General features: G+C 32.1%; 1 protein-coding gene across 1 annotated transcript; it reads left to right on the forward strand.

The window, feature by feature from the left end:
- The first annotated feature begins 266 nt into the window (after window positions 1–266).
- On the forward strand, window positions 267–43040 carry LOC127719555 (G-protein coupled receptor dmsr-1-like). The gene is made up of 2 exons (XM_052225768.1): window positions 267–509; window positions 41457–43040. Exon 2 carries the CDS (start codon window positions 41472–41474, stop codon window positions 42762–42764), a length of 1293 nt encoding a protein of 430 aa, XP_052081728.1. The 5' UTR covers window positions 267–509; window positions 41457–41471; the 3' UTR covers window positions 42765–43040.
- Window positions 43041–51668: the final 8628 nt, after the last annotated feature.

Raw genomic sequence — 51668 nt, forward strand, 5'->3', positions numbered from 1 at the left:
TAGCCCGCATCCTGCTTTTAGTTTTAACGCTTTGTTTTGTCTGAAATATAATATAATACTTAATTGAACAGAAAAGATAAGTTAGATATAAATATTTAGCTGTAATTTGGCGTGACATTCTAATTTATATTTAAGTTATTTTGGTATCGTGTAAATTACTCAACGACATGATGGAATTAATAATGTCGAAGAAAACGGGACAAATATAAGTTACATTTAATTTACCAATTTCTACAAAATTCTATTAATATTTAGATGTACATTGACTCTGACACAACAACTCTATGTGAAGCCAATAGATTTGAAAGGACGCGACAGGCTTCATTGAAATCATCTGATTATAGGCAGTGAAATCGACTATCAGCCGGAAATCGGATTTTGAGTCGTTAGAAGCAATTTGACGACTTCACAACTTGTTTTTGGATTGCGTAAAGCAGATCATAATTCAGAATTTTCAAATGCTAAATATCTCATAAAGACGAAAGAATCTGAAATGGCAAAAGTAATTGGTAAGTTATTTTTATATCTCTAAAAGATGAAAACTTTATGTATTTTTTTAAGACTTTTGTATTTTTTTATTTAAAAAAATGGATAATAAAATAACGATTGAATTAAGTGAGTTTAATATTAATAAATGATTTTACGGTATTAAAACTATAATAGAAATATATGTCCTTTTTATTTCTATTATGTTCTTATTCAATTCCTGTCCAAAGAATAAAACCTAGTGAGGAGAAGGGATGTCTAAAACGTTTGTTCATTCAATTATCCGATTATCGTTTGGTTTTTTTTCAATTTTAACATTGCAGAACGAAAGTATTGTATTAATGACAGCTATTTCTAAAAACCAGGCAGAGTGCAATAAAATGTTGATACATGGAAAAAAAATAATGAAGATATATAAAGGTTCATTTCATTTAGTTACTTGTACAACGGAAAAAATCAGACTTTTGGGGTTTTTTTTATATTGTATATACATGTATATGATTTTGTAATCCAAGAGTTATCTCCCTTTTTATATTGCATCCGTAATATTCATTTCTGCTGTGATCAGACAGATATTTAAAAAATAATGCTAGATTTTCATGATAAATTCAAAAACTGTGATAATATTAATGTGTATTTGCCCAAAATGTATTCACAGCTCGCAAAAAACTAAAAACAACACTTTATAAATTGCATGCGTCCGGAGCGCTTTTCTGGATTTACCTTCATCAGGAACTCTCAAAGCCGATTATTTGAAAGCCAAGGATGTATAACAAACGAAACGGTTGAAGAGCTATATGACCAAAAAAGACCTGAAGAATAGCCAAATTCATCGCAAGTTAGAGCATCACTGAAGAGACATTAATTGTCGAAATGCACATCTGGTGCATTAAGATTGGTACGGCTTATGTTATAAGCCTTTGGGTTTTGTTGTTTATAGTATCCTTGGTTTGCGGCAGCGCTATCAAAGTTTTGTTAATATTTTGACTTAAACTGTTTGAATGAGCATACACTAAATATGTGGACTTCAGGATACCGAAGAGCTTACATAGTCGAAATTACTCGAGAAAACTCTCCTGCAATAAATGTTTTTTTTTTCTTTTGTTCATTCTGTTGATTATTATGGTTGCATTTAAACTTCTTTTAAAACTTTCAAATATACGATCAGATAATTAATCTTGAATGGTATATGTTGTACTTCGTAACTTATCTTTGATGAGATTTGTCTTAACCATTCATTGATGTTTAAAATTGTTATTGTTTTCTTAACCATTCATTGATGTTGAAAATTGTTATTGAAATGCGGAATCCTAATTTCAATCCGGAATTTGAAATTAAAAATTAAATGTGCGAATTTCGAAACTCGTGACTTTTTGAGACCTGCATATCGGTAACTGGCATTGCCCCTTGTTCCAAATTGAAACAATTGAGAGACGACATATAAAACAAAAGATATACCAACCTATGGCAACCAAAATTGCATTTAAAGGGTCGCTTATATCAATTAAAATGATATAATGATATTAAAAGTGTCTTCTCTATCGATTGATTCTTTTAATATCGCATGAATGTTTCATCTCGTTAGCTTTTGTCCACCTCGGTAATTTCAGAGAGCATATTTCACCTAAAACTAATAAATAAAATTTCTACAAAAAGCCAAGATAGTAACAGTTTTATTGAGACTAACTGTTGTGGACTCTTGGTCCAAAACATGAAAAAAAAGTTTTTGGTCTACATATAAAGTAATTTTGATAAAACTTTATTAACATTTGATAAAATAAACGGAAAATTTTATGCCATAGATAAATCCAAACTGGAATTGATGTCTCTCTATGTTTGTTTCACCTTTTTCTTCGTAAATATTATACAAAAAAAATACATATAGAATACACCAATAAATCATGTTGTCAATGAACATACTGGTATATTTATCTCCCTTAGTCCTACAGATGCGTGGACATGGCGACTCAATACTTCCACGTGAATAAAATCATGTAAACTCAGGGAAAGAGCAACCCAATGGCAAAAAATAACCAAAAGACATCCAGAGGGTAATATATATATATATATACCATGTTTAACAATAGACAGATATTCATATAATGTGTCAAAGTCAAAATTGTCCTCGGTCACCACTAAGGAGGTTACTGGTTGGCACACAAAAATATGGCGGCATTCAGCTGTTTGTTTGTTTGTTTGTTTGTTTGTTGTTTGTTTTGTTTTTGATGGGTTTTTTTCGATGACTATAATTGCCAGATCATTTAATATCACATTCAGATGTATTGGATGTTCTTTCCATTAACAATCCATTTTTTTCTGATTGGCTTCCATTGATATATCCTCCAGAACTAGAAATTAAAGAAACAACAGACACGGTTTCATCCGCCTCATTTTTAGACTTATACCTCGAATTTGACATCAGCGGTCATCTCAGTACCAGAATCTATGGCAAACGAGACGATTTCAATTTTGAAATTATAAATTTCCCCAACCTTATCAGCAATATACCAACTTCACCTGCATATGGGAAAACATTTCCCAACTCATTCGGTATTTTAGAGCTTGTAGCTACTACTCAGACTTTATAAAACGTCACCAGTGTCTGATCAGAAGTTGATGGAGCAGAGTTATGCCAAAAACATCTCGTCCTTTTTTAAAAAAAAAGTTCATCGGAAGATACGTAGACCTTGATGATAAATATTCCGTATCAACTTCACAAATAATACATGATGGTCTTGAAGTATAGATTCTATGTATATACTGACGTTGTTTATCATCTTAATTACATGTTATAGTGTTCTTTTCATTTGTCTTTGTATATTTTTAACCTTTACTGTTTAGTCCATTTTTGATAACATCCTTTTGGCGTGGCTCGGTATTTATACATCCCGCCATTTGTTATTGTGCTATGTTCATTTTTTGTATTCTTGTCTGTCATTTTTGCTTATGTGCTTTGTCTATAGAGTGCCTATTTACCATTTTCTTTTTCTTTGTTGACATAGATGTCTGTTTTATAGCGATATAATTATAACACAATGCTGACTGCTGTACCCAATTTTTTTACATTTTCACCTACAATGTCGGTTTGCTTTGCTCACACTTTGTTGTAAATATAATGGATTTCTATGCGACTGTCGTACAAGTGAGCCTTTTTCTACACAATGAAATGCCTGTACCAAGTCAAGGAATATGATAGTTGTTTTCCATTCGTTTGATGTGTTTGAGCTTTTGATTTTGCCATTTGATAAGGGACTTACCGTTTTGAATTTTCGTTTTTTTTTTTTTTTTTTTTTTTATTTTCCTTTTTTTTTAGACTCATAATAGAAAAAAACAAAGGATATGGGATATCCATCAATGACACAAAATCAGTACATGCACAGCAAGAACAAGGAGCAAATAAAAAGCAAATGAACAGCGCTTTTATTGCTGTTCTTCATCTCAAAGTCATAGTGACTTAAGCTGGTACAATTACTTTATTGTTACAGCTTTCCCGAACAAGTAAACTGATAAATTAATATCTCTAAGAACAGGATGTCTTAAAGATAACACTTACTGTATAAATGTAAGTTAGTTATATAGTTTAATACATACATATACTAATGTAAGTTAGTTATATAGTTTAAAACATACATATATAAATGTAAGTTAGTTATATTGTTTAATACATACATCTTCTGACATCAGACTCGGACTTCTCTTGAACTGAATTTTAATGTGCGTATTGTTATGCGTTTACTTTTCTACATTGGCTAGAGGTATAGGGGGAGGGTTGAGATCTCATAAACATGTTTAACCCCGCCGCATTTTTGCGCCTGTCCCAAGTCAGGAGCCTCTAGCCTTTGTCAGTCTTGTATTATTTTTAATTTTAGTTTCTTGTGTACAATTTGGAGTTTAGTATGGCGTTCATTATCACTGAACTAGTATATATATTTGTTTAGGGGCCAGCTGAAGGACGCCTCCGGGTGCGGGAATTTCTCGCTGCATTGAAGACCTGTTGGTGACCTTCTGCTGTTGTCTGTTCTATGGTCGGGTTGTTGTCTCTTTGACACATTCCCCATTCCATTCTCAATTTTATACATGTATATAAATGCAAATCATCATTACATAATATATTTGTGTCCGGAATGGATCTTTACTTTCCATCCTTATGCAGTCTTCATAATACATAGTTTACTTTTTTAGAAAAATCGTGCGTGTGTGTAGTGTGAAATTGTTTTGTTTTGTTTTTATTTTATATCTGCCTACTCCAACTTTTAATCTCGATCAGAGAGCTAACACGAGATAAGTATGTTAATTTAAACATGGACTAAGATTGGAAAAAGCAGATTTTTAAATGGCATCGATTACAAAGAATAGGATATAATAAATGTATAACAACCTTAAACCAAATACAAGTGAGAGTAATTTAGGAACTCTCATAAAGACATTTCATTTACTGCCGATTATTTACATGTTATTGATCAGCAGTAAATAGTAAAACAGTTATTTATGTAGTTTGCGTGTTTGTAATCGGTGTATTCCATTTCCTTTAATTGATATTAATGCATTTCTCTTCCTTGAAAATATAATAAAATCAGCTTCGCTTTTAGTCTATTAACATGCATTATTCCATAGTTAATAGTTTACTTAAGTTGTACATGTAAGTATTTAAAACTCTGTAATACCAAAATAAGATTATAAAAACTAAAAGACGTACACAATTTTGTCACCGTCTTCACAATAAAAGTCTTACAATTTATAAGAAAAATGTTATATATTTTAGTTAGATTCACATTTAAGCAATTTTAAGAAGAGTTTCCGATCAGTAGTTTTTTAATTACCGATCATTTGGATTAAAAGAAATTGCTTTTATATTAACAACATCGTCATAAATAATATCTGGCCTGGTTTGCTTCACTTCATACAAATGATGTGCTAACACTTTGCTCGATAATAACAACACTGTCTTAAACTTCTCGATGATAAAAAATACTATCCGAATTTTTCTCGACTTTGTCATCATAATTTTGCTTGATCATACGTAACGACATTGTGACTTTTTAATTAGTTCGTTTAACGACATTGTGAACTTTAGTTCGTATGTTGTCATAACTTTATCCGATCATAACAACATTATCATAGTTTTGTTTAAAATGAAATTGTCAGATTGTAGTTCGTTAAAGACAAACATTGTTATGATAATCTTTCGAAATCATTCTTATATGAATGACATATCTACAAATACTTGAAGGTTAATATTGGTCCATTAGATTTTACGTCTTCGCTAGACCATGTTGCCGAAACAATTTTCGTAACCTAAATAAAAACGCATCAAAGATACAAATCTGATAATTTTGTATACCAGAATCGCGTTTCGTCTATATAAGACTCACGGCGCTCGAATCAAAAAGCGTTGAAAGGCCAATTCAAATTCAAAGTTCAAGAGCAAACCAAAATTTCCAAAACGTTGTGCTAATTACAGTTCAGGCAATATATGTCCGCGGATAGGAAAACCTTAATGTTGTAAATGATTTGATATTTTATAAACAGTAGATTTACAGAAAATAAACATCAATGATATTCTATGTCAACACAAAAGTATTGCAGCTGACTTCTGTAATACCCTCGATGACTCAGTAGTTGCAGTGATCCAGTAATTGATAAAATTCATCAAAGATACACGTACCAGGCTTATTTCTATTGATATTTTATAGTGTGTCTTTTTATGTTGTAATGTTACACTACTGTCTCAGGTTAGGGTGAAGGTTGGCGCCTGGTAAAACGTTTAAACCCGCTGCATTTTTATACACATGTCCTAAGTCAAGAGCCTGTTGTTCAGTGGTGTCGTTTGTTGGTTTGATTCATAGGTGTTTCTCGTTTCTCGTTTTTTTATATAGATTAGACCGTTGGTTTTCCTGTTTGAATTATTTTACACTAGTCATTTTGGGACCCTTTATAGCTTACTGTTCGGTGTGAGCTAAGGCTCCGTGTTGAAGGCCGTACTTTGACCTATAATTGTTAACTTTTTATACATTGTGACTTGGATGGAGAGTTGTCTCATTGGCACTCATACCACATCTTCTTATTTATTATGATTTTATATAACACTATGTCGTTACACTGCGATATGTTCAAGCATGCGCTTTACACACAAGTGGAATCTTGAAGTTTTAAAAAGTTGAAATGGAAAAAAATGCAAACGTTTGAGTTGAGAATCGAGCACAATTTTTCTGGATGATATTGATGTGCTAACTGATTTTTACGTTTTGTAGTTCGTTTTTTCATCAATCATTTCTATGCATTGATCAAGTGAGAAATTGCACATTGCAATGTATCTCTCCGTATTTCCCTGTATCTTTTTATATCTCATTACACATTTTCAATTACCACCACTTATTGTGTCATGAAAACTCGTTAAATCTCAATTCTAACAAATCAAACCATAGAAACTTGTTAATGTTTTTGTTTCGCTAGTCGAATATTACAATGGAGATTATAGTGGCCACTTTACTACTGCATTTAAATAAATACAAAATAAAGATAACTTTTCTAGTTAAATTATAGGTTAAACACTTAATATTTGAGAATGTTAATCATATCCATGGGAGAAGTTGATCGGAGAATTTTTTTTATCCATTGAAAGACTATGATTTTCATCGTTTATTATGCATGTAGTAAATAATAGAAGGTACCATCTATGACACAAACATCATTTCATTTCTGAATCAATATATGCACAATCGTCTTGGAAGTGGCATGATCACGCATTTGAATAGAGCAGATTTAATTATTTTCTGTCATGAACACCAATTAATAGCAAAGCTTCATAAAGACCCATCAAAACACCACTAGCAAGATATTTTAACAAACACTCACGGATATTTAACAAACACTCACGGATATTTAACAAACACTCACGGATATTTAACAAACACTCACGGATATTTAACAAACACTCACAGATATTTAACAAACACTCAAGTATATTTAGCAGATTTATTTTCTGTAAACGATCCGTATTTCTCTAAAATTGAATTTATCCACTCGAATTCATTCTTAGTAAATCAAACATCAATAATGACCAGTGTCCTGTTTTGACCTTGATGTTAGTATTTCACATGGTAATATCCATATCTAATTGCATGATAAGAAAGACAACCTTACTTTCTTTGCATATTGTTAATTTTCCTTTCCTCGATATGCGCCTGTTTGCAGCAAGGTCTCGGATTGCAATAAGAGTAATATTTTTATTACTATTAAAAGTTTTACAGCCGGGATAAAGGTATCATAGATTGGTCTAAACGTTTACTCAGGTGAATCCTGAATATAGGGTTTAATTGCGGAAGTATGATACCATGTGCAGGAATTTTATAAAAATTGGTACTTCGCACACAAGTTTAGAAAACGTCCATCAAATCTTAAGGTGAATGTAACGTAAGTGGGTGATTCCACGAATTTTATGACATTTTGCGTGCAAGTAGTGCAAGAGAAACTGCACATGAACATCGCAAAAGTATATATTTCATTTTTATACTTTCAGAGATATAACAAATAAATTTTCCGAAAAATAGTAGAACAAATGCAAAGAATGCACGTAAATATCGTAAAAAATGTGTTCAGCAATTTTGACTTTGAATAAATAGTTCTCGAAATCATGTCCTACGAATTTTCTTTTAAAATGATATTTCATTGCAACCGAAATGTCCGTTTTATTGATACAAAATGTATAAGGTGTCACCGATTTTTTAATATTACATTTGTAGTTGAATCTTCTGTACAACTTGAAAAAAGCGCCGAAAATCCAGTAATCGTGATGTCGTGACTCGACATCTTATTTTTCGACATTTTTATAATCAGACATTATAGAGACGCATGATTGATTTATACACCAAAAATTAATATGGTGACCCCCTATAATTTTCTCATCAATAAAACGGAAATATTAGGAGCTGTAACATATCAATTTTAAAGAAAATTCGTAGAACACGTTTTTGAGAACAGACAATTAAAAATCCAATCATTTAATATTTTTGCGATATTAACGTGCATCCTGTACTTCTTTCTACAGAATTTGCTATATTTCTGAAAGAATAAAAGTTAGTTATATATTTTTTTCGATATTCATAGGCAAATCAATATTTTCTAGTTGCTTGCACAATTTCATAAAAAAAAAACCGTGAGATTGCCCATGTACGTACCTGGTAAATTTTACTTAATTTACCTATTAATAAAAGAAAATACGTCTCATATTTTATGTCAAACCTGATATAAAACAATATATAATATATACGTGACCATATTTCAATAACTACTTTATGAAAACATAACAACAATTAATAACAATAACGACAAGAAGGAATTATCTTTCATAGATATGAAATGACTATTGGAAGTAGTGATTGTTGATTTGATAAACGAAAATTGTTGTTGATTTGATAAATAAGATCGTTGTTGATTTGATAAACGAAAATCGTTGTTGATTTGATAAACAAGATCGTTGTTGATTTGATAAACGAAAATCGCCTTCCATTTTTATGCTTTTTTTCTTATTTCAAATTGATCAACAACAATCGCATACATTTTTTAGGTTTTCTGTAAAATAATAGTAATTAGTAATATCAAACTACTTTTTTTCATATTAGGTTATAAGCTTTAAAATTGAATTGTTTCACGTCTTGATAACCATATTAAGTTACTATACAGGTATGAGCTTTGCTCATTGTTGAAAGCCATACCGTGACTTGTAGTTGTCACATTGGCAATCATACCACATTTTCTTATTATTAACTTATTGTTTGCAATCCTAATGCTAGACTTGTCGTTATCGTTGATTGTTGTTCCTCATATTTGTTTTTCGTTTATTGTTTTTTCACGTAAATCAGACTGTTGGTTTTTTTGTTAAAATTGTATTACATTTTGTCATGTAGGGGCCTTGTAAAATAGCCATTCCATTACCATTTGAAGTATGTTATTAACTTTGTCGCGAAGTACATGTAGAACTGAATCGAGGCAACGAAGCTCAATGAAGAATCTACCATTAGCGGTTTTTAAATCCCTGTTGATTTAAAAATAATATTTGGTTTATATAAATACAAAAATTAGTAATCATCTTTTGACTTTCAATATACTTTGTCATTTTGTCTCTGGTGGATAGTTCAAATTGTCTCATTGGCAATAATAACACATCTTCTTATTTCTTTATTGTTTTCATTTTATTGTCATACTGTAATGACCAGGTTATGAAACTTAATTAATAAGAATTGAATAATTAGAAGTTTGTATATAGGATTTTTCCATTATAGAATCTCATTTGACGTCATCTATAAAATGCTGGGCGTTTATATGTGTTCGTTTTTATACGTAGTACCTAAACAATCCATATACGACCTTTATATTGACCTCGGGATTATATTATGAAATGTTGTCATGGCCAAAGTCAATGAATTTTTATTTACACTGTCTGATGAAAGCATCAAGGGTATAATTCTATGAGTTAACGTGTTGCATATATATATACTGTTGTGACTGACAAAGACCTTACCAGCAGTTCTCGTTAGTTATACATTTTCAGATGTTTATACCAAAAAGAGCCAAGACCATCAAAGTTAAAGGACAAAGCCCATTTAAAACATAGTAACTCCACAATACAAAGTGCAATAGGAGGTAACGCTATTCTTGCATATTTTGGAAATATCTTTCAATTAAGAATTTTCATAGCAGACAGAAAAAATTCTTTGTACCGGAACATTATGTGTTGAATTTCACCATGTTATAGTATTTACATCTCTGTTGTCTAATCTAACGTCCTAAAACATTAAAAAAGCATTACAACATTATCCATAATCTATAATTAAACAAGAGAGATACAGGAATGTTCAAGATATGACCTTGCCGTACTTAATCAAATATGCGTGTGGTACGTGTAACGAATTATGAAGTGGGTACGAGATTTAATAGAATTATATTTAAACAAAAAGTTAAAACAGACCATCATTAAGATAAAAACAAAAAAGATATCCAACCGATTTACATTTCGATAAATCTGAAGATGAAAATAACACCTTTTTTTAAATTTAAGGCGTCGGAAGTGCTTTTTCGGGATTTCCCACCATCAGGAACGCTCAAATACAAACAGTTAAAAAACAAGGATATATAAGTAAAAAGTGTGCAAATTGAATCCAAATTATATTTATATTAATAATTTAATCCGATTTTATACATATTTGATAATTGAAGTTTAGAAAAATATGAATTCTTTCACGTCCAAAAGTATACTAGGTTTGAAGATTAGTTGAAAATATTAAAACATTATATTTTATTTTATAAACGTGAACTTGTTTTCCCTTTTTTCTCTTTTCAATGTACATAAATTAGTTTTAGATTTTCATTATGGCCGTTGTCTAAAATTGTGTCATTGTTTCTTGTCTGCACTCGATGTTTCCACAACCCAATATGGATGGTAAACTGCATAAATTCAGCAATTTTCTTCATTTTCATGAAAAAGCCCATAAGGGTCATGACTTTACACTTTATATTTTTGTGTAATTCATACACATTATGCGCAGATTTAAAATAGTTCTCAAACGCTTCATTATCGAGGGCAAAAATTATTTCCTGAATTTTGCGCAATGATAATGGCTGGTTCATAGAATGGTCTTTTTATCTTAATGTTGGATAACGGCAGCGAGTCAACAAGTTCATTATCTTTGTCCACGACTGGAAAGTAGATAACTATTCAAGAACCGTTGTTTGGTTATAAATTTACTTTTTACCTGGCAAAAATAATTTCCTACGTATTGCATGGAAATTTGAATAGTCCCTATGTGTTTGTGACTTAACATTTTCAATAATACAATGTATGTTTGGACCAACACAATCATGTAAATGTCAGTAGGTCATGGCAAACACACCCGGACGACAATGCAAAGCCGGAATACAGCATATTGTGAAATTAAAGAGCTGAATATTGAGAAAAAATGAAAGAGTTAATTATGAGATGACGATAGGAAAATAAAAGTTACAACGACTTAGTCACAAGGATATATACACGTGAAAAGGTTGTTAAACCATGTACGCAATACATTAAAAGCAGACTTTACATAGAGAATAATTTGCACAGTAACTGTGTTTAAATAATCAAATAAATCATACGGTTCCGAGATTTACAATGAATAATTCGCTTAAAATTAGTCTGGAGTCTTAAGAAAATGTCGACAAAACTCCTTGTCCATCCTTTCTGTTTTTTGTTTGAAGATCCAATTATAAAGTCTGAAGAGATTTCCTTTAAGCATATTCCTCAATAATCTTTACTCTTTTATGCGTTTTACATTTTTGTCTATAACATTTTCGACTCTATTCTTATATTGTCGCTCAGTAATACTAATTGGCAATCGAGCCTTTCACCATACGTTATTAAGTGTGTTCATTATTGAAGGCCGTTCGGTGTGATATAGATGTTCACATTCCTGTCCTTTGGTCTTAGGTGGACGATTGTCTCTTTCACATATCTATATTTTTAAATAGACAAACTATTTTTATTTGCTGTAAATGGATCAAACGAATATTGCAATTCAGTGGTTTGGTTATATATTTTTATATTTGTTTTAGGGAGGAGTGGTGTTAAAATAACTCTAGGTCATTTTCTATAGTTTTGCAATACGGATTAAACTTATTTAGTAATATTGAGGAAGTAGAGGAATACAAATATATGTTAAGTGCACAAACTGTCTGGGAACAGCACGAATCAGAGATACACGTTTAATCTATGGAAGACTCAAAACAGTTTAAAAGCCAAATCAAATCTTTGGTTAAAAAAAAAACCTTGGTGTTTCGAATAATCCAACATTTTAAAACCGCAATTTAACAGAAATGAACAAATCAATGATATAAAATTGATATTTTTGTCGTTGTCTAGTCAATTCGGTACTCGTGCAGGGTTTACTTAAAAGAAGAGAAATGTGTACTTGGAAAGTTATGTCCCACTATATCTTATGAAAAAACCTGCTGTTAATTTTTGTCTAACATCGTAAAAAGTTCCAAAGCAGCAATCAAACCATTGTGACTAATGACCTTCTGAAAAGTTGCGTGCACTATTTCAAATTCTGACGTCATCATTTTATGCATTAAACATAAATGATTTTCCATAGATGTATATGAAGATATATTATTTAGACTGTTTATTCATGTCATTGTTTGACAAAAACAACTTTAAAGATAATTGACAATATAAAATAGCATATAGCATGCAACCTATTTCTTCGTTCAAAAAGTGCACTGTACTAAATTGATAATGAATGTCACACTCGTACAAAGGCATGTTATTATACTTTTATTATAAAATTATACTCTAGTATGTCAATCATCTCTTATTTTGATGCATTTTATTTTCCGTTTCCCAATTAATTGTGTTAATTTTCTTTCCCGCTTCCCATTTTCTTTTCTTTTCTTTCTATTTCTTTCTTGTCTTTTCATCTGTAATGTAATGTCCACCGTCCTAGACAACTTATCTAAATAGGATAGTGCATTAGAGTGTCCCTTTCCTTGTTAAGTATACTTGGTATTTTTTATAGTGGTACATGTATATCTATGCAGCTCATCTTTGTATATTTTGATTCCTTTTTTTCACGGGGTTGTAGTGTTCTTGAATTGCTGTCGCATAGATGAACCACGAATTTAATTGTTCAACCTAAAACATATTGGCGTGTACAGAGAAACCATGAAATCAAGTATCAACGAAAATATTATTCGTTTTCTGAATCCACATGATGCTTTCCTTACCAAAAAAAAAATGAATCCACAATGTTTAAACTTTAATAGGTAAATGGCATCAGGTCTGTTTATTTTGACGAATCGACATACATGAAGCAAAGCACATCACAAAGCATTTTTTTTGTGTTTAGTTATAATTTTTTGAAGAAAAAAAGCAATGTAAGTCTACCACCACTTTTCTTCCAACAAAGATTTATTCAAATGATGAAATAAAATTATTTATACGACTTTTGTAAGAGACGTGTAATGCAGAAAATGATACCTGCAATGTATGGCTGGCAAATATATATATATAACTAGAGTACATAAATGTGTTCTGTGGATTCAATTGGCCTGGAATTGCATGAAATATTCGTCATTGGACGTTGAGCAAACACAAAACATTCACTTATGAGAATTGCATCCCCTTAATTCGCAAACACCACTTACGACATGTTTTAAAGGGCCATTAACTGCCAAATTCATGTCAACTGAATTGACTCAAACTCGATTCATAACATGCTATAAAACAAGAATTCCAAGAGGTTCTTTGGAAACAATAAACAATGTATAAAATCATGAAGAGTATCACAATTTTAGAACTGAACGACACCTAGCTAACAAACGACATTACATCCGGTGATAGAAGATATGCTTGTGATCCTGATATATATCACTGATACATATATTTACTCAAACCATACAAAACATGTGAAATTAAATATACCTGTTGACTTGGCGTCAAAGATAATCGCCATTTAGAAATACATAGAAATATTACGCAACAAAAGATTGGATCGAACAATAAAAAGTCTATTTAAAAAAAGAGCAATATCCGGAACAAGTGATCGATTACGAAATACAAAAGGCACTGATTAAAGGACCAATGATTACGGAATCACGGCGATCCGAACCGACGGAAGCATCATCATATAGTTTCCCGTCTGTTACACCGTATAATCCAGGAGATTAAGATGTATCTGTTTCATGCGACAAATTGAAAATAATTTACTCAAAAGATTGATAATAGCTTACAGAAAAGAAGATCATCAACAGTATAAGATGGCCAGAAAATCTTAAACGACATGTAACATCTTCGAGATTTGACTTTTGTGAAACTTTGCCTACTGTAAAAAAAAAACGGTACCGATGAAAAATGTATGACATGTCTAATTTTAATAGAAGAAAAATCAATTTATTTTAAAGATGAATTTAACATTTCACAGTTAAACCAAACATGTTTTGTATAAAGTACAAAGGTCATTTATTCTCTCATATGTTCAAATTGTGAGGCAGTTTAATAATATCGAAGAGACAAAAAAATGAACGCGGTCTAGAATGACTGTTCACAGGCAGCAAACCAAACATGAAATTTGAACAATTATTCTGGCTAACGAACATTTCCATCGTTATTCTATTGGACGATTAAAAATATTCCAATTATATATGGTCAATTATCAAAAAAACGATGTCCGGAAGAGAAAAGAAGAATTCATAAATATTCTCAACAATGGATGAAAATTAATGATAAATGATATTTTTATACCATTTTTGTTTCATTTTAAAGAGTTCACCCAATCAAAATAACATTAATAGTCGTCTTGTATAGTGATAACATCACACCATTGGTTACAATGATCTTACAACACTCCGCTGTTCTATTATTACATCAGCCGAAGAAATGTCAGCCTTCAAATTTATTAAGATGTGTATCATAACGACTAAACAAGAGGATACCGAAAGATCTCTAAAACAGAAAGTAGAACGCAGCGTTGTAAGATTGTACAAGTTACATTGTTCCTATAGATCCGTGATCAATATACATATATATATATATATAAACTGATAAAAAATTGAAAAAATATACGAACCAGATGAAATGAAATCGTATGTATTTGAATCGTTGCAAAATTCTTTTAAGACATAATTAATTGTTTTTGTTTGTGTGTGCTGTACTATATCGTTAGACATTCCGGTATGTATTATATATATACACGCCTACAAAGTGTACAAACGTCGCCAACATATAAAAAGGGAACAGTAAATACAAGTATAATATCAATACTTACTGTTTAGCTTTTATTTTTATTTTGATGTTATATATAAATACCATTCTACGGTCACTTGAAATTTCATAATGAAATATGACAAAATTTATTTAAACTCCTTTATGAATCGAAATAATTTCATTATTGGAACACACTATTAATATAGTTGAACATCATTGCACAATAATTTGCTTGGATTGATGATGTGTCAGTTTTAATATGAGTGGTAACTTATAAAACATCATCTGCAAAAAATGGTAAATTGGCCGGTATATCTATGATATAAATGGATACATGGAAACAGAGTAAAAAAAGTACACAGTTGTAGGTCAACGTCTTTTAAAGTGATGTTAGTCCATTACTTTTTTTTTTGTTTGTTCAACAAGCAAGTTAGAATTGACAACTATTTGGTGAAAAAGAGAAAGCAAAAACATTTTCAAAACTTTCCTTTAGAGAATTGAAGAAATTATTTGCTAGGATAGATCTTGATTATGTATACTATCAGAATAAAACAAACTGTTACGATAATGAGTATGTTAATAAAACACGACATAGAAAGTTTAAAGAGAGACAATAGTTGGAAATATTTTTTTTTTAAAAAACAAGGCATACTATGCTTTTTGTGTGTTTTTTGCATTGCATGTAATGATTTTGTGTCATATCACAAAAAGTCCATTTTCAAATTGCCGATACCGTTTAATTTTATAAAGGGAAACAGCTCTTAAAGGTAAGACAACCTGTATCCCTGCCTTCACAAAGCAAAAGGAACGATGTATGAACTTTGCTGTTTTTGATACATCTTTAAGTTTCGTACATATTTGGTTTTTTGTAATTGCTTTGAGTATTTCTTGTGCGTCGGAACTTCTTAGTTAAAGGATTTTATTGAAGTGCTTGCTATTGTTTCATTTTTCAGTTTTTGAAAGTAATGTCTACGGTTCGATCTGTATTTGATTAACTCTGTTCACTGAGTTTTTAATGTAAATGAACATTTTATTGTTTTATTTTATAACCAGACATTGAAACTCTGTATTCAATAATTTCTGTTCACTGAGTTTTGAAAGTAAATGGACAGTTTATTGTTTGTATTTGAGAACCAAATAATGGAGAGGACAGTGACTTTTCAACAATGATACCAAGCCATTCAATAAAATCTAACTTAATTACGTTAGCAATCTTGAAAGCTCTTTGTTAAATGAAGCACACTGTATTAAATAAACCGTTCTAATTTGTTCGGAAATAAGGAAAACCAAACCGTTATCTAAAACTCACATTATAGTGCAGTAAGGTTTGTTTTGATTTGTCTACTCACATTATAGTGCAGTAAGGTTTGTTTTGATTTGTCTACTCACATTATAGTGCAGTAAGGTTTGTTTTGATTTGTCTACTCACATTATAGTGCAGTAAGGTTTGTTTTGATTTGTCTACTCACATTATAGTGCAGTAAGGTTGGTTTTGATTTGTCTACTCACATTATAGTGCAGTAAGGTTTGTTTTGATTTGTCTACTCACATTATAGTGCAGTAAGGTTTGTTTTGATTTGTCTACTTACATTATAGTGCAGTAAGGTTTGTTTTGATTTGTCTACTCACATTATAGTGCAGTAAGGTTTGTTTTGATTTGTCTACTCACATTATAGTGCAGTAAGGTTTGTTTTGATTTGTCTACTCACATTATAGTGCAGTAAGGTTTGTTTTGATTTGTCTACTCAGACACATTATAGTGCAGTAAGGTTTGTTTTGATTTGTCTACTCACATTATAGTGCAGTAAGGTTTGTTTTGATTTGTCTACTCAGACACATTATAATATATAATTTGTTTTGATTTGTCTACTTACATTTTAGTGCAGTAAATTTTGTTTTGTTCGTTTTGTAAACGTATTAAGGCTATTATATTTTTAATTTGTATTAGTATTTTATTGATGCAAAAAAAAAACCCATGATACATAGCATTTATTTAATAAACGTTTTATTTTAACGACATAAATTTCAAGGTTACATAATGTATACATGTAGGCATTTTATGTTTTATTCATTTGCACTGCAATTTTTTCATCAGTCAATTTTAAGTCTACCTTTGAATAGACGAGTCTTGATTATCCAACAGAAAAAATAAATTTAGCGACTCACGTTTCCTGGTGACTATTTTCAAAAGATTTACCATACTGTAATGATTTGCTTTCACGTTACAGTGCTTGTAAATGGCTACTTTATCATTATTGTTATCATGAATCTAATTCCATTCTATTAATTACTCTCCATGGGGTGGACTGCTATTTGTTAGACTACAATAACAAAAAAATGTGATGTATATTTGCAAATGGCGGGATGTATATAATGGTTATATATATACCCAAAAAAAAGCCCGTGCTAAAAGTGTAACCACTTATCATCAGTTGTAAATTATATTAAACTAGCTGAGACATTATATCAAGTATCCAACACTTGTTGTTTCTTTATTAGTTTTCGTCTAATATATCTGTTTGTCAATAAAAAAGGTTAATATCAGACCCTAGAAAGTCTGAGTAACATGTTCCAGTGACATTATTTCAATATGCAAAAGATGGATCACTGCGACAAGTGATTTATTTTTTTGTTAATATATATCTTATTAGCATTATTTTTATTTTCTGTTAGACATTTTGTATAAGAAACTGTGAAAGAAAACCAAAAAGGAAAAGTCCTTCCAATAGCAGGATAATTTGTAAAGAAATAATTGATCTCAGAGCTACTGTGAGAAATAACTGAATTAGGTGAAATCCTTGACAAGAATGTCTAAAGTTCATGGAATCAAATATCTTTACCAATACAATGTCATTAAAATATTTGACTTCTCTGGCTTCTCTCCGACTGTTCATTTATATGGATACATCTCTGTGCTTATAGTTCCCACCGATTTGTATACTGATTATTTATTTACGGATTTAATTCATACAATGGAATTCTTGTAGCAATAAAAGACACTTTCTTTATCTCTGAATTCCATTTTCCCGTTTAAGGATGTTCGCTACTCTGTTTCAAAATAATAAGCTTTTAAAAAGACTGTTATGAATTGATACTATATAAATAAAGGAACTAAAAAAGCAGAAAAAAATGAAGGGTCCGTGTGCTTGTTTTCGAGATATAAGCCATTGAAAATTTGGCGGGAAATGATTCTCTCTAGACTTTTCTTACATTTAACATTGGCATCTTTTGTCTGTCTAAAAGTATGAAAAAATAACAAGGATTTAATCAGATTTTCAAAGATGGCATTTTAAACAATATTTAATCAAATTATGAAAAGAAAAGTAGGGGTTAGTGGGCAAACATTTTTAATGGCACTACATGGATAAAACCAGAGGATTCCGAATATTTGGCAAAAATTCAAAAACAAGAGGAGCGAACATCCTTAATAAAAAAAATGACAATTATAGTTTACCGATGTTCTAAACTCGTAAATCTATTTAGAGCTAACAAAAAGGAAACAACTCGAATTGCGCGAGAGCAATGTGTGGTGACATGATTAGCATTTGTTTGCTTTAATTTATTCCCTTTCATTGGTAACACTTTGAAAGAAACAATTCATTTGAATATTTGTCCCACAAATAAAGGAAAACCTCGAACAGATAATGATGACTAGTTGAGAACAGAAAGTTTACAATGTATATCGGTACTTCAGTCCTGTATTGTAGTGTAAAACAACAGAGGCAAAAGATACTAAGGGAACATTCAAAACTCATAAGTCGAGAAAAACTAACAATGTCATTGCAAAACAAAAAGACAAACAAGTTCACAAAACACTACATAGAATACTAAAGACTAAGCAACACAAACCCCCAAAACTAGGGGTGATATCAGATGCTGCACAGATATTCCATAACGGTTAACCAACTCATGATGGCGTATCTCATTGTCAACTTAAAATAGGAACAACATGAATATGGGTTACAAGTCAAAGTGACAACAACTCAACAACACAGAAAGCATAAGAGGTTATTAACACGCAATCTTGAACAATCGACATGTGGCAATACCATAAGTCAAACTAGAAATCGGTTAAGATTACCTTAATTTATATTTTCCTACGTGCGAAATTATGTTTTTCACTACTGTCATTGATAATATTTTTTATATTTCCCAAACAGTAAATTTCAAAATAAAATTATCAATTTCCTACTACTTATGTATGCATTACGAGAGCAAGCATATTATAACTTTACGTACATTTTTTTTTCAATTTTGTCATTCAATGTATTATAACTGTTATAGCTCAACAGAATAAAACTAATATGGCCTAAAGTGCTGTTTATTTCATGGTATATTAACAATCATATTGAATATTCATACGAATAAATATGACAGACAATAATTTAATTCCCGCAAACGAGTTTATTAATTTCTAATATATCTGTCGTGACTCCTTATAAATGACTTTATCAATAATAGATATGTAGATTAATGTCAGAAAAGTCTATTCCGTCTGAAGATATAATATAACAAAGCTGAAGTGTCATCAAATTTGTCTGTACAATTCTATTGTTTAACGTTATAAGTGGTAACAGTACGAAGTATGGTGCTAATCTACAATTTTACAAAAACACATGCAATGACAATCGTGGGTATATACAATTTACGTAGTTATCAAAGATGACAACTTTTATTGTCACCATTACGAGGTGGTTGGCCATTACAGAATTTCGGTTTTTCCGACGCAGTCGATATAGTTTAATTTGGTATCATTTGAAATGACTTATCTTATGTAAAGCTATAATAAGATCTTTGCCTTTGTCGTCGATTTGTTCTCTGATTGAATGAAAGTGATGTAAATGTTGATGTTCGAACACACGTTTGTTTATTATTACGTGATGCACAGCAGGATATAGTTATATATATATTTATATATTCATATTAGTTAAAATCCATTTGATAGCAATGGTATAATTTAAAAATCTATTCCTGATAAATGAATTTTTACTAAAATAGAAATATCTACTAATGTCCATGATGCATGCTATGTTTTTCGCTGGATTTTAGAGAATTCAAATATTCAAACCAACCAAAAAGATATACGCTACATAAAAATAGACGATTAAACGGATGGATAACACAATGAAGGAACTGAAATGGTCATTTTTGCCAATGCTAAATTGTTTCGAAAATTGCAGGTTTTTAATTCGTGTTTTGAATTCTTTATGCCTTTTAATACCGTCTGTAATAAGAAAAAAATAAGACGGGTTTAGAATGTATAGCAGGGTATATGTACACTTTCATAACTCCTGCTACTACTTACGGTTTAATTCAATGGTGGTAAATCTTACGTGTCTTACGTCATGACCTGACTTTCAGAGTTTATCTTTTTGGTTCGAATTAACATGTTGAAATAAATAGAATATTTTTTGGGGGATTTTGCATACATGTATATCCAGTGTGCAAGCAAACTTTTCTGCAAATATGTACATGTATTATATATCGCCTGACATGTGTCTGTCCTGAATTTGATTGATATTGTTAACCGTCAATATACCTGTTACACGTTTTATTCTTTTAAAAGCACATTCTTTTTTTACTTTGATATTAAATAAATAATAAATAGCTTTGTTTTCAAACATTTGTACCTGAGATAATAACTTTTAATATAATGCTAAAGCTTTGAATAAAATTTCCCAGTTTCTTGGATCAAATCCATTATATCAATTCAATTTAATCTAAGTACTGAAGTACTGAACATCGGATGACCGCAAGTTCTGGTGGATAGTTACAAAATCTATGAGTTTGACTGTCCCTCTGATATCTTTCGTCCCTCTTTTACAGGCACTTGTCTCAAAAAAATAAAATATCTCTATACCTGAAAGTTAGGTTAATTATTTAGTTTAAACATATTTTATTGTCTAAATATACAATAGGATTGGATATAATTTATAACAACTTAAAATAATCGTCTCCAAATAAGTACAATATACAAAATTTCAAGATGACAGCAATTATATAATTCAGAACAATATGAAAAATATATACAATAAATATGTTATGTTTTAACAGTAACAGTTGGATACGAATACATTTTAAGATATAGCAATATTAATCAAAGAATCGTTTTGTATGGCGTATATGACTATGTATATTTCTGAAAAGGATTGTGTTTTGTTCAACACCAATTTCGTCTGTTCCAATAAAATATGTTCTATGGAAATAATGGTTAATTATTATATTGTAGTGATATAATCATGGGACAATCATTTGTTATCAGTATAATTTGGTTTGTTGTTATATATTATATTAATATTTGTACAACAGATATATATATATATATAGCAGATCATCTTAATAACTCTACCGGCAAATTTGCATTCATTTATACCATCATTCTATTCTACTATTCTAATGATAGTGCAGTGCAAGTGCATGATGGACACTCTTCTGTAGTAATTCGTTTTTCTAATAGGTTTGATTTGAGTAGGCATTCAAGTTTCTCCCGTTGATGAATATTTATTGATGAAATTAATATATAACAAGCTATAAGAGATATTCATACGCAAACACAATTTTTCGGTACGTGTGCATAGATATTAATGATTTTTTTACTTATATATATATATATATATATATTTCTCACGACAAATTATTTTCATATTATTTATGTTCTTAAGCGATAAGGAATGTTATTTTGCACCCGATAATATCCGCGTATTTATACGAAATACGTTCGGTTATCAGTTAAAAACGCAAGTCACGTGGGTAGAAATGTCTGCGGCAACATAACACCGGAATGCCCTCAAGGTCATCCGCTGTAAAAATGTATTGCCATTAAACAGCATCGCTATGTTTGGGATAAAGCAATCATACAAAAATCATAAAATGAAATAAGATAACATTTACATGTATATAGCTAATTATATATATATAACTTTTAGTCAATATTAAATTATTATTGTCAATGACTTTTTTAATGAAGGAAATTGTTTTAATTTGACTGTGTTATGTGGGGGTAGTATTAATTTTAGTCGATTTGTTTCATCTATGTTATCAAAATTTAATTAGTCCTTGTTTTTAGTTGTTATTTCTGAAGTTTGAATAGTTTTCGGGATCTTAAAAAAAAAATTGGCAATTTAGAAAGAAATGTTTTTCGTCTTCCAATATATAGATATCGTTTTAAATAACACTGAAGCAGAACCAAAGTAATCTTCTTTAGACACAAACAACTTCGAACTTTTGATGACTTAGTAATGTAATAACATTTATTTTATTGTCATATTAAGATTGATTTATAAGCATTTGACAACTGTATTTACATTTAGCAAATGTACCAATGCGAATGAACGACAATCTACATTCAATCTAAATTGGTTGGAATATTGTAATAAATACTTAGTTTTATTGAATGATTACTCAAACTAAATCTTTATTTGTCGTGCCATAATATTTTCTTCTTTGATCTGTATGATTGTATATTTGTATATCCAGAGTATGCTTTGTGCCTATAACAGCAAACAATATTGTTCTCTTTGACAATTTTGACCGAATATACATGATCTACTTAATGTTAAAAAGTCATATGATACCAATTTCCATGCGAACCCGTATTTCTGAAATCCGCTTGTCTCTCTTTTAATATTCAGTGTGCCTTTGAAATAGGCAAATATTAACGACGTCAACCTTGTCTAATAGACCTCAGTCTGTTGGTCAGGGACAGGAATATTCGAAATCATCTTGCTGGATGCCAAACGTTTTGAAACCCGACATCTCAAAGGTTTGAGAGCGTCAAATTCTTTAAGGATACAGAACAAGCATACAATTAAAAACATCAATAATAAGAGACTTGATTAACAATGTTCGGAGCGTGTGAGAAAATGAATAGATATTTGACCGAACGTTATAAACACGAATAAAAGCGCTGATCTTCTGCTTCTGCTGAATACAATTTTTTTTTAAATTTTCTTATACAAAGTAATTACGGTTAAACGTAAAGTGTTTTTCTTTCCAATCTTTGAATTCGATTTCTAATGGTTTAAAGCGGACCGTAAAAAGAATCCTAATGTGAACTACACTGACCTAGCAGCCAGGAGAGGCAAAGGGGCAATTTTTTTTTTTTTTTTTTTTTTTTTTTGCTTGTAACTTTCAGGAGTGTGTCCTCACAACCCAGTAACTATTAACTTTAATGTAACCGTTCGTTTTCAAAAGAAACAGTTTACGAATAGACGATATGTGTATACTATGCGCATATCATTTCGGCTTATTTGTATATCTTATACCCCGTGGGTTCGTTTTGCTCAGTGTAATTTTCTCTGTTGTGTTTTTTATACTGTTCTTTTTCTTTTGGTCGTTTTTAGTTTGTTTTTTTTTTTTTTTTGCCGTAGCATTCTCATTTCATTTTTGCTTATGGTATCTTTCGCCTCTCTTGTAAAGTAAATGGTCAATTGCAGGATAAAATATAAAAACACATTACAATGTCTTCATTTATATCAAAAGTCATTCATTATACATAAGTGTACTTTAAATCAAGATTGCTTCTGTTATGCCGGCTATGATTGAAGTCTTTTGTTCGGTTAAAATTGAATTTCATGGAAAATTAATTGAGGTTTGCCAAATTCTGTGACATAATTATATATTTTGAGGAAATACATTTTAACTTTATCTGGAGGAAATCGTGACAATGATTACTAAACCATCGTCAGCAGACGATTCGATCGTCACGTGTTATAATACCGTTACTGGACTTCTGATTGCCATTTTAGTTTTTTTCATAATATAAAATAAGGTTTTTAATGAAAATTATATCTATTCTTTCCTTCAGGAGAAAATTCAAAAGTACAAGTATTCTATGTTTTAGGTGCATCTGTAAAACGGAAGATCAACTATCAATCAAGGACTAAATTTGTATTCAGGAACACATGAGCTAAATAAAATTGATAACAGAAATAGATACTTCTGGCACTATGTTAATTTGTGGAAACCAAAGGAGTCAAAATTCCAACATTACAATTGTGAGGGTTTTTTTTAGCATGCTGCTCCGTAATTTTGAAATTCCAACTTTGAAATTCTTAATTTGTAACAGTGCAAAAGAGAGGCGAAAGATACAAACTCATAAATGGAAAATAAACTGACAACACCATGGCTACAAAAGAAAAAATCCAACAGACAAACAACAGTACACAAAACACAACATAGAAAACTAAAAACTGAGCAACACGAACCCCACCAAAAACTGGGTGATCTCCGGTGCTCCGGAAGGGTAGGCAGATCCTGCTCCTCATATGGCACCCGTCGTTTTGCTCATGTAAGTACAAACCCGGTGATAAATCTAATTCAGTAGGTCGCTTTCGGTGAAAAGGGTTTGGGATTGTGATTACGACGATTAAAACATACCCGTCGTCATCTGTGAAACAGGTATTCCATAACGGACAACAAACTCATGATAACGGACGTTAAATTTACGGACGCAATTGCAACTCGGTAAATGAAACACTTCATTTTCAACCCTGCGACAATGAAATTCGAAATTCTAACATTAATGCTCCATACTTGAATGTAACATGGTACATTTGTTATATGTACATTTGTAATGTGTGATACATGTATGTACATTTGTAATTCGATTTTTGAAAAGTGTAAACCTTTGTGTCGACACTAAGACCTCTCGGCAACCAAAGCATAAGTTGTTCAATCGACTATATATGTCTGATAAATATGTTGTTCTAATCCACTCCGTTGTCTATACGTCCTAACTGAGTGCCTTATGCCGTATACAGGTCAACGAAATGACCTATCAATGTCAATTTGTGATATATTCATACTGTTACTTTTGTTGTAATAAGTCTTCTTTCGTGCAAGTTGTGTGTGACCCTTAAATAAATGAACAATAATAATATCTAAAATGTTTTTTTATGTACACGAATTATATTAGCGGCACGACATTGACAGCAACTGAACACCATATTTTTCTCCAAAAAAGTACAATATTTTTCAATTTACAAATTTGTCTGGATTAACTTTCATCAGGAACGCTTAAATCTACAAAATTTGAGAGCCAAGGATTTAAAAGTACTTAAATACGCGAGTAGCTATTTGGCCAAAAGGGACATAAAAGAATATCCAAATCAATTTATGATCAATTTTGACTGAAAGAGTATTAAATTAAGAAAATTAACGACAGGGCTTGCGTTTCCTGTCATGTTTTCCTTGAGAGAGTTGCTGCTCATAGGGAAGCTATTAAACCAAGAGTTCCATTTGGTGAAGTTGGAGCCATCCCTTCGAAAATTTTACGGATACCATCACGAGTTGGCTGACCGTTATGGAATACCGGTATCTGTTACACAGATGACGACGGATATGTTTCCATCGTCGTAACCACAATCCCTTCCTCCATTTTCCCAAATGTGACCTACCGAATTAGACTTATCATTGGGCGTGTACTAGACACATGCCACATGAGGTGCAGGATCAATACCCTTCCGGAGCACATAAGATCGCCCCCGGTTTTTTTGTTGGTTTCGTGTTGATCAGTCTTTAGTTTTCTATGTTGTGTTTTTATGCTGTTGTTTATCTTTTTGTCTTTTTTCTTTTTTTGCCATGGCGTTTTTTATTTTCGACTTGTGAGTTTAAATGTACCTTTTGTATCTTTCGCATCTCTTGTATAGTTTCGTAATAATTTTTAAATGTATCAACTGAGAATCCAAGATTGATGTCGAAGCAATGGCACAAACCAAACTAGTTTTCACGATTAGAAACGTTCTCTACATGATTTACTACAGTATGGATGTACATAAGAAAACACTCTTAATATCGTAACCACTTGACCCACCGACATTTCACTTTATTGGTTTATATAGCTAGTTTTCATGCATAGAAACGTCATCTACATGATTTACTACGGGATGGATGTACATTAGAAAACACTCTTAATATCGTAACCACTTGACCCACCGGCATTTCATTTTATTGGTTTATATAGGATTTTACTAAAAATGTGACCCTGAATAAGACTATGTAAATAATAGAGGAAATAAATTGTCTCCTTACAGATACAATGTCCATATTACTTTAGAATCTTACTTGGGGGTATTTGTTTTGTGGTAATCCTTGTTTGATTTGACTGTATATCCAGTCATATGAATATTGTTATGTAAGGTGATAAGTGTACTTTACGATACATAGGTTTCTAATATAAAAGGATAGATCGAAGACAATGTTATCCGAAAACATATGTATTTTTTTGGGTGGTTATTCGGAATGAATTCATTAAAATCATTCGAGAAGGAAGTTATGGTCATTTTTTATCTGTTTAAGAAACCAATAATAAAAAGGACAACGGTTTGATAAAATTACTATGCTCCGCACGCAAAACGTCGGAAAAAATATCGATACACAACTTCCTGTGTGATAACTAAAACTCACAGGGCACCGGTAGCCGAGTGGTCAAAGTAGTTTATCTACTGTATCACTAGCCTGTCAAGTTCGAACCGAACACGTGGTAAGTTCGTTTGTCTCCAATTGTAATTAACTAAGATTGTCTTTTCCAGACGAAGGTCGGTGGTTCTCCTCGGGCACTGCGGCTTCGTCCTTATATATACCAATAAAAACTGACTGCCACGATATAGCCAATATTATTTAAAAGTTCCGTTAACCACCAACAATCAATCATCATCAAAATAAACACGATAAAATAGATAAAGCTATACAGATATGACCATCCAAAGAAAATACGCAATATCGACTTTTTTCAAATTCTTACATATCCTACTCAATATGAGGCACCTACAACATGTTTTCTAGTAAACGATAAATTGAAACAGTAAGAAATGATTTAAATATGGGACAGTTTGTACACCATAAAGACCCACCAGTTTAAATATATGGATGGTTTGTTTACATAGAGAAGCATTTTAAACACTAAATAAGATCTGGCATTATTAAGACATTTAATATGATACGAATTATTTCGTTGTTTTTTTTTTTAATTGATTCATATCATGTAGTACTTTATTGGTATAAGCATGGAAATATACCAATGTGTATGTGAGCCAAATTATAACAATGAGCAAATCCATATTCCTGTCAATTTGATACGTTTTAGTTAATCATAGTTATTCACTAATCCTTTTTTCTGTCAGATTCCAAGTAAAGACGTAAGCTGGAGTTCATTATTATACCATTAATCAACACGGTGCACGTTGTCAGCATTTTAATCACCGTTTTCGGTTAAAGAAATAATAGTTAATTGATGAACTCTTTGTCATTGTCATTTGTTGAGAGGACAAATGCACTTTTTGTTGTCCCAGGCAGAATACAGATGAACATTCTGTGCGAAAAAACTACCGTTAAATCTTAGTTGAAACCATAGATTTAAACAAAAAAATTTAGATTGAAGTTCATCACCGAACATTGTCCCTTTATATTAGTGTCTGCTAGGACAAGCTTTTTTTTGTGTGTCATACCTGCTAGATGCTATTTTTTAATATCTTTTTATTTCTTTTCGAAGAAAGTTGAGAAGTTCTTAAATCCACTAGCTTTTACAACTTAACGATCATAATGAGGCATTATGACGGGGAAAAAAACATCTTACGGTGTTTATATATCACAACTCGTCCGCTATGCTCATGTCTGTAGTGACGTTTTGGAGTCCAATGAACGTACATGTAGTCTATGTATTACTGGTAAATTATTAAGTCAGGGATTTCGTTTATACCACAAATTACTTAAAACCTGTACATAGATTTGGTTTGGAAGTTTAGCTATACCTGTATAATACTTATTTCAAACAGGATAGCACATCCTATTTTTTACAGAGATGTTATGTACCGAGCCCGGAAATTGAGATACGATCAGTGTAATCTTATCGATCTTTTTTAAAAGGTTATGAATTCAATACTGTAATTAGATCTTTGAATATTGTTATTATTGGTATGAATATTGATTTTGTTATAAGTAAATTAGAATCAAACTAAATATTATTTTAATATTCATTCATGGCTCTACAATCTGTCGATACCTGTATCTTGACATTGCATACGGTCATGTTTTTCTCTGACTGATAATGACGTCTTTATTCTAAATCCATTGGATATTGGATGTGTACTGATTGATATTTTAGTCTTAGATACATGATTTTTTTATTAGTTGTGATTGGCCTTGAAATAGCTGTCAGTAACTGCGAGTACTCTCAGATATGTACTCAGTGTCTTTTTGTTGTGGGATGTATAAGTACCGTTCCACGTCCGGTTTGTGTTTTTGTTAGATGTTTTTCGGCTTTGTATCTATCTGATGAGCTAAGTCCTTTCAACTGATTTTTATAGTTTGCTCTGATGTTGTACTTTTACACCACTGTCTTAGATTAGGGGAAGGGTTTGGCGCCAGCTAACTAGTTAATCCTCGATACATTCTGTATGTGCCTGTCCCAAGCCAGAAGCGTGTAATTCAGTGGTTGTCGTTCTTTCTGTATATTATATTAGTTTTTATTTATTGTTTTGTACATGAATCAGGCCGATAGTTTTCTCATTTGAATTGTTTAACATTTGTCATTTTGGGGCTATTTATGGCAGACTATGCGGTATGGGTTTTGCTGATTTTTAAAGGCCGTACGGTGACCTAGAGTTGTAAACTTCTATGTCAGTGGATCTCTGGTGGAGAGCTGTCTCATTTGCAATCATACCATATCTTCTTATTTTTTATTTTTATACAAACAATAACAAACAATACCGTATCAAACGAATTGAATGCTCGCAGTTACTGAAAACAAGCTTGAAATACTCAACATGCGTATATGAAAACATGACGTGCTACACTAAAGTATCTGTAGCTGAACTTCAAGGTAAATTGTATACGGCAATATCGTGTAATGCAGAAAAAAATTCCAAACTATAGAAGAAAATAGAAATATGATGTCCCTCCAAAAAACACAAGACTTAATGATTAAAAAAAACAACAACAAATTGATTATAACTTTTATCGATTCTTTCAACAAAAATAAAACTTGAATAAAGTAAAAGACAATTGTTTTTTTTTTTTTTTTTTTTTTATTAGGAGCTTTATTCATTATATTAACATATACACTGGGTGCTAGATAAGATTGCTTCAAGCTGAAAATAAAACTTCAATATATCTGTAATAAAAATGGGTAACAGTTTTGACCAACTATGACATCTATATCATTACTGTAAATGTTTTCTCTCAAGTAGAGGTGGAATTCTGCAATTATCTTGTTCGTCCGTCCGAATCATTGTTACATATGCATCATCTGTATTAAGGAATGCATTGGTTTGATTGATAGCTAAATTGGTAACTGGTCTGTAACTTTATGATAATAAGTTGTACAGTGTAAATTATTTTTTAAATTAACCGGACTGTTACTTCCTGTTGAAAAATACTTTGAATTTTTATTATATCCAATGGGCGAGGAAATTTATTGGTCAATGTTTAATTAACAACGAGTAGGCCCCTTGTTGGAGGTATATTTTACACGATATTGTTTGCAACTTTTAATTGATCATTTCCATTTGTTTCAGTGCTTGGTTGTTTCTTGGACATCCTGCCCAAACACTCTTTCCTCTATTAGAAATTAGTTCAACATATGAACAACCCTCTTTCATATGTCGTCCGTTGTTCTATTTTAGGAAGAAAATAATTTTTAGTAAGCCATAAAAGTGAGTTCGTTTTACTGAAAACTAAATTTAGTACAAATTTTCAATTTTAATTCCACTGCAATTTATTTTTGAAAACTCGTGATTGAAATTGAAATTAGAATTGATCACTTGTATGTCAAGTAGCAGTAATTGCGTTCATTAATTTCCTGCAAAAAGTGTTAGTTTCTTATTTACTGTTTGTACAAAATTAACGAATGCAAGAATTCTGCATGGAAAGAAACAGGGAAAACGAATCGGAAAGTGTAAAGGATATGACAATTGATTTTTTTCTCTAATCCAGGTCGAGGTAGCGTAAATGGGGGTTACATTTTATTATGTCACATATTTTGGTAAAATTTTGAATACAAATTTGGCTTTTTGAACTGAAAATCGAAAAAAATAATGCATTCATCTCTTTTATGTTCTGAAATATTAATGAGTGAATTCTTTCAAAACCGGTGAACATTTGTATAGAATGCACATCAAATCGGCGATAAACGTTCTCAAATTTGTCTTAAAATCATCAAATCTACAAATTACAAATCCATAGATATTTCTTAAAAACATTTTATCAAAATCTGTAACATAGCCCATTTACTGGACTTTGACCTTAAGTATAATACTATGCTATAAACAAAAATCTATCTATTTTCTTTACACCAAGATATTTGATGTATATTTTTTTTTTTCATTTCTTTTATTTTCCCATCTGTTGCCGATGTATCATGAGTTATAACTTTAATACAATGGATCAAACGTCTTCAATCGCTGCAATTTTAGATTCCGTTATTTTTATCTTTATTTTACAATTTTCGCATAGTGTATCAAAGCGAGTTAACTATTTGTGCCAACAAAGTGCAAAAAAATGCTCTGTTCCAATCACGCCCCTTCGTTTCACCTGAATCTGACACTGGGCTCGCCCTGTCCCAAAAAAAACTTAGTGGAATGAGCATATTGAAACATTATTGATCAAGTAACACAATAAAAACTAATCTTGTAAGAAATTCAACCATATTTCCTGGCATATTTTCTATTTCACTGCATCATCATTAAAAAAGGGCATTATTCATAATTTTATTTGATTTGTGTTCATTTTTTTTTGTGAACGCTCATTTATATTGTACGTTTTTGTCTACTTATTTATCATATATTAGATATTGACGAAGACTTCGTAAAAAGTAAAATAACTAAAATACCGAACTCCAAGGAAAATTCAAAACGTAAAGTCCTTTATCAAATGTCAAAATCAAAAGCTCAAACACTAAACAAATGGAAAACAACTGCCATATTCCTGACTTGGCATAGGCATTTCCTGATGTAGAAAATGGTGGATTAAACTTGGTTTTATAGCTAGCTTGCTAGAGATCAGTTTGTGGTACCTGTCCTCGTTGATGACCATCACCAAACGCAACTTATCACCGAAATTATTATGACATCACCAACGTGTATCTCTAAAAGAGCAGTAGCTACTTACTTTTTGAGTAATCGTGAATTCCCCCCATCCGTTTTTCGGGGATTCGTGTTGTTCAATCCTTTTTTTATTGTGTTGTGTTGTGCAGTATTATTTAGCTTCCTTTTCTTTTGGCAACAGTGTTATCTATGTATTCAGACTTCTGATTTTTGAAAGTGCCTTTGGTATGTTAATATTTTTTTGTTTTTGAAAAACAAGCATACGATTCAATTATTCAAAGTCGGGTATTCCTATATATAAATAGTTTATGCTTATGCTTAGTTTTTTTCCAAAACGGAAAAAGTACGACAGTACCAAAGGGCCAATTAAAAAATGTGTCTAATACGGTTTGTCTCTCTGAGTATCAAAATATTCATATAAACTAAACTAGGAGCCTGTTGTTCAGTAGTTGTCGTTTATGGCATGGTATTGGTTGAAAAAATTTGATATTTTTTATTTAAATGCAATATTTTTCATTTAATTGGTATATTTTTTCATTTATATGCAATATTTTTTCATTTATATGCAATATTTTTTCATTTGTATGGTATATTTTTTCATTTAAATGGTATATTTTTTCATTTATATGCAATATTTTTTATTTTAATGGTATAATTTTTCATTCATATGGTATATTTTTTCATTTAAATGCAATATTTTTTATTCAAATGGTATAATTTTTCATTCAAATGGTATAATTTTTCATTCAAATGGTATAATTTTCATTCAAATGCAATAGTTTTTATTCAATTGGTATAAAATGTCATTTGAATGCAATATTTTTTATTCAATTGGTATAGTAGTTTTTTATTTATATGCAATAATTGCATTATGGGAAATTCTTTGACGTCATAAGGTCAAATTTGCAACAACGTTTGTGATTGGTCGGAAATTGCTGGGATTTCTCCCCTTTCTTTCTAAACAGGGGTGACCAAGAATTAAAAAACGCGTCAGAATATCGCCCCTCTAACTAAATCTAACGTTCGTGCGAGTCCTGCACTGGCTGTTAAAATCTTGTGGTCATAACTAGTATTTCTATTGCAAAATTTCGATGGTCAAAACGTTCGGTCCACTTTTCAAAAACCGTTTCATTGTATATGGATTTATATGCAAGTATATCGGGTTTTTAAATAGATTAGACACCGTTGGTTTTCCCGTTTGAATGGTTTTACACTACTAATTTTTGGGGGCCCTTTATAGCTTGCTGTTCGGTTTGAGCCAAGGCTCCGTGTTGAAGACCGTACGTTGACCTTTAATGGTTTACATTTACAAATTATGACTTTGATGGAGAGTTGTCTCATCGGCACTCATACCACATCTTCTTATATGTATATTCAACGTAAACCAGACGTTTCTCAGACTGTTTTCTTTTTTTAATAAATCCTTTGCCGCGCGTTGTGTACTGATTGATAACTCGGTCTGGGAGAGCAAGATTTATTTCAGTACCAGTTGTAATTAGGTTTGAGCAAACTTCCAGTAATTGCAAATACTCTTATGTCGGTGCTTTGTGTCTATTGTCTTAATGTTAGTTTTTGTGTGTGTCTCCTACCGATCTTTTGAGTAATTTGCTGATTTGTGCAGGTTGTTATTTTATTGTACCGTTACACCACTGTCCCAGCTTCGGGATGGGTTGCTCACAAACATGTTGTTGTACTGTTACACCGCTGTCCAAGATTAGGGGGAGGATTAGGATCCCGCTAACATTTTTAACCCCGCCACATTCTGTATGTATGTGCTTGTCCCAAGTCAGAAGCCTGTAACTCAGTGGTTGCCGTTTGTTGCTTTGTTATACATATTTGTGTTTCGTTCATTTTTTTGTACATTAATTCGGCCGTTAGTTTTCTCGATTGCATTGTTTTACATTTTTGATTTCGGGGCCTATTATAGCTGACTATGCGGTGTAGGCTTTGCTTATTGTCGAAGGCCGTACGGTGACTTATAGCTGTTGATTTCTGTGTCATTTGATCTCTTGTGGAGAGTTGTCTCATCTGCAATCATACCACATCTTCGTTTTTATATCCACCCTGCCATATTCTTTATTTGCCTGTCCCAGGGATGGAGCCTGTAGTTTAATGGTTGTCGTTGGTTCCTGTCTCGACTCATATTTGATATTTTGTAAATTGTTTTGTTATGTATAATTAGGCTGTTAGTTTTTTCGTTTGAATTGTCAGTCACACTTTTAATGTAGGGCCTTTTATAGACGACTTTACAGTATCAGGTTTTTGTCATTGTTGAAGGCCTTACGATTGTCTACAAAAATCATTTGTCTACATGACGGCAAAAAGCTCTACAGAACTCATGTTTGTAGTATTTCATGTAATCCGAATTAAAATAAATTTTTCTTATCTTATCTTATCTATAATTGCTTACATCCACTTCATATTTGAACTCCGGTGGATAGTTTCCTTATTAGCAATCATATTCCATCTCTTCATTTTTATATTATAAACGTGACTTCTAAACTCGTGTTTTCCTGAACAAGCATGAAATAATTTTCACTAGGCGTTAAAATTAGCAACAAACAATCAATCAATTTAAACTTGTGTTAAATTAGAGGAAACCCATTTGATATTTATTTATTTGTTGGGTCGGGGGACAGAAGGATTTCATATATGAATATGGTTGCCTGGTAAGAGCTGAAAAATAGGCATGATTAGCGACAGATTGAAATAAATAATAATGCCCCCTCTCCCCTTCCCCATCCTTCATCTATAAATTTAAACTGACCACCACGGAATAGCCCAATAGTGTTGAAAGTAGCGTAAAACACCAATCAATCAAAATCCCTTCCCTAGAATATCAAATAATCGTCCCTTAACTGTTATTGTCCGTGTAGTTCTTATTTTTATCCAGCTTATCGTCCTACAGGGATGTCCTACTAAGGCTGTCATACCATAAAACGTTTATAAAACAGCTCACATTCTAATATATCTGCATTCATAAATTTATTAATTTCATTTAGACTAAACGACGCCATGTTTGTTATGTGCCTCTGCCGTCAACCTATCAAAAAAGAAGAGGTGGAAGAGAGCCAGAAGATCTTCCCAATGCAAAAAAAAAACCAGAAATGGACTTCTTCTGGCTCACTTCCGAAGAACAAAAAAAAAACGCGTCCCATTGATATGTTTTTAAAACGCCTTGCCCCTACCTTTTTTCCAAAAAAATGGCATTATTAAATATATAAACATATATATAATCATCAAAATTAAAATGCTATTGTATTTTTATAAGACCTACTTTATTACATGACCTGGGACTAATGACATCTATCTATAAGTCCTAGCATACATTAATTATTATAATATGAATATGTTTCTTGTTTTAATAACAACAAATGATGCTATGCATGAGTCACCATTTATCAGGACATGAATTGGGTTTACATAGAGAGGATAAGGGACGAAATCAGAAAATCAATGAAGGATAAAAAACTTAATTCAAATAGTTGGGGGGGGGGGTCAAAATTGCTGCAAGTTTTGTTTAATTAACATCGATTTTATATATATCCTTATTGGTCAATCAATTTTTCCCAAATTAAGAAATTAAATTAAGAGGGGGGGTGTGGGGGGGGGGGGGGGGGGGGGTGGGTAGGGGGGTCAGTGAAAAAAACTATATGAATTATTTTTTTTTTTATCCTACATTTAACTTTTGATGTCGTCCCTAATGTGCCAAAAAATAGATAAGGGGCGGGACCAAACCTATAGAAAACATAATAAAGAAATGATGAAATATACAGAATACGTTGATTGACTTTTGGTTGCCTTATGTCCAGTGGCAAATATGTCACGCATGTTTAGAACAAATATAATAGAGATCAAAGGATAAAGAATAGAGTGAAATGGTAAAAACTAAAAGATATAGAATTATAGAAACGATCTTTGATCTGAAACCCCCTACCCTCACACACACACCATAACCATTACTGCCAATACTCGCATATATACATCTCTATACAAATATCTAAATTTGAACCTACTCCCCCCCCCTTTCTAGACACCGAGGTTTTGGATCCGCCCCTGTTAAATGTGTCTAATTATATACACTGTGTACGGGTCTAGATAATAGCTAAACGTACAATCATATAATTTGTTGGATACCTAATTATATTATATAATGTGTCACAAAATAAACTTGTATACCCCCCTTCCCAATGAAGTATTGAAAAGTAAATCATTTAAAAGTCCTGAAGATAAAATATGTTTTGAAATATGCCCTGCATACTTATTTATGCAAAGACATATAGTAATTATTGAACTACTGTGGGGCTTGAAAAAAAATCTATTTAAGGGATTCGGAGGCGAGAACAGTAAAAAAAAGCTCAGCAACGAATCCTAAATGTAAAATGATTTGCAGCATAAGACATGAGAGCACATATCATAGATAGTATTAAATATGAAGTTCACGCCTCATATAGTGTAGTCCTATGTCATAGGACTATTGTTGTAACATGGGTTAGTAACTGGTTCCAATTTATCCTGAATTGTCTTTATTCAAGAATTAGTTCCGGAGTATAACAGCTTATGTCTCTACTTGTGGGTTTCTAGTTCTGCTGTCGTAATTAGGTGATTTTTTTTCTACATGTAGTAAAAAAGAGGGGGCTTAGTCCAAATAATTGTAACGTCCTGGATGCTTTTTATTCTTTTTTCATGTGCCTTCCTGCAACGTCTCTGCGGATCAAGAAAAGTAAAAAATGATATAGCACTAAAGAACGTCATGATTACATGTATCTGGACTTAGAAGGGGGAGGGGGGCTAGCTATGTATTTTTTTTGTATTTCAATGTGTAGACTGTAGGAGAGTTTCTTCAGAAAAGGTTTTCATTGGAGGTGTTTTTGCCATGCACGCAGGCATCTGTTTCAGCGCTATCCATGAACAAGTTGTGTGTCAAATTAATTATTATTACTTGTCACTCGCATTTATTGCTCGTCCTGGCCATTATTGGCATTAACAGCCAGTGCAGGACTCGCACGAACGTTAGATTTAGTTAGAGGAGCGATATTCTGACGCGTTTTTTAATTCTTGGTCACCCATGTTTAGAAAGAAAGGGGAGACATCCAAACAATTTCCGACCAATCACAAACGTTGTTGCAAATTTGACCTTATGACGTCAAAGAATTTCCCATAATGCAATTATTGCATATAAATAAAAAAACTACTATACCAATTGAATAAAAAATATTGCATTCAAATGACATTTTATACCAATTGAATAAAAACTATTGCATTTGAATGAAAATTATACCATTTGAATGAAAAATTATACCATTTGAATGAAAAATTATACCATTTGAATGAAAAATTATACCATTTGAATAAAAAATATTGCATTTAAATGAAAAAATATACCATATAAATGAAAAATTATACCATCAAAATAAAAAATATTGCATATAAATGAAAAAATATACCATTTAAATGAAAAAATATACCATACAAATGAAAAAATATTGCATATAAATGAAAAAATATTGCATATAAATGAAAAAATATACCAATTAAATGAAAAATATTGCATTTAAATGAAAAATATCAAATTTTTGCAACCAATACCATGCCATAGTCGTTTGTTGTTATGGTTCATAAGTGTTTCTCGTTTCTCGATTTTTATATAGATAAGACCGTTGGTTTTCCTGTTTGAATTGTTTTACACTAGTCATTTTGGGGCCCTTTATGCTTGCTGTTCGGTGTGAGCAAAGGCTCCGTGTTGAAGGCCGTACTTTGACCTATAATTGTTTACTTTTTACACATTGTGACTTGGATGGATAGTTGTCTCATTGGCACTCATACCACATCTTCTTATATATATATACTCAGTAATGACATGCCATAAAGATATTTCATTATAACCATAAAAAACTGTACACATTTTTGGGTTTAACATTAAAAATTGGACCTCAGATTAGATTTTTACAATATTTAAATAATAGTGTGTTATTATATAAAAACAAAAGGGGAATTACCAATTATAGATGAAATACTTTTGACCTGAGACTACAGGTTTGAGGTTATTGGGTCATCAAAAATGCCTCTGAAAATTTTGGTTAATTACAGAAATAACTTGACCTAGTATAATATAAACATAGCTAGTTTCTCTTATCAGCAAATATAATACTCTCTATATGTATGAGCAGACGTGGTTGTTACAGTGGCTCCATTAGATAGATAAGATACTTTTACAGTGGCTGAATTAGATGGATTAGATACTCTCTAAACAAATTAACTTGAAATGATATACAGAAAGTGCATCATCTGTCTACAGAGACATGAAGTTAAAATTGCGAGCAAGCCTCATTAAAGGGGGAATTGGGAAGAGATATAAAAGGTGTAAAACATATATCGATGGCGATTAATAGGTCGTATATTAAAGATAATGTTTTTGCAACTTAAAATCTGCAAGTTTTATCACATGACTATGGATTATCTGTTATCCTATATGCATGTTTTCATGGATTTAATTGACTCAATTTGGAATCCAAAATGTTTTTCGTAATAAATTTTATTCCATTTGACCTAACTCTTTAAAAGGTGTCATAAAATGTTGTTTTCCTTCTTTTAGGAATTTGTCCTTCGTTTCAATTAGATTATAGAAAACAGCTTGTTGCTACCCTCGTAATTATAATTTTTCCTAGAAAATAGGTTTAATATGGAAATTGATATTTAACCTGCCTAAACCCAAAGGTTAATCACTGTTGATCATGCCTAATGATCATTTCTTGGCACTTTGAAATGAAGTCATGTATATTATCGTAACAAGATTATTTACAACTTTGAATAACACTTTATTTTATGCCTTTGACTTCGTATCATTAAAACACATTTTTATTGCTAGCCTATTTTCAGTGAACCCAAGACTGTAGAAGAACCAAAACACGTGGATCACACTTTAATTTTTGCCTTTCACTTCGTATCATAAAATCATTTCTTCAGTGCTAGCCTATTTTCATCGACCCTCAATGTATCATGTGTACAGTGTATGCATTTTGTATCATCAATACTTTATTAGAAGTTTTATCCTTACTAGGTAAGTGTGTATAGTAAGTAAATTTTAACTTATATTCATTTGTTTAACGTTATAAACCAAAACTCAATTATCATGACTTTGGCTTACTTGATGTATATTACATAATAAAATATTAACATAACCTTACAATTATAAAATCGTTGAACTTTATTTAACAGATACAAAGTTTAACTTGATGGTCCGTTTATTAATTTTGAATTATAAAGAAACTAAGGTTTCAACTCCCTCAGGCAAAGTTGACCTTAGATGAATTTGGCTATTGTTTTAGGTACTTATTGGTCATATAGCTTTTCAAACTGTTTCGGTTCTTATACATCCTCGGCTTTCAAATATTTGGCTTTGATGAAGGTAAATCCAGAAAAGCGCTTCGAACGCATGCAATTAATAACGTGTTCTTTTAATTTTTTGATAATTTAGAAACGAGAAACCTACATGGCATGTGAAATTTAAACAAAAAATGAAAATAACATTTTATAATTTTGATTCATTCGAAGCGCTTTCTGGATTTACGATACATCAGAAAATCTTAAACCCAAAATTTGATTGAAGAGCTAACTGATCTAAAGGTACATAAAACGACGGCACCTAAGGTAAACTCTGCAAGGGGGATTTTGAACCTTACTCTCGTAATAATTTCAGAATTTAACATCACAGAATTTGAGAAAACTATGTTGTAAATCAGGTCTGTTTCATAATAAATGAGAATTGGAAATCGCTTTATATCAACTAGAGTTATTTAATTTCAAAAGAAAGGCAGAAGATACGAAAGTGATTGAAAATATTGTGTCAGTAACCCAGTTAATGTTATCACTAGACGTTTTCAAGTTTTTTGTTTTGATACAAGAAATATATCTTCATTAGGAAAATGAAATATTGAGAAGTGGTCTCTCTATTGTGACGACATAACATACACTATTTTAAATATAACAAATTGAGAGCTCTTATAGCAACCTTTATATGTCTTTTGTTTTCTATTACGCCCGTAGAGAACGCTATTCTACTCTTTCAGTAAATATTACTGAAGGGGAAATTGGAAAAGAAATAGCGTCTTAAGTGAACACAAAGATTGAAAGTTTGGAAATTGCCTCTAAGGATATTTATGAGTATTGGTTTTGTTCCGATATCTAATTGAAAAGTTCATTTCCAATCACAATTTATACTTTTTGACCTTATCTGGTCATACCAGAAGTATACTCTATCATCATCTTTACAATATGTTCGACAGAAATGTAATCTTGAAATATTATACCAGAAATTGACAATCGTAGTCTTGAAATATTATACAATAAATTGACAATCGATCTTGAACTCTCTTGACAGTATTCACTCTATGTTATTAGTGCCTGTACTGAATGAATGCAATCAAAACACTTATGTTCAACTCAAAATGGCTTGATTAGATTTACAAAACTTTCCAGCAGGCTTAACACTATGATTTCGAATATTCTTATATTAAGGTGACTTTTTCATATCATATAAAACGGAAATAGTACAATCCGTATTTCATTATGTATGAAAATTAAAAAAAAGAAATCAAGTTTGTTATGAACAAATCAAGTTTTGAACAAGTATATTTTATGGAAAATACTTCACATTCTACCAAAGATTTCAATTTGTATAGTTGGTTAAATTTACAAGCTCAATATGCAGTCTCTCCTTTCTTTCAAATTATTTTTGAAAAATACATTATTATTAAATTGATAAAGTAAGTAGCCGTAAACAATAGCAACTGCGGCTGACGCTCATAAAATAGAATAATAAAATCTGTTCCACGTAGAGGATAACTGAATAACAAATCTATAAAACAGCAATAAACAGCAAATTACTTACCGTAAACTGATGAAACCGGATAGATAATATATAGAGATTCGACTGGTCAATTTTTTATTGTTTTCTTTTAATGTTCAACTCCTTTTAGGTTGTGACAGTTATAAGATTTCTATAGTCTCAACAGTGTTGTGTCAAACAAATAAATTTAGTACGGATAAAGTAAGAAATAAATATAGATATGAGTTCTTCGAATCGTTGCTTTAGACATTTCGACAATTGTCATGATAGTGCAGTAATAACAAAAGTATGATAAGGATATCCGTGTGCGACATGTGTCACTGGAATAATCTCAACTTATCCTCGCACGACATGGGTCTCTGGACATATTAAGCTTCTTCGCACGACAAGTTTCTCTGGAACAATCTCCACCTTTCTTCGAACGACAGTTGTCTCTGAAACAATTTTCCTCTTACGTTTCCTCGCACGATATGCGTCTCTGGAACAATCGCCATCTATCCTTGCACTACATGTGTGTCTGGAACAATCCCGACCTATCCTCGCACGACATATGTCTCTGGACATATTAAGCTTCCTCGCACGACAGGTGATTCTGGAACAATTTTCATCTCAAGCTTCCTCGCACGAAATGTGTCTCTGAAACCATCTCCACCCATCCTCGCATGGCAGGTGTCTCTGGATCAATCTCCACCTATTCTCGCACGACAACGTGCAGGTTTCTCTGAAACAGTTTTCATCTTAAGTTTCCTTGTACGACATGTGTTTATGGAACAATCTCTACCCATCCTCGTACGAAAGGTGTCTCTGGAAAAATTTAAATCTTTAGTTTCTTCGCACGCCAGGTGTCTACTGAATAATCTTCTCCTTACCTTGTAATACAGATATCTCTAGAACACGAAAGGTGTCTTTTGAATAACTTTTCTTCACACGACATGTGTCTTTTGAACAATCTGTTCTTCGCACGACAGGATCTTTCGAGCAATCTTACCTTTGTTTGCATGACAGGTGTCACTGGAACTAATATCACTTTTTATCGCAACACAGGTGTTTCTTGACAATCTTACCTTTCTAAGCACGACAGATATCTCTTGATTATCTTATCTTTCTTAGAACGACAGGTCTCTGAATTAATTTTCATCTTTCCCCGACAATATACAGCTTAACAATTTGCTATTTGTTTCCAAATATTTAAGTTAAATTCAACAATAATATTCAAAATGTTCAAGATTTTATGTAATTTATGAAATTGACGTCGGTAGTGAAATAGCACAAGAGAAATTTAAGCACGTTTCTTATTAATGTGTCGTTGCATTTGATACATTTGATACTATATTGTATTCATTTTCAGATTGATTCAGCAATAATGGAGTTTTTAAACAACACTACGTTTTCTTATGAGATTTGGACTGGATCCCAATTGAATAATCACGATGCTCTAACCACGTTCAGTCTGGCATATGGAAAAATTCATGGGTATGTTAGTCTTCTCGTTTGCTTCTTTGGAATTCCAACTAATATTATAAATATAACGGTGCTGACCCGGAAGCACATGCAAACTTCAATTAACCTCATTCTAACATGGATGGCTGTTTCGGATATGTTAACAATGGTGACATACGTACCTTTCGCCGTCCATTTTTATATTCAGTACGGAAGTAATGAGTTGTCAGCAGAGAAAAATACGAAAATATGGATGGAATATCTTTTATTTCATATAAACTTCTCGGCATTGACTCACACTATTTCTATATGGTTAGGTGTATCTCTTGCAATTTTTCGATACATGCATTTGCAGTCATCGGAAACGGGAAATCTTGTCCATGTTCGTCGGATCATTCGAGCTCGTATAGCCATATTTGTCATTATCGCATGTTCAGTGCTGTTGATGATACCAAACTTCATGTCCACGAGCCTCGAACTGAAACCAAACACTTCTGAAGCCGTTTATATAATCGTTGATACGAACATAGGAACCCCAAATATAACGCTGATAAATTTTGTAAACATGTGCATCTACAGTGCGTTTGCCAAGTTCGTGCCATGTTTGCTAATGATTGTATTCGGGGGACTTCTGCTGCGAACACTTGACATGCAGGTCAGAGTTAGACGTAAAAGGATGACAAAACTAGGAGTTATTATGACCCGACCTTTACATACGTCAAGGACGACTGTTTTACTGTTGATTGTTATGATCCTGTTTCTAATTACGGAACTTCCTCAAGGAATCCTTATCGTCCTGAGCTTATTCAAAAATAGATTTTTCTTGGATGTGTACATCCCCCTTGGAGATGTTATGGACATTCTGGCATTAGTAAACAATGCCATCAATTTTGTGCTTTATTGTTCAATGAACAGAGAGTTTAGAAGAACGCTTGTTCGAATCTTGCGCACACGAGGACTGAAGCATTATCGCACGCATGCTCACACAAATGGCACAGGTACTGAACTTGTGACAGAAGCGGCACAGAAACTGTCCGTCATGGTTGACAATCAAGTATGTGACGAAACCATCTCAAAAGATCCTCTCGAGACTGCAAATGTAATGACAATGGTTTCAGCAACTGAATTATCGACCCTGATTGACCCTAAATACACTGAAGAAAACATACAAGATAACAATGAGAAGATATTCGATGAGAATGAAGAAGTAAAGTAAAAGTCTATACAGACACAGGAACGAATAGATTATCTCTATGTCTTTGATTTAATCTATTTGAAATGTCTTAACTTTACAGGACAGTGATCTAGGAAAGAAGTCATTGTAATTGAATCTGTTTTAAGATATTTTTGCTCATTGCCTATAGGACGACAGAATGAACCGTAATAGTATTATGTAAATCGGAGAGGATTACTGGTACTTACGAATAGTCATAACAAATTTGTCGGTGAATGTTGTTATTCTTTATTGTTCTCATCAATTTCGTTAACAATAGTCATGTGTTGTCTTTGTCAATTGTTGCCACATTCCCCTTACTGAACTTAAAATAGTAAAAGAGAGACAAAAGATACCAAAAGGACATTCAAACACATTAGTCGATTGATAGAGGTTGAAAAGCGTGACAGATCTTCTATGATTCTATATAAAAAGATGCCACAGACTTTCCATTTATGTCCTTATGGATGTTTAACTTGATAAGAGGCGAGATGGGTTATCATAGACTCCAAAGTAATAACATATATTGTGGATTCATTATTATTCGTGAGATACCAATTTTCGTGGATTTCGTTGAAAGAGGTTAACCACGATTTTAAATGTTAAATGACGTACATATTTTCTATAGGCTTGTATGCAGACTTTGGGAAAACTACGAAATCGGATAACGAAAATACAGTTTTTCCTCAATCAAAGAAAATTGGTTTCCACGCAAAATAGGTGAAACTACAATATAATATTCCTTTAACGGCATTGTAAAATCCCATGATATGATTACTGTGCTAGATTAACATTCATCAGGTACACTCAAGATTAAAGTTTGTAAATTTAAAAAAAATATTTTTAAAAGAGAGACGAAAGATACCAAAGGGACATTCAAACTCATAAGTCAAAAATAAACTGACAACGCCATAGCTAAAAAAGAAAAAGATCAACAGACAAACAATACTACACAAAACACATCATAGGAAACTAAAGACTGAACAACACGAACACCACCAAATACTGGGTTACCTCAGGTGCTCCAGAAGGGTAAGCAGATCCTGCTCTACATGTGGCACCCGTCGTGTTGCTTATGCTAGTACAAACCCGGTAATAAGTCTAATTCGGTAGGTCACATTCGAGAAAAAGGGGACGGGATTGTAGTTACGACATTTGGAACGTATCCGCTATCATCTGTGAAACGGATATTGCATAACGGTCAAATTTACGAAGGGGTGATTTCAACTTCACCACTTGGAACTCTTGGTTTAATAGCTTCCTTGTGAGCAGCAACCCTCTATCAAGGAAATCATGATACAAGAACTGGAATATCGTATCAACTGGGAGTTATAGACTCCGTATGCAGGCGCTGCTGGAATGTTGCTACATAGAAATGAAAAGTTTAAGCATTAAAATCAAAGGGCTCAACCAGAACAGCTAGATAAAAACTTAAGTCAACTTTCCTTTGGGAGTTGCAAATTTAGTGATAAACTGTTGTTATGTCCTTAATAATAATACTCCAGATTTCCCCGGACATTACAGTAGTTTTACTGGTGACATATTTATTCATAATAATAATATATATCCCAGTTATAATACACTTGAAGGCATAAAGATTATCACGACCGATCGTTTTATGTGGTTATTTCGATGAAATTTCGTATAAAATTTAAAAGGAATAACAATGATTACCAATATATTGGTACAGTTCAACATACCACACAAATAACCACCAATCTACATTTCCGAAAAAAAAAGCAAAATTAAAAACAACAACAAACAACAAACAACACAAAGTTTAACTCACTTGACTTGGATTTGGCCAAGAATTTTTAGTGGTGATAAACAAGAACTACATACACACAAACCTCTCCGTTTGCCGATCTACACCAATTGTCGTAAAAGTATATTTGAAGGCGTTTAATGCTTGTGGACGTTTTATCACACGGGTGCCACATGGGGAGCAGGATCTGCTTACCCTTCCGGAGCACCTGAGATCACCCCCAGTTTTTGGTGGGGTTCGTGTTGCTCAGTTTTTAGGTTTCTATGTTGTGTTTTGTGTACTATTGTTTTTCTGTGGGTTTGTTTTTCTTTAGTAGCCATGGCGTTGTCAGTTTATTTTCGACGCAGCTAAATTTAGCATAACGTCTTTGCTGATTTGACCTTCCAACACCTTTCATAAGAGTGCTTCTGATGACTTTTATGTAGACGAAACGTGCATTTGACGTACCAAAAAGTAACCCTAATATCTTCGATGATGTTTTAAAAGGACACTATTTTAGAAAACATTAATCAATGCTTTTCTCTGTGGGCCTTGAAAATACAAACAGAAGTTGGCCATCTTATTTCTGTAGACTGAATAAAAGTAAGAAGATAAGATATGGCAGCAAAACTATAAGGAGAAGATCTAGAAAGATAGACAATACCATGAAGGAAAAAAGCGAAAAGACAAACAACAGATCACAAAACGTACGCTGTTCCTGCTCACTAATGACACATAAGTGTTGCTCGTGACATTCGATGTGTTGCTTGTGACATTCAACGTGATGCTCGTGACTTGAAATCCAACTTGTTGCTCGTTAAATCCGACATGTTGCTCGTGACTTGACATCCGACATGCTACTCATGACTTGACATTCAACTTGTTGCTTGTGACATTCGACGTGATGTTCGTGACTTGACATCCAACTTGTTGCTCGTGACATCCGCCGTGTTACTCGTGACATTCGCCGTGTTGCTCGTGACTTGACATTCAACTTGTTGCGTGTAACATCTGACGTGTTGCTCGTGACTTGACATTCAACTTGTTGCTTGTGACATCCGACGTGTTGCTCGTGACTTGACATCCAACTTGCTGCTATTGACATCCGATGTTATGCTTGTCGTAAGTAAATAGATATTTACAAAATATTAAAAAGGTAAATAACAAAAATACCGAACTCCAAGGAAAGTTCAAATCGGAAATTCCATTATCAAATGGCAAAATCAAAAGCTTAAACACATCAAACGAATGGAAAACAACTGTCATATCCCTTACTTGGTACAAGCATTTCCTTATGCAGAGAATTGTGGATTAAACCTGGTTTTATAGCTAGCTAACCCTTTCACTTGTTTGACAGTCGCATAAAATTCCATTATATTGACAACAATGTTTGAAAAAACAAACCGACATAGTAAGTAAAAATTTCAAAAAAGGGGGGTACACCCATTCGCGATGATAAGATTTTCTTCTCCAGGTATAAATGGCAAAAGTCAGATTTGGCACATCTTTTTTAATTAAAGTAGAAAGAAACTATATTATTATTATGCTAATACAGAATCTATTACGATTACAAATAGTAATAAAACATCTCTGCTCGTTAAAAAAAAATCAGAAGGTTCTTTCATTTGATATATTTAAACAAATTTCATTTACTTTCCCAAGGCAAAGGCAGCTGCTTTATTTTTCAAACATGTGACATCATTTTTACCATTCCATCAAAAAACCTTCGCCGAGTTTTTATGTTGGTAGAATCAGATAAATATAGGTTAGTTCTAACTTTGAACCAAAATATTAGGCTGAGGATATTAAGTCGCAATATTCCGTAGGAGAGTCCGGATCAGTCAATAAATAATAAGATGTGGTATGAGTGCCAATGAGACAACTATCCATCCAAGTCACAATGTGTAAAACGTAAACAATTGTAGGTCAAAAAACGGCCTTCTACACGGAGCCTTGGCTCACACCGAACAGCAAGCTATAAAGGGGCCCAAAAAGACTAGTGTAAACCAATTCAAACAGGAAAACCAACGGTCTAGTCTATATAAAAAACGAAAAACGAGAACCACTTATGAACCACACCAACAAACGACAACCACTGAACAACAGGCTTCTGACTTAGGACAGGTGCATAAAATGCAGCGGGTTTAAACGTTTTAACAGGCGGCAACCGTCACCCTAACCTGTGGTATAATATTACAACATAAAAAGACACACAATAAAATATCAATTGAAATGGCAAAAAAAAACAATATACAAAAACAAGTAAATATACACTGAACGAACAAGTTTGATCTATGACACAATATAAATAAAAAGATGTTTCAACATACATATTAAGTATATATCTCCCAGTTGATACGATATTCCAAATCTTGTGTTTCTAATCCTGATTTCCTTGATAGAGGGTTGTTCATTACAAGGAAGTTATTGAGCCAATCATATGTATTGAATTGAAGTTTTCCCCTCGAAATTTAACAGACGCCACTACGAGTTGGTAAACCGTGATTGAATATCTGTTTACTTATATAGGCAACAGGATGGGTGTCAGGAATGTCGAGCAGGATCTGCTTACCACTACGGAGAACCAGCATTCACCTAGGTTTTAGTGGAGATCGCGTTGCTCATTCTTTAGTTTTCTATGTTGCATTATGTTCCCCGTTGCTTGTCTTTTGGTCGCTTTTTTTTGTTTTACAATTGCGTTTGTCTTATGGGCTTGAATATCCCTTTGGAACTGTGGAAATTTTAGTTATTGCCGACAATAAAGGGATGCTGTTGTTACATACATAGAAATTTTCGACGGTCATCAATGTTTTGAATATTTAACGCATTTAACGGAAATCGTATTCTTTTTACGATGTTATGCAAAAAGAAAATTTCATACTTTTTGTGCACTTCAATGAAAGAGAGTTCCACAAAATAACACTACCAACAAAATGCCGATTAATTCAAAATTAATAACTTCATTTCGTTTGTACAACTATCATATACGATATATAACAAAAAAAACACTATTCTATACAAAACATTGTTTGTATTTAACTTTAACAAAAACAATATTTTGGGTATCTTTCTCCTTAACTTGGGTTTCCGACTGGTTTTATCCAAGAGTTATTAAAAATATTATGAGGACGAAATGACGCGTTTTGCGTAGTAAATTGTAAGGCTGATATCTTTAACAAAGTTATGATATTCTATTTAAGTTATTAATGTAAATAATGCTCTGACACAATTTCTGTATCTGAATTCTAAACCTTTATGTGGTTTAGAGCGGGCGTCTTTATCGGAGACGTAACTGATTACTGGAACACCGAAGTTAAACCAGCGTTTTTTGGTGGATTTCGTGTTGGTGGTTTTTCTTCGGCCAATATGTTGTTTGTTTATCTTTGATTTATTGTTTTTATTAACCCTGGGTATATTATCTCCATTTTCCCATGATAAACCCTTTATCTATGATATCGACAGCATGTGTTGTGTGAGCTGATTTCGAAAGTATGTGTTGTGTGAGCTGATATCGAAAGCATGTGTTGTGTGAACTGATATCGAAAGCATGTGTTGTGTTAGCTGATATCGAAAGTATGTGTTGTGTGAACTGATATCGATAGTTTGTGTTGTGTGAATTGATATCGAAAGTATTTGTTAAATGAACATGTAAACTAATATCCAAAGCATTAGTTACATGTACATGTAAACTAATATCGAAAACATGTGTTGCGTGAATTGATATAGAATGCATGCGTGATGAGAACTGATATTGACAGCTTGTGTTTTGTGAACTGATATCGAAAGCATACGTTGTGTGTGCTGAAATAGATACATAATAACTTATCATCAAAACAAAAACAAAACTAGGATGATAGTTTCGACCTCTTGGCTCCATAATATTGATTCTCTTTGGAACACATGTGTAAGTCTTTATTTGTTATTTATTGAATATATCAAAGTAGTATCCTATATAATTAATCAACAGAATTTCGCCTATTTGTTATTCAAATTTTACTTTTATCTGGTTACGTAAGTAATTACAATAATGTTACATTTTCAATTGTTTTAATCAATATACATTGTATTTTACCCTACAGTCGACACTGATGAGTTCCTTAATTACAATACAATATAATTCTTCTGATCAAATTTGTAAAAGTGGGACCTTATAACACATTAATTGAACTGATATCAGACACAAATTGTCTCAGACTATACAGTTATAAGTAATTCGATTTTTTGTTTTGAGTACAAGAAGGACTTTCATTGTCTCAAGATAGATCATATTAATCTGGTGCTTACATAGGCTCTAATTATATTCCCGATTTTGCAATTGCAAGAAAGGAGTCAAATCAAATTAGTTTGTAAATATATCAGAATAAAATGGTTCTGACGTATATGCTCCGGAGAATACAAAAAGCAGTCTCCTTTAACGGAAACGAAGGTTACAATACGATGTTCAAAACATGGAAAGTAGGTGAGAGTAAATATAGTTGGAGTTTTAATAGTTTTAATTCGAGTGTCACTAATGAGTCTTTTGTAGACGAAACACGCGTCTGGCGTACAAAATTATAAGCCTAGTATCTTGATGAATATACATATGTGATGAGAAATTAGTCTGGTTTTGTTGTTAGATTTGTATTCTCGTCGCATAAAAGGTCTTGTCTCCTGTAATGTTCTTACAATGGAAACAACTGACACTGTTGGACGACAGATACAAAATAACACGGTAGATAGCAATGCATTTTTATGTACACATTCTCCTCAGTTAAAAAATAAAACGGTAACATTATCCTTTCTAAGTGATCACTCTTGCGTGGTAACATAAACGGAATGGATTCTTGTTTAACTTTAAATGTTACTCAGAGTCAATAACAGATTGATAATTGTATTAAAAACATAACCCAAATCAGAACAGTACAATAGATACAATAATAGCAAGGTTCAAATTGAGTAATATACTATGTAAAGAGACTGCAGATCTAGACTGACTTATAATTCGCATGCATCACTATTTATATTGCTTATTATATTGATTAACTATTTGATACAATAGAAATTATTTTATCCAATCAAATTGTTGATGTAATACATAACTGGTGGGGTATCAGAGCACCTGTAGAAGATCGTAGAAGGTTATTAGGAGACAGGAACCATCTGATATTCAGATAAATGATAGTTTTAAATCAAGGAAATTACCTGTTACTCTTAGCTTAACAGAAAGATGTATGATAAAATTATGAACGAACTCTGATATTTTAATTCAAATTCATTTAGCTTTCGAGGACAGGCGTTACCATTTACCAAGAAAGGGACAGTAAGGTAAAGAAAGAAAATGGTAATATATCTTTTCATCGCGTCGTAGCCAGAATTGGAACAGATTTTCAGAGTTTTTGGTATTCATTACACATATTCTTCAATTTCGGTTTTGATTTGGCTCTTCAACTTTTCCGATTCCATTTATGAATCATGTGCGTCAGGAGTACAAAACAAGTTCATTTTTATTTGGCGACCTATATATCGTCAACCAATATAATCAAAGTATATACTTAAGCGAAAACGCACTAATACACAAAATTGGCTGTTCCGCGTTACGCCCAGATTATTTATAGGACCAGGTTATCGCAATTTGCGACAATAAAACCTAAAGTTTTCGTAAGACAAGCTCCAAATACAACACGGTTATCTCTATGCTAATGCAAATTAAATAAATCAGTTCATTTCAGTTATCATTTCGGTTTGAAATTTCATCAAACTAAAATTCTTCGAATTGATGTTATCAACTAAACAAGGTAACGTCATATGTATATATATATATATAAGAAGAAGAAGAAGAAGAAGAATATTTATTGAATATTAACATTTTCCGGCGTCAAATGTAAACACCGGGCGTTTTCAGGCTGTTTTTATGCCTCAGAATACAGAATGTAATAAAATAATATAAATAGAAAATAAATGAAAGGATATGGAGTAAATGTACATGGGACAAAATCGCATACAATACATAGAACGAAAACAACATTTCTAGATCAGAAATGTGAGTTTTTTTTATTCATCATCGAATAATATAACATTATTAATATTAATATATGGGATGTAAAACGAAACAGCCAAAACAGTATCGTGTGTATAGGGCTTTCACGATTGACAAAGTTACAATATTTGTCCTATTAGAATCGAAATAATTCATGGCAATCGTAAATTTGTTTTCATTTAACCATGGATTTGGCATTTATATTCGATTATTTAAACCCGAGCGATAGCGAATTATTTCTTAAATATCGGTGGTAATGTTTGATTCACAACGGTGGTAACTCTGTAACTGGAAGAATTTAACATGGAATTGTATCAATTGATTATTATCCATTATACTTTTATCAACGATATTTAGTCACGAAATGATTAAAAAGAGCAAATAAAATTAATTAAGTTTTCAGTATAACTCTTTTCTGTAGTAAAAGTAAACTATCCAATAATCTGTGAAAGAGATGGGCCTGTATGGTTTAGGAAATTTCCGAACCGAATTAGCGGATCTTTATAAAAATTGTTAAAAAAATTAGACGAGGCGGGATGTCCTTTGTAAGGGACCTGAACATCACAGCTATTACCACTACATCTATTTGCCCATGTTAACATATAGCACAGTTGTGTAGTACCATTACCGTTCTTTAATGAAACCAGCACGTGATCACTCCAGAAATTAGGATGTGAGTCAATTCCACTGTTTTTCATTCCTACTTCTGTTAAAGCAGCAATCTTGTTCCGGTTGTGGGCTACATCCGTAAGAACATGAACTAACTTCTGAAATTCTGTAAGAGGTGGATCAAAGGGTCTTGTAAAGTAAAAATCCAATCCAAGTAAATCTATGTATGAATCTCCTGGATAAAATTTCAGATAATCATGTAGGCTTTTTCCAGGAGAGTAGGCATAAATGATATTGTGTACATGTTTCGTGTTTTTAAGGTATTCAACAACAAATTGAAACAACAGTTTGTAATCGTATGGTGTGTTCCCGGTTTTACTGTTTGTTCCCCACCAAAACCACGCTCCATTCATTTCATGATACGGTCGAAAGATAACTGGGATAGTATGACCACTAGTGTCTTTGAGACTGCTGATAAAGGCAGCAACTCTGTCCAGAACTACACTGTATAATAAAAAATTAAATCTAATATTTGAAG

Source organism: Mytilus californianus, unplaced genomic scaffold (assembly GCF_021869535.1).
Source record: "Mytilus californianus isolate M0D057914Y unplaced genomic scaffold, xbMytCali1.0.p SCAF_11, whole genome shotgun sequence".
Taxonomy (NCBI): Eukaryota; Metazoa; Mollusca; class Bivalvia; order Mytilida; family Mytilidae; genus Mytilus; species Mytilus californianus.

Coding starts and splice junctions, on each gene's coding strand:
- LOC127719555 (XM_052225768.1), top strand. CDS start 41,472: ATGGAGTTTTTAAACAACACTACGTTTTCTTATGAGATTTGGACTGGA.